General features: G+C 36.3%; 1 long non-coding RNA gene across 1 annotated transcript; it reads right to left on the bottom strand.

Moving 5' to 3' along the window:
• Positions 1-27,457: 27,457 nt before the first annotated feature.
• Positions 27,458-59,670, bottom strand: LOC145979729 (uncharacterized). The gene is made up of 3 exons (XR_014440808.1): positions 59,601-59,670; positions 51,409-51,547; positions 27,458-27,588 (listed from the first exon to the last, which is right to left on the bottom strand). It is a non-coding gene; the product is annotated as an uncharacterized LOC145979729 (long non-coding RNA).
• Between the last annotated feature and the right edge of the window lie 1,278 nt (positions 59,671-60,948).

Raw genomic sequence — 60,948 nt, forward strand, 5'->3', positions numbered from 1 at the left:
AAAAGGCATTCTCCCATTCATTTTAAAATATTATTGAATGTTTCATGTCTATAATTTGATCAATGCATCAATTCTTGACGCTGAGACGATATTTTCTACAAATACCTCATCTCTCCCCTAGTCTCCTTTCTCTTCTCTCCTTCTCCTTCTTCTTTCCCCTTCTTTTCCTCTGCTTATATGTCATATCGCCTTCCCTCCTGTTCTCGCCTCTTGTCTTAATCCCATTCTTCCCCACTCCTCTTATCTCCTCTCCTGTCTTAGATTTCCGACTCCACTACACTCTTCTCCTCTTCTTTTCGTTCTTCTCATGTTCTCTCCTTTACTCTACTCTCAACTACCCTCTTTTCGTCTATTTCCCTCCTCTTTGCTCTATTTTTTTCATTTCTCCTCGCATCCTTTCCCTTTCTCCTCATTACTTTTCCTATGCACATCTGTGCTATCTTTTCTTCCTTCCTTTACTTTTCCTCTTCCCCTTTCGCTCTCTTTTTCTTTTCTCATTTGTTTTCCCCTTTCGTTTCCTCTCTCCTCTTTCCCTTTGTGTAGACTCAGCAGCGATGAAATCCTAGAAAATCTATTTTCTTTCTTTCAGAAAGTATTTGTTATTTGCGACAAATGTAATACTGATATTTTTTTTGAGTTTTAGAAAATAATACTTTGATTTATTCCTTTTGCGTATTTCATAAATATGTATTGCGCATATGGCAACCCTGAAATTGAGCCTAACTCTACACTCAACCCACCAGCGCCTTACGTAATTTGGGTTGCCTAGTATAAAATGTCGTTGTCCTAAAACTTTTGAGAGACGCTGTACATGTGGACGGTATGAACCGAATTGTGCACAAAAACCAGCTGAAGTGGCCAAGTAGAAGAAAAGGTACTGAGTAAAAAAATTGATAAGCGGGAAGAGCTTCCTGAAACATCTACTGAATCAACTTTTCCAAGATACTTTGACGATGAACTTTTGATGGATTTGCCAGATCCAGGTGATGTAATTGATAATGATGCAGGTTGTAGTTCAACGTCATCATCTGGGAGACCAGAGCAACATCAGGGAAGCAAAGAAGCTGCCATTAGGAGGTCAATCAGGGAGAGAGGACCTCCTGATAGACTTCAATATGTGAAGGACTGAAACTTTAAAGGAAGATAGGGGAATGTTAGATGTGAAATATCGTTAGGCTTTCGTTCATGGTTTGTTGAAATACCGAGGTGTTCAATCTGGAAGATGTATATTAAGCTGTGTGTGAGAAAATCATTTCATGTTAATTAGTGGTCTGTTTATGTCTCAAGTTTAAGTATATACAAACGCGTGTGTATTAGCCTCTGTACATATACGACACTTCTTAGCATTCATACATTTCACATTTTTAAGCTTATACGTTAAGAGAGTAACACATATGAAGAATATTTGAAAATAAAATCCTTAAGGAAACATTTGTTTAAAAGGAAAGAAAGGGCAGTTGAGTGGAGAGGGTTACATAATTTAGTACTTCATAATTCGTATGCATATCCAGATGTTATTACGAGCATTATTATTCTGACAAATTTGGAGAATTATTAAATCAAGAACACTAAGGTGAGCAGTCTACCCGATGGCGCAGTGGTAGTGTCATTGACTTCTAATCAAGGGATTCCAGGCTCAATACTCGGTGGAGGCACACAGTTGCTCGGATGCAACGTTAAACTGAAAGTTCAGTTCCATTATCCTTACTGTGTATAAAGTGGACTTAAAGCTCCAACTCAATCAATCAATCAAAACTTAGGTGAACAGGCCATACGGAACGAATGAGAGAAGTAAGAAGATTTTACTGGATTATTGTTAGAAAGCCTGATGTTAAGAGACTTTTAGGAAGGCGAAGACGAACATGGAGGGATAACATTGAGATTGACCTAAAGGAAATCGGTAGGGATGAAAAACATTGGAAATATCTTGCTGAGTTTAAGGACAAATGGAAAGTTTGTGTTCCAGCAGCTAAAAACCTACGATCTTAAGTGGCTAGAGAGCTAGTTAATAACTAATCATAAATATTGTGAACGTAGGAACACCCAACGTAACAATAAACGTAGGATTCTAATGTTTATATATTTACCATCTTCCCACACCCAACCTGAATGCAATTTGCTATATTTCGGATACACGCCTCCAACCTATCAAAAACACCCCACCAATCAAGCAGCCAAAAAAAATCCTCAAAACCCACCATTTGGTGGAAACCACTGTCAGGATTGGGGAATATGGGGCAAGTACCCCAACACCACTGGAGGAAACATATAGTGAGGGTACTTTAGACGTTTAGTTACGACTAAAGCGTACAATGAGAATCAAAATTCAGAACCACTGGGATAGACGAAGCAGCTAATGAATGACGTTCATCGACGGTTCGATTGGTATTGGAAAAAAGTAGAAGGTTTTAACTGAGAAAGAGAGGAGCTCAGTGATGGATGCTCCCGCACTTAATTCTCTTTCCTGGCGGCGGCACTGACTGCTATTCTCAACGATGCACTAGTAAATTTGCTACTGACAATGAAGCCTGCCTCACGGCACCCGTCGCTTATATAGTAGTCTATTCCACAGTACTTGTAATCTCCGTCTCCTATGGAATTCTCCAAGCGAAGTAGGATCATTCAAGGAGACGGAGGATATCGGATTAAAGAAAACCAGAAAGCAATGGTTTGCACCCTTAGTCATCGTAGAGCACTGGAAATCATATTGACTTACAGTGTTGCCTACTGCCAGAAATAGTGATATTTTGGATATTTCAGACATAATGAAATATTGGTACAAGTGCTCCAAATTGTGTATTCCCTTTACCTGGACACATGCGTTTGTAATTGCCTATCAGGTTGACTTTTCATGGAATTGCCCTATTATATATATACATTTTTTTTAAATATTATTTAAGCCAGTTAATTCATATTTCAGACAGGGACCCCGTGGCAGAGTAATTAGAACATGGCGCTACGACTCCAGGGTTCTCGGGTTACAATCCTGGCCTGGGCATGGATGTTTGTGAGGGTCCGTTCATCAATGTCATCATATCATCACTCATCCTCATCTTTGAATATTTGCCAAACGTGGCACAAGAACCAAAGTAAAATAAAGTAATTCAATCAATCAATCAAACAGGCCAGACTCTGTTTTCATTCACTTTTTGTGTTCTAAAATACTATTTGTTTACTTGTGAAATTTAAGGAATTCTAGTGATCAGGTCTGTACCTGGTCATTATGTTTTAGTACATTTGAGCAGAGAACACACTCAGATGGAAAGTTTCAAGTAGAGATAAAAATTACAAGTAATAAACTACACACTATGTTAAACTCTTCTGGCTTAGCCTTATTTATACAGGGTGACTGGTAATTAGATGTATTCCCTGAAAGGGGTTAGAGTAGAGACAATTTTCAATAAATTTGACCATATGATACCCCGTCCGAAAATTAGTAGTTTTCGAGATAATCGAATTTCAATTGTTTTTTTAAAAAATTACAATTTTCCACATAAAAAGATGAATGGAGAAAAACTGCTCATTGTATGGAACTTATTTCAGCGTTTTCTGATAGCTAACAAATAAGTGGTTCGTTGAAAAAAAAGTTTTTCCCAAATAACAATCACATGTAAGTAACGGGTGGGTCTAAACTTACAAGTGATGATAAAAAAATGCACTCTTAGTTTACTTGGCAACGTATTAATAACAAAAATGGTATGACACGAAGCGTACAAATTACTTGAATTACTTCCTTGAGTCATCAGCTATCCAACAAGGTACAAATGTTGCTAACATTCACATTTGTGTACAAGAAATAATACTTTGTTCATCTTCATGTGAATGGAATCAATGAACAATACAATTAAAGAACATTGTACGTCTTGCTCAAAGTGGGCACCTCCGTTACGAATGCAGGCACGCAGGTTTTTACGGACATTTGGTCTCTTAACTCGTGATGTGATGGTGCCCTTGATGTGTTGACCAGCTGTTGAGATCCTCTCCCTGAGCTCTTCTTGCGAGTTTACCTGTGTCTTGTCATGTGGCTCCAAATGTAAAAGTCGCAAGGCTTCAAATCGGGGGATCGAGCCGGCCATGAAATCGGGTCGCCTCGGCCAATCCATTTCTTTGGGTAATTTTCATCCAGCCACTGTCGCACGCCCAGGCAGAAGTATGGATGGGTGTAATCAACAATCATTTGATTGAGACATTTTTCCTGTCCCAAATCTTAAATGGCATCACTTATGAACATTTTTTGAGGAACGGGAAGGCAATGTTGTTGGAGGATGTGCCTCTAGCTACAAGACGTGACATGATTTATCAGCATGATGACTGCCCAGCTCGATCCCCCGATCGATTTGACGCCTTTCGACTTCTACATTTTGAGCCACATGACAAGACACAGGTAAACTCGCAAGAAGAGCTCAGGGAGAGGATCTCAACAGCTGGTCAACACATCAAGGGCACCATCACATCACGAGTTAAGAGACCAAATGTCCGTAAAAACCTGCGTGCCTGCATTCGTAACGGAGGTGCCCACTTTGAGCAAGACGTATAATGTTCTTTAATTGTATTGTTCATTGATTCCATTCACATGAAGATGAACAAAGTATTATTTCTTGTACACAAATGTGAATGTTAGCAACATTTGTACCTTGTTGGATAGCTGATGACTCAAGGAAGTAATTCAAGTAATTTGTACGCTTCGTGTCATACCATTTTTGTTATTAATACGTTGCCAAGTAAACTAAGAGTGCATTTTTTTATCATCACTTGTAAGTTTAGACCCACCCGTTACTTACATGTGATTGTTATTTGGGAAAAACTTTTTTTTTCAACAAACCACTTATTTGTTAACTATCAGAAAACGCTGAAATAAGTTCCATACAATGAGCAGTTTTTTCTCCATTCATCTTTTTATGTGGAAAATTGTCATTTTTTAAAAAAACAATTGAAATTCGATTATCTCGAAAACTACTATGTTTCGGACGGGATATCATATGGCCAAATTTATTGCACATTTTCTCTACTTTAACCCCTTCAGGGAATACATCTAATTACCAGTCACCCTGTATATAATACAAAAGTTGCACTGCTGAAAACAACATTCAAAGTTTACTTACTACAGTTTGTATATCATAATGAAACAGACAAATATGATGTACACATCATTAAAAAGAAATACATAAAAGCTAACAACGAACATTATATTTTTTTTGTTCAGGTAACATACGAGATACACTGTTTCCCCGTAACATGTGTGATCCCGTTTGTAGGTTTCAATAGAGTATGTCTCTGGAATTTGCCCGCGAAATGCTTTCCACAAAATATATAATACACTTGTCTCTCTTTATATCTATTACACGAAACAATGATGTGATGGTGTTACAATGTTTTTTAGTTAAAATAAAGGAAATTAAAATTGAAAATGTTAACAATAGAAGTACAATGCAACTGCTTATTTTACACTAACATTGGTTTTGCGATTTGTGATTTTGTTCAGTAGTACTTTCATTCCACAGTTTTGGATTACTTGTCCCAAATATATGACAAACATTAGAGCTTTGGTATAATTGCAACTTCTGAGACATAGTTTGGAAATTTATATAATTCAGAATTATATTAATTCTGCATTATTAAATATTTCTGCAATGTCGCTACAGAATATTTTGGGTAAAATTATTGTAAAGTAAAATAATACGTATCTGAATATTGTGCGGTTCATAAGATTATTATAAAAACTTTTAAAAAAAGCATGATCTATTTCCTTGACATTAAGTTTTTGAGAAAAGTGTCTCACAACATAAATAACTGACCTGAAGAAATATTCAATACCTTTCTATATCCATAGAACTGGCCATATAATATATTCATTAAATGTCTGTATCCATATGCTCACGATAGTTAAAATAATTTGTTGTGTTTAACTGAAACTAGGGGTTTGGTTCGGTGTTGTATATCTAGAGGTATGAAGTCATTGAATAACAGTTATAAAGAATGAGCGTAGCTGGAGGATCGCGGTACAGTGACAGACAAAATTAAAAATATACACCTTTATATTACAACAGAATAGAATATAGTATATGGTATTAAGAGACTAAAGAACAACAATGAACCTGGCATTGATTTAATACCAGCTGAATTAATGAAATATGTTGTGAATTCATTAATATGTCAAATTCATTAATGAATTGGTTTAATATAGAAAAATGAAGAAATCCCTCAACAATGGAAATAATCCATAATTGTTCCTGTGTTTAAAAAGGTGATAATATAAACTGCAATAATTAGCGTGGATTTTCTCAACAACATATAAAATATTATGTAACATTATTTTCTCAAGATTAACCCCATATGCTAATGAAAATGTAGGTGAGTATCAATGTAAATTTAGACGTAACAGATCAATAACAGATCAAATGTTTCACATTAGACAGACACTTGAGAAAAAGTGGGAATATAATCAAAATGTTCATCAGCTATTCATTGATTTTAAAAAAGCGTATGATTCAGTCAAAAGAGTTTAATTATATAATACTATAATAGAAGAGTTTGGAATACCTAAGAAGATTGTTAATATGATAAAAGTATGCATACGTTAAACAGAAAATAAAATTCGCGTGGATATTAATATGTCTGACAAATTTACATTTCATGATGGGATAAAACAAGGAGATAAATTATCTCCATTGCTCTTTAATTTTGCCATAGAATACGCTGTGAGGAAAATAAAACAAACTAACGCAGGACTAAAACTAAACGGTGTAACCCAGCTGTTCGCATTTGCAGATGATGTAGACTAACTGGAGGATGATGTAAATACAATTAAGAATAATGCAAAAATATTTTTCAAAGCAGCGAAAGAGATAGGTTTGGAAGTTAGCAATGGGAAAACTAAATATATGCTTTCAGGTTATCACCAAGTGTTAGGTAATAATCAAATCTAATTATTGTTAAAACTAGTTTGAACCAGTTTCCAAATTCAAATACTTAGGAGTAAGACGATCAAATGAAAATGATATTTAAGAGGAAATAAATAGCAGATTTAATTCAGGAAATGCATGTTACTTTTATCTTCATAAACGTTTGTCTTCTCGTTTAATATCTAAGAAACTAAAAGTTAAAATACACAAAACAGTAACTTTGCCTATAATATTATATGGATGTGAAACTTGTTCCCTTACATTCAAAGGGAACATAAATTGAGAGTATTTGAAAAAAAAAAGACCTTTAGGAAAATATGTGTGCCTAAAAGGGATGAGGGGACAGGTGAGTGATAAAGGGTACACAATTTAGAACTACATAATTTGCATTGATGTCCAGATATTATTAGAATGATTAAGTCAAGAGGACTTAGGCGGGCAGGCCATGTGGCACGAATGGGATAGGAAAGAAAAGTTTACAGGATTATTGTTGGGAAACCTGATGGTAAGAGACCAGTAGAAATACCAAGACCAAGACGGAGGGATAATTTTGAGATGAACCTAAAGGAAATTAGTAGGGATTGAAGATAGTATATAAAATCTTGTTCAGGGTAGGGACAGATGGAAGGCCTGTGTTGCTGCAGGCACGGGTTCAAGAAAGCTAGAGAGTTAATTTTGTAATGTGTGGAACTGACTTATTGCAAAAAAATTGATATCGTTAATTCGATCGTCTGTGATGAGAACGTCCACACAGTGATTTGATACATACCCACATATAAGCACACCCGTAGTAATTTTGCGCTTTGCAGCATTGTAAACAATATTTCAATAAACCTGGCTGGGATAATGTAGAATTGAAGGTGCATTAGTGGAAATTTGTCTAAGTGTCTTTAGAATTTAATTATCGCTCTCATATGATCAATCTTGAGTCATTATCCTCAGTGCAAAATGTATGTACCGTCCTCTATAATTTGTGCCTAAGACGTGGTAAAAATCTGTCCTATGTTTCAAAATGTTCTCAAGTACCTTGCTTGGTATATTATTATTCAACTTCAGATTCATTCAAAATGATATAATGTGAGAGATCTGGTTTCAAGGCGTGTCGGGTGACGGATAATAGATTGCCTTTAAATGTGGTGAAATAGTGAACACATTTTATACATGATTGACTACATGTTACGCAATCATATGCTGTACACTAGTTTAAATTTATAATTGAAACATATAAACATTTGTATTTATTTGGGATAAAGATTTGAGATCATTTAGAAGATTGTAAAATTTTTCCTATAAATAAGCATCCATTTATTTGTTTTATCTTAAGGTTATGTAGTCACAATGAAGATAACATTCATTACATGGAGTTTGCTTTCTGGGTACACAGTGCATCAAGGGCTGCAATTATTTCGCTCAGACCTCTGTGGAGGAGCGGTTACTACTGTATATGCTACTACGTCATGTGTTCTGGATTCAAATCCTGGCCTGGGCATGGCTTTTGTTTGTGTGTGTCCCATCGTCAATTTTACCATCCTCATCATCGCGAGTAGCCAAAAGTGGAAGAAAGCGACGTAAAATAACAACATTTAAAAATTAACAATTTTGGCACATTACAAGGAAGAGAGTCAGTTCCAAAATGAGTTTCGTTAATATTTGTTTTTCAAGAGAACGTTTTCTTCAACTACGAAATAAATCGCGGAAACTAAGGTACCACATGTATTAAGTTTTGTTTTAAATTGCGACCTCTAATATAATTGAAGAGTATGAATCAATTCAGTTATTTACTTAGTTCTTATTCACTGCTAACAGACGTAAATCTTTGCTGTTGTTGCAGAGCAAAGTATCTTACACATGCTCTCACTCACACACGTGCAAGCATTGATATGATAACATTTTGGCGGTCTATATTGAGTGAATATTTGAACACTTTGGACCGGAGTCAGAGCTTTATTTTTTGCAATCTTGCGACATGCAAGAAAGGTTATCGTGTTTTTGTGATCCATTTGCTGGCTTCCAGTATATGCACTTTCTCACTTCCCTCATCAGCTAATTCGCATTTTCTTTGTAGAGCACCGTCCAATATTCTGATGTACTATCATTTCAAACTTCTCTTACCCGTCATCAACAATAGTCACAATAGTTCTGGTTACCCGAATATCGGATCTAGTATATTGTATTATTTTATTATCTATTATAATTATATTGTATTGTACTGAATTATGAAAAATAATAGAACGAAAACGTGGAACCGTAAAATTCCACTGATATATAACTCCTTTGTTTATTATAAAGGTAGCAGGACACTTAGAGCATACGGCTGAATGTATGGTTTTGGAGGTTGGACTACTTCGGGGGTCCTGCCTATTCCTTTTCTTTTTCCTTTGAAATATTTGTGTGAGTGTGGGTGTGTGTGTGTGTGTGTGTGTGTATGTGTGTGTGAACAGATTTGTTAAGAAGATTATATTAACCTTGAGATTTCATTAAATAAGGTTATTCACAAGATCATTTTATTTCTCAAAAGAGTGGTACCTTCTATAAATATTTGCTTGACTCCTAACTGTGAGTGTTGTTAGTTGTGAACCAAATACACAAAAAGTTCTACGACGATGAAGTTGTGAATCTTATTTGTGACTTCACCAATGTCTACGCAAGGCAAAAGAACAATGCTAGTTTTTTCCACAACACCTGAGGAGATTCGAGTGTTTCTTACAATTTTACTTCTTAGTGGGTACGCCCAAGTAAATCGTTACCGAATGTACTGGGAACAGAGTATAGATTCTCACAACCATGCTGTAGCTGAAACCATGCCCCGAAACAGCTTCACACAAATAATGAAATACCTGCATGTATGTGATAATAATATACAGGCAGGCAACTGGTTTGCCAAAGTAGCACAACTTTGGCAGGTGCTGAACGAAATGTGCCTGAAATTATTTCCAGAGGAAACCAACCTATGTGTCGACGAATCAATGATTCCCTACTGTGGAAAGCACGGTGCTAAACAGCACATTCATGGAAAACCAGTCAGATTTGGGTACAAAGTTTGGTGTATTTGTACTCGTCTGGGATACCTCATCCAAGCTAACTTGTATCAAGATGCTTCCACAGGAAACACACATCCTGAGCTCGGAGTTGGTGGATCTGTTGTCCTCGACCTCACGCAACATTTTCCACAGAACAAGAAATACAGTTTGTATTTTGACAACACTTTCCCAAGTGTCCGCCTTCTTGAAACCTTTAAGAAAAAGGATTGGAGATGCACTGGCACTGTTCGTGATAACCGTTAGAGCAGGCACCACTCAGAGATCTTAAGGAGATGAAGAAACAGCCAAGAGGGTCATACGATCAAGTCAATGAAATGAACAGCGGTGTGACGTTGATAAGATACCATGACAACAACATCGGCACAGTAGCATCCACTCAGGCGTGCAGCGCTTCCCTCATTAAGGTAAAGAGGTATAGTCAGGCAGAAAGGAAATACATTTCTATTAACCAACCAGCGTCTGTGGTCCTGTATGACACCTACATGGGAGGAGTTGACCGTCTGGATGAAAATATATCTAAGTTCAGGATCAACGTTCGGGAAAAATAGTGGTATTGGCAAACCTTCGCCTTCACACTGAATGCAGCTGTCAACAACGCTTGGCAACTGTACCGCTGGGCTGTGAAAGATGAGGGACGTCAAATAGATCTTCTCAAATTCACAAGGAAGATGGCTTACTTTTATAAGTACAGCGGGCAAAGGTTGAAACTAGAGAGACCCAGTAGCAGCTCATCAACCCAGATGGTCAGAGTTGTGAATCGGCAAATTCCAGAACAAGCTAGTTTTGATGGCGTAAACCATTTCATCACCAGTAATGAGAAACAAAGTCGGTGTAAGCTGTGTAAAAAGAATGCACGAATGCAGTGTGGAAAATGCAAGGTGGCTCTGAACACACATTCCTTTGTTTCATATCACACAGGGTAATGCATTTCTTTTGCACTTATATGAATCATTCCTGTAATTATTTTGGCCTTACATTTCTTACCTTTTACTTCCTGTAATTATTGTGGACTTACATTCATTTTACCTGTAATTACATTTTTTATGTATGTTACATATAATTTCTGAGTATGGTAAATAAAAAATGTAGTCTCGTTTAGGAGGGTACGTTCAGGTCATTTGATCTCAGTGTTCCCATTTGGGAACAAGCATTTTTCAAAAACTGAGATTTCGAATTGAGGTAAAAGCTGTATAATTGTGTTGTTTATAATTATATTAAACCAAATAACCTAAAAAGAATACAGTTTTGACAAAAAAAGGAACTTGGGATTAAATGGGTTAAGGAATTTTGCACTAATTTAGGAATATGAATTATTCATTCACCACCATATCATCCTCCCAGTAATGGTTTAGCCAAGAAGTGGGTCCAAAATGGAAAAAGTACTCTGAAGAAAAGATTGTTGGAAGATTGCCATCTTGGTAGAAACTTCAATTTCAGATAAGCGGTGGAAGGTGCGTTAAGAGTAGTAAGATGTACACTTTGCCATGCTACGGGGAAGACTCCTACAGAATTATTCTTGTCATATCAACCTCGTAATATCTATAATTGGTCCGGGTAGCAAATAATGGATAAAGAAGTTGTGAGATATAATAGCAACCAAGAATTACCGTCTATGGGAAGTACAGTGTGGACAAGAAATTATATATCCAGATTTCCAAAAGACGTAAGAGCCATAGTTACGTTTCATTTAGGAAGACGCCTGTTATTGGTCAATGCCGGTGAAACAACGAGAAGGGTACACCTGCATCAAGTAAAGTTTAAATCTAACATGTCGGATACTGACAGTGGAGAAGATAACTTTTGGATCTTCGATGGTTCCGTGTCGGCACAGGAGAGGGATTGTAAAGAGAGACCGCAGACGTCGCGAGAGGAAGCTGTTACTGCCTCAGCAGCGAAGAGTCTACAACGAAATTCTACATGAAGGAACTCACCTGACAGACTGAAGTTGTAATTTGGAAGAAGGGGAATTACAGTAGATAGATTGTGAGAAATGTACGATGTTATTATATCTTTGTATGTAGATATTCAATGATTATATTGTTTGGTTGTCAAGCATGGAGTTAGCCACGTTGTAATATTTGGAGTTATGGATTATATTGTTATTTTGTATTAAATCGAACTCACATGAGTTATTATATTAGCGTAGTTGGTAACGCAGCACTCGTAACTTCCACATGACCAATTTCTGGTTTTCCATTTCATTAAATTTCAAATGAGCCTAGAACGAGACTTAAGAGATTATTATGTTCCAAATTTACCTATTTAGAAAAACTACATATTTCAAATAAAAAATAAATTTCTGAAACTATAGGGAATAATCAGAAAACAATGAGTTCTGAAATGAAATAACCCAAATCATATCCCTGTACATTCTATCTCTCTGTCTCTCATTATCTCCCCTACATATATAATCATATATATAAATGGGTACCTCCAAATGAAAAATGTTCCTGCCCAATTTCCCTCCATTATTCTTAATTAGGGGAAGGTTGCCGAAATTGGACCATTGGAAATTGACTAATTCGAAATATTTTTTTTTTAAAGTATAGATCATTACATGCATTTTCATTGGATACTAATAAATTTTAAAATATATAAGTATTATACCATTGAAAAAATAAATTAGATAAATGGTCCCAATTAAGAAACCGGTTTCTTAATTTGGACTTACAGTTGTCTAAGTTGGACCTGAGAAGTAAAACTGTAAATAGCAATTATTTTAACGTTAGAATGAATTAAAAGTGTTTGCGTGATAAACGTTTACAACAATTTTCATTATACTTACAACGAATTTACTGCAAATTACGAAATATGAAACTTATTCTGAAACGATCTACACATGACCCTTATTGTAATGTAACATAAAGAAATACACAGTTTTAAAAGGAAATAATATTTGTATGTACTGTTTTTCACTGATGTATTAACATATTTTTATTGAAACAAGCAGCTATTTACCTAAGTAACATAATTTAAAACTAAAGAAAACTCATCGGCAACTACACTCAGAGAAAAATGTCATTGTTAACAGCATCGCCCTTTCTCTTTCTCTACTTGCCTGTGGGTTGTGTGCCCAGGTAAAATAATGATACCGTTATCGCGAGCATAGTCAACCGCCTCTAGGTTTCTGCTATGTGTGATGGGACCAGCTAGTAGTAGGAGTACAGGCGACTCTTTACTACAATTCAAATGGTTCCTGAAGTGCTTCAGAAATGTCACAAACAACTCTGAATTGTTGTACCCCGCGTTGGAAATTTCTACTGTGCTCCCTGCCGGGGCACTGATCGCAAGTTCTTGCTGCTTTCTTTTTCGCTTAAAAATAATCATTGGTGTGATAAAGAAACCCGCCGCATTGACAGCACAGACTACTGTCGTGTTTAGTCCTCGTTCTCTGCTTGTAATATCTCCAACTTGGTGCTTATCTTCTCGAGCGATTATTTTTTGTTGTCTCTTTTGTACAGTTGTGAGTCAGTATATAAAAATAGTATTTTCTGTAATTCCGTTCAAGTCAACAATTTTTTGAAGTAGGTCAAAAAAATTGTTAACATTCTCTCTATTAAACCCTTTAGCTCGGGCCATTGATGTTTCTTCAGGTTGAAGGAGGGAAAGCTGTGGATTCCGACTCACAAAATAATAAAACCATTTTTTACCGGACATTCATTCTTGTTTGTTAAAGCAGTGGGGTAATTCGTATTTCTCTGTAATATCAAATGCTAGCTTACGAGCGTCTTTGATTATGAAGCCGAAAAACCTTTCCTCAAATAACAGACTGTGGTCGGCAAATTTTTTTTCCATTTCTGCAGTAAAGTTTGCTTGCCTACCGAAACACTTTATTGTATTTGAAAACGTATTTTACTGTCAGCGTGTCTCTTTATTGTAGGTAGCCTTTGGCATTCCATATATGGGGGCACACTCATTGAGTTCACAGTAACCGTTTCTGTAAGCAGCCACAGCCATCTGCAAATCATCTTCGTTCCATTTCCCATATGTGCCTCTTTTCGACATCTTGGGAACCTGAAGAAAGACAGTCCTCCAATTACTTGCTGTCGAAATTTAACAAACATTATCCTTCTTTACCAAACGTCTCCTAAATTGGACCGGTCGAATTTGGAAACACGTGCTGGTCCAACTTACACAACTATTCTCGGTAAATTATAATATGGCGCTACACGAACATTCACAACTAAACCTTAGTTTTACAACATGTAGTAGTTAGTGGTTAATGAATAGCACTTTTATAATATACTACACAACATTTGATTAATTTCCCCTACTCTACACAACAGCTTAAGATCCGAAGCACAATTATTTGCTACACGAAGAATGGAAATACAATATCAAACGCTCCTACTTCGTCGAACATCTCTAATCTCTAGTAAAGAGACCGCCGAGTCATTTGCACGTGGCACTGTCGCGAACCAGTAGTTCCAACTCACCTGTTTGAAATTCTCGTCTATAGGCAAAACAAAGGCGGTCCAACTTAAGCAACGGTCCAATTTCGGCAACCTTCACCTAAATTAATTGATCATACTTTCTTTCTTCTTCTACTTTATTATCTCTCTTTTCTATTTCTCTCTTCCTTTCTTCATTCTGTTCTTCAATTTTGCTGTTTCTTTCTTCTCCCTGTGTCTAAAATATCCGTATCTTTTTCTGCCGCATAGAACTCTGTGTTTGAAGATCCTTGGTCACTTCAAATCAAACTCGATTGAGGTCTCAAAATATTGAGCTACGTCTTCCTCCATTATCCTAATATTTTGACAGTAATTCAAATGGTTCATCTCATATGCTTGCCGACAGTCCTCAACGACTTCACGTGCATTCCCAGTAGTTTTTGTTAACTTATTTTCTTCAATAGTCTATGCCGAGCAGATTCTATTTAAGCTTTGGCCACCGAAGGAGGGACTAGCAAATATTTGTTACTTATGGTAAGGTCTGTTACACTTATAAACGTAAACCAAAGCCGCAGGCGAACGTCACTAAAGTTTCAACACACTGAAGCTGATTCACGTAATCTGAAGATTCACCCATCCGAGACCAAAACACGTAATCTGAAACGGCACAGGATTTACGATTGATGAAGCAGCACGTGAATCACGTTAGCTGAAAACATACGCAAATACTATTGTACTAGTTCCTTTTCACTTCGAGGCACTAGGTTGGATGCCAAAAATTCCTCTTATGTATCTCCACGTGTCTCCTAGGGATTAACACTTCGCTTATAATTTCATAAGCAGAAGACTGACACTCTCGTGTGGTGGTAAACGAAACTCAATTTAGAGTTAATTAAATAATATATATATATATATATATATATATATATATATATATATATATATATATATATATATATATTATTTATACACTCACTCTTACAACGTCTTTCAAAGTTTAGGAGAACATGATTGAAAATTTACATCTTCATACTGTTACTAACTATCGCCTTGCAAGCAAGGGGTCCCGGGTTCTATTCCCGGTGGAGGCACATAGTGGTTCGGATCCCACTCTAAACTGTAAGTCCAGTCTCGATTAGCCTTACTGTGCACAAAGTGGACTTAAAACACCAAATCAAACCAAACCAATGTTACTAACTAGTTGCTATGGATATTTCCAGACTCGTGATTACTCTATTATTTATTAAATCTCGGAGTGTAAGGTGTGACATTTCCGAAGACACTCGAATATCAATCTCCCTTCCACGTAGTACAACTTGGACTGCATTTCACAGACTAGCAAGGCTGTGCCGACTGGATTTACGACAAGTATAATCCTCTGTGGGGTTCGTGTTTTGTCGTCCCTAATGATTGTAACTTTCCCATCTCATTACCATTAATCCTCATGTTCCAGATTAGCCCTCTGTCATCCACGTCCTCATTGAAGCACAAATGTCCCGCGCGCGGCACTCAGTGCCGCCTCATCAACACCAATGTTATTTACGTGAATTATTGATTCAAACCGAGGTTGAATTACACTAGCACTTACTAGAAATCATGCGAAATATACATGAACGCAAACATGTCCATTTCGGACATTTTTATCAGCTATTAATTTTTTTTTTTAAAAAATGATATTGTCCTATAGAATAACAAGCTTGTACTCTTGAAGCAAATGCACCAAAATATTATTCTAAAAGTAATTAAAACTTTGCCATATAATGAAGGCACTAAAAAAGTAACTCATCATTCACAAAATTACCAAAGTATTTTCCAAAATTTTAACTTATTTTTGAAAAAATGTCAACTTTTATTTCAAATCAAATGGAAATCGTACAACTTATATGGGCGTAGAAAGAAACTATTTGTTCCAAAACTCTTTGTCAAAATCTTACTGACATTCAGAAAAAGCATTCAAATGCAGAAAACACACCTCGAAGAAACTTACAGGAAAAATATAAAATGTTGAAATCTCATTTTGTTTCCCTTACTCTTACGAGGTATACGTAAGAAAATACATACTGACTCAAATATAAGCAGCCAAATGTTGTCACTTTTCAATATCGTTATTTTGACAACTCCGACATTTCGTTTGGATACTGCAATAATTTCTGTGTGCAAATAATTTGCATTCCGAACAACGTACCACGGTATCTTTTCTTCTTTTTTCTCCCAAATACATGGCTGGCATGCTGTGAATGAAGATATGAAACTTTCCTGCGCGTGGTACTGAGTGCCGCCAAAGGGGGATCGGTCACTTTAGAGGCGTGTAAGCAACTGAAAGAAAGACAGAAGAAAGACGCCAACGCCTCCATATTTTCGGGGGAATAGTGAAGGTAAGTTACCTGGTGTTTTCCCGACCATTATTGCGCTGGTAAGAAATATAATTCAAGATTTTAAGAAAGGCGGCACTGAGTGCCGCAGCGCTGGTTATGGAGGGTTAGTCAAAAGTGGATGGAAAGGAAAATCAAATAAAGTAGGTAAATGATTGATTCATTTTGAAAATCTCGTTGCAGGTTGACATCTACAGGCTAGTCAATACACTTTTCCTTCTGGTACTGGTTGGCTGTTAAACACTGAACAGTTAAAATACGCAAAATGGACGAACTCAAAATTCCAAAGTTATATCAATAGTAAGTAGGCGAGACCGGGGTGAGTTGAGCATGTTTTCATGTTTAAAGTTTTGCAGCTCTTACAAATTACTATCTACTATTGATGAAATGCTAATACCTGCTTTTTCCTTGACCACTGTGAATTTTTATTACACCATGATACTAAAACTTGTAAAGTTATTGCTTGTTTTTTCGAAGCGTCTCAGTATTGTCAATTCACCCCGCATATGGGGTAAGTTGACTATATGTGCGGAGTCATTTGACAATATGTGTAATCCTACCCTATACGTGGTTTGGAATATTTTATTTTAGACAATATACTGCCTTAACCCTTTACCAGGCGCAACTCTTTCACCACCTTAAGTAGGCGCATGGCGGTAAATTTGACCCCCAAAAATAAAATATTATTCGTAATCAAGTAAGATACATATGCACCAAAAAGTGATTTTATACGATTAAATTGACTATTTTCAAGAACTTAAAGTAGTTTTTTAATATAGAAAACATTTCAAAACCCTTTCTTGCAATAGTTAAATAAAATGATAATAATGAGGAAAATGTGGAATAAGCAATACATTTTTTGTATGGTATACACTTCAAATATTTGTGTACATATACCAATATCAGTAGTGTAATCATATTCCTTCAAAGTAGTACTTGGTACGAGGCCTATTATTTTTATTAATTTAAGTACAATGGAAAACCTATTTTGACGATGTTTTTGTCGATTTTATACTATTGCAAATCTGTGATTTTTCATCTCGTATTTCGTACGAGTACATATATTTTGGGAGTTCAAAGTAACACTTGGTACGAGGCCTATTATTTTTATTAATTTAACTACAATGGTAAACTTATTTTGACGATGTTTTTGTTGATTTTATACTATTGCAAATCTGTGTTTCTGCACCTCACACTTGGTACGAGTGTCATAATTTCTTACGAGTTAAAGTACGTAACACCCACACCCACCTACACCCACACACACACCCACCCACGCACACCCACGCACACCCACACCCACCCACACCCACGCACACCCACGTTATGCAACAAGTTATTACGCAATGTTTACGCAACAGGTTATTACGCAGACCCGTATCTAGCGTGTTGTTGGTTATGACGTAATGGGTGTCTTCTGATTGACTTACTGTTTCGGATGTTTTCATCCGCGCTTAGGTTACTTAAAGGGTTTTCGCATTACAGATTAGTCAGTTTCGTGAGAGTGTTTGAAGAGTACGGATGTGTTGTTGCAGTGTTAAAAGTTAAGTATTTAATTTATTTTAAAGCTACATACTATTTATTATTTTAAGTTTACCGAAACGTTGAAACGTTGATATAGGAACAATAGAACGTACTGTCATCCTCATCTTCGCGATTAGTCAAACGTAGCATTCATTCGCTGTTCATATTTTCCGTCCTTAAATTCTAATAATTATGTATTTTATCTAACAATGGATTAAATTAAATACCAAACATTATCGAGAAGCAATTCTTATACTAAAATATTAACATTATAATAAGTGTCCTTGCATAGCCATTTCAGTCTTCAAACTCCTTCCAACGGCTTCTGCTTGCTTTTCAATAAAATCTAAGTTATGTGCTGTTCAATTTACGGTGCTAGCATGTCTCACTACTACACAAAAAATCCTACAGGAGTTTATTTTTCCTGGAGGTCTGAGACTCACCAAAACCCATATAATACTAACTATCCTCATCGTTGCGATGTAAAAAGAAACGTGAGTGTCTGTGTTGTAAGTAGAAGAGCCAGAAAATCGTATGTCACAGCTTTTGATGTTATCTGTAAAAAGTAACAAGAACAAGAATCATGTCGAAAATAAACTTGTAGAAGGCGAGGCTTGCATCATGAAGCCTTGAGGATGGCAGTTTCTAATTAGCTCCGTATTAACCAACTAATTCTCTTGCCTTCTTAAACCCGAAGATTTAGCAACAAAAGCCTTCCATCTCTCAATTTTGTATTTAATTCTGTGCAAATCACATGCCTAGAAGCTTGCGTGTATCACCCTCACTATTTATTCAGCTTTTGACCTTAACTATTAATCATGCATTTTTATTGCATGTTTCCCATGTCAACACAAAATATATATTTTCTCTTGGATTAATTTTAACTATGATGATGAAAATTTAAGAAAGAGTAGAGATAGAAAAAAGAGAAAGAAAAAGAATACCATAACAAATAGCTTCTAAAATTATAAGATATATCCTACCATATTCTACATATTCAACGAATTCATTTGATTACAATGCAACAACATTTTATTATTACATCATAGGTTTCAATATTTTCATAATCATCCAAACGTTTGACAATACATTTTTTAGTTGCGAAGATAGGAAGAGAAAAAAGTGGTTGAATAATTTCGAGAAATATTTCTTAATAGGGGACAGTGTTTTAATTTTTTTCTTTCTTTCTTTCGTGTAACCACTATGTTATCGATGGGAAGAAGGCAAAACCAACATTACCACTATGTTATTGTGTTGAAGGGGATTTTTCCATTATCAATTGTGTCCACGCACAAAACTTAGTGTCTGTCTGCATCCATACCTAGATCAAAAGATTCGAACCATGTCTCAGCCCCTTGTAACTTATTTAATTATTTACACTTGTGCTTGTATTTGCTCTCTTCGGGTTTAAGAAGTCCAGAGAGTTATTTAGTTAGTTGTTTCCCACTGCACTATTTGAATTTTGAATAATCACATGTTAGTTATAAACGCATCGTTAATATTCTGTCTGATCATATATGTGTTTGGGTTGAAGCTTCGTATCTGACCGAAACATTTCTTTTCTTCTTTTTCTTGTTATCTGCTTTCTATATAGAATATTAGAAACAACACATTTCCATTAACAGTATTTCATGTTATGCAAAACATTTAAGTTTATACACCATCAGAAGTGTGATTGCATCAACATTACCACTACGTCATCCGACAAAAAGCCAGAATCGGTATTGTTATATTTTATTGCTCAGGTCATTTCTTTTTTTAATATGTACAGCTATAGGTGAACATAGTAACTTAAGCCCTCAGAGTCGTAAACCAACAAAAGTACACCTCTCTTAACTGCCTTGTGTGGGGGGAGGGGGGACAATTGTAGCTGTTGGTGCAATACACTTTGAAGTTTTGTTTTCTAAGTGCCGCACATCAATTTCATCATAATTATCATTATTCATCCTCATCGTTGCCATTAGCCAAAATTGCCTCTTCTTTTTTACAAATTTTCGTACTGATATCCGTACATCCTAGGGCTTAGCAGATTAACAGAAATCGTCTGAAGTTTGAACTCGTAACCCCTCCTAATACCGTTGTAAGCCTCTTTGTAATTATTCTCCTCAATTATTCAAAATACCTCACTTTCATATTCAAATACACACAAGAGAACAAGATTCGAATCTCCGATAGACGACACCTTTAGGTTTCATGGTGATGGTATTTTATTTATATATCATGCGAGGTTAGGAAGAAAGTTCGCGCCTCAGTCAATGCGATAAGTTGTGTGATGATGCTGTCTGTTTCCGCGTTTGACTCATACCAATCGTCCGTATATCGTCTCCTTCCTTCCCTCGCCTCATGAAACTCGTCCATCCTATCGGCCAACTTTTTGCCTGCAGCCCGAAAAAGAGAATCTGGATTCTGCAAGTTTATCATACCGCTTATTTTGTGAAGATTGTCCATAAAAATCATCTCGCACGGTGGACGAAATTCAGGCGCTATTTTGCTTAAGTCGACGAGCCTCGCAACATCCTCGCCTCCGTCGAATGTGTACGCAAAAATCTTGTGCAGCAGTTCGAGTGGTAAGTCGGTTATACAAGTTGTCATTTTCACGAGGTGTTATTTAAATAGAAGTTTCTCGGTATTTATATATCTCAGGGAAAAATACAAAACGCACAATCAAGTCAACATTCAATAAGATTCTATTTACTAGAAAAAACACTTTTAAACTTACGATAATTGATAGAATGTAACTTAAAAGACAATAGTTATAATTATAATATTTTTTTTTCAGCTCTGGTATTTATATATAAATTTTCTCCGGAAAAAATACAAAATTCAATACAAATACAAATTCATACAAATTCAATCTGTGCGAAAAAACGACTTGAACCACCTTCAAAATAAAATAATTGTAGCTATTACGATAACATTTTCAGCTATGTAATTTATACAGAATTTCCGGAGACAACAAAACACATCAAAACTCAATCTGATCGAAATTACTATGAAAAAAAAATCACTTGATACACTTTTTTAAACTTAAAATAATAAATAGTATGTAGCTTTAAATTAAATTAAATACTTAACTTTTAACACTGCAACAACACATCCGTACTCTTCAAACACTCTCACAATACTGATTAATCTGTAATGCGAAAACCCTTTAAGTAACCTAAGCGCGGATGAAAACATCCGAAACAGTAAGTCGATCAGAAGACACCCATTACGTCATAACCAACAACACGGTAGATACGGGTCTGCGTAATAACCTGTTGCTTAAACATTGCGTAATAACTTGTTGCATAACGTGGGTGTGGGTGGGTGCGGGTGGGTGTGGGTGTGCGTGGGTGGGCGTGGGTGGGTATGGGTGTAAGTGGGTATAGGTGGGTGCGGGTGTTACGTACTTTAACTCGTAAGAAATTATGACACTCGTACCAAGTGTGAGGTGAAAAAACACAGATTTGCAATAGTATAAAATCAACAAAAACATCGTCAAAATAGGTTTACCATTGTAGTTAAATTATTAAAAATAATAGACCTCGTACCAAGTGTTACTTTGAACTCCCAAAATATATGTACTCGTACGAAATACGAGATGAAAAATCACAGATTTGCAATAGTATAAAATCGACAAAAACATCGTCAAAATAGGTTTTCCATTGTACTTAAATTAATAAAATAATAGGCCTCGTACCAAGTACTACTTTGAAGGAATATGATTACACTACTAATATACACTTTTTTTTAAAAAAAAATGCAAACATATATTTTTAGTACGTTTTTCCTTGAAAAAATTGAAGTTTCAATACATATAAATTTTCAAAATGTTAATTGTTTAACAAAACTAACTAAACGGGATCATTGTATTTAAGTCTAGGAATTAATTCGTGCGGTTGTTACGCACATATTGAAGCTGTAGTTCAAACACAAAATACATAAATGCCTTAAGAAAAATATTGTCCATCGCGAGCCACCACTTTCGCCCATCTGTCAGGCAAGTTACGGATTCCGTGGCGAAAGAAGTCCTCATCCTTTGAAGCGATCCATTCAGAGACCCATTTTTCGATATCTTCTGAAGAAGTGAACCGCTTTCCAATCAAATCGTTATTCATGCAATCGGACAAGTAGTAGTCCGAAGGATCAACGTCTGGTGAATACGGCGGGTGGGGTAAAACTTCCCATCCGACATTTTCTAAATAGGTTTTGACCGGTTTTACGACATGTGGGCGAGCGTTATCATGTTGAAAAATAAGTTTATCATGTCTGTTCTCCCATTCTGATCGTTTCCTGGCCAGAGCTTGCTTCAAACGCATTAATTGTCGTCGATAACGTTCTCCATTAATAGTTTCACCGGTTGCAGCAGCTCATAGTACACCACACCTTTTATATCCCACCATATGCACAGCATAACCTTTGCACAGTGAATATCTCGTTTCGGTTGTGATGGACCTGGTTCACCTGGCTTCAACCAGGCCTTTTTTCGTTTCGGGTTCTCGTAATGGATCCACTTCTCATCGCCAGTAACAATGCGATGCAAAAACCCCTTTCTTTTCTGTCTTTGAAGCAGCAATTCGCAAATGGTTTTTCGTCTTTCAACGTCTCTGTCTTTCAATTCATGTGGAACCCAATGTGACATCTTTTGAATCATTCCCATGGCTTTGAGGCGTTTGGAAACTGTTGTTTGATCAACGCCTAATGCTTCTGCAAGTTCTTCCTGCGTTTGACACGAATCCTGATCGAGCAATGCTCTCAATTCTTCGTCTTCAAATTTTTTTGGCTGTCCAGGTCGCTCTTGGTTTTCCAGGCCGAAATCACCACTTCTAAACCGTGCAAACCACTTCTGACACGTTCGCTCAGCTAGCGCATGGTCACCATACACTTCCACCAAAATACGATGACTTTCGGTAGCACTTTTCTGCATGTTAAAGTAATGAAGCAGAACAACCCGCAAAAACACTTTATCTGGCACGAACTGCGCCATGTTCAGTTGACTACAAAACTGCCCTATACTACGAACGATGCGCGCTGACAGGAGTTTTCAACGCATGTGTGGATACACGGAACTGTGGGACGATACGCTCGTTACGCCATCTCTTGTCCAGGCGCACGAATTATTTCCCAAATAAACTTGTCTTGTTTTTAAAACTTCATCTTCATCGGCAAATTTGCCATTTCTTTCCTTTACAGAATATCCCCGTATAATTTCTTCGCAACGTATTGGTATTTTCCACAGTGATTCTCACAGTAGTGTCATCTGTGAAAAGTGAAAATCCTCGATAGGAGATTTGGCATTTTTTGCAGTTCCAAGTGATTCAGAAAGACGTAAAGCAATGTTCATACTTCTTTTGTGAACATTCGAACATGAGCAGGGAGCTTCTTTGAATCGAGTTATTTTGTCTTATCCCAGGAAATAAGTTTCATTTTCATCCGGGATAACATTCTCATCATCATGATTTGTCTCAGAATTAGTATAATGTTCTCACTGAGTAACATGATATTCTACATCATGATCTGATTTGGAGTCAATTATTCATCTTGAAGCACTTCAGATGAACTAGGTTCGAAATGTATTCCAACAGCCACCCTATACGCCCTCTGCTGTCTTTCATACTACGAGATTTTGAACGATTTCTTAGAAAATTAAACATTCACTTTAAAACACGAACACACAACACAGATCAAGTAAAAACTGTTAAAATATTTCACTCACGAAGCACACAGTAAGGGAAAGTTCTAAAAAAAGTGAACAACAAAAATCACGTACGTAACTAGGCACGTGGGGGTAAATTTGACCCCCATCAACTTTGGAACAGCTACACCTTGCTGCAATTATACACACAATGAAGGAAATGACCTGAACAGTTGAATCAGACTGTTTTAGGAAGGTACTAGATAAGCTAGCACCGGGGGCAACCAACAAGTGTCTGGGCGTTAAGAAATACCTACCTGGGGGTTAAATTTATCCCCGCGCGCCTAGTTAAGGGTTAAAAATTACGGATTACAAAAATGTTTTCAAATGAACAGTATACCATGAGACATAAATGTTCCAAACTTTAAAAAAAGTTTACAAAAGTGTTTACTGAACTTTTTACCCAGTGTATATTGTTATATCACAAATACAAATGCAATATACTGTCCTATAATCCTAATCTAATATATATTATTACAAACAATGTGTCCATATGCTAAGATATTTCTGATTAAACAATTAATTGAAGAACAGTTTTCTCAATAGGCCTACAGTATTGTCAACTAGCCCCTTCCTTCCTATTGTCAACTCACCCCGATCGCCAAATTGGACTTTCTGGTCATGCAGCTGCTAAACATTGCAGTTTAACAAAGTATCCGAATGTAGTATCGGTACAATTTACCATAGTCTTCTGGATAGCCTTAGCATAAACTATGTGCTTACTTACTTTGAAAACGTATAAGGAAGAATATAGAGTTGAGAAAATTTACTTGTCAAGTAAGAATTGATGTTATTTGTCATGCACTAGAAACTTTGTGAAAAATACATTCAACTTCTTAGTTGCGAGTTGGTTCTAGAGATGACACATATTCACAGTAACCTGCAATGTGGCCAACTCTTGAATGGTGGGAATAAAATGAACTGTGTCAACTCGCCCCTATGGACAACTCCCCCCCGGTCTCCCCTAATATTCAGGACATTACACAGTGCACTAATAACACTTTACAATTGATATAAATATATATAGTGTACTTAAAACGCTAAATTTTAAAATAATGGAAGTATTACAGTTTTTGACGTATAGTCAAGAATCTTGAAATAAATGAAGAAGGAATACGTATATGATACACATATCGAACCTAAAAATCATTTTACATAGGAAATATTGTGAGGTGACATTTGAACGTATTATTTATAATAAGGTAAGTTACCGCAATAAGGCCCACCTAAAATTTTTTGCCTTTGAAACTGTAAATTTAGAACAATCGACAATTATTGTTACAGGACATGAAACTTTATTATCTTCGTTACAGACTATCAATATGTAGCAGTCGTACAATTCCTCAAAATACAAAATAAAATGTGATGAAAAAATGTTTGCAATGGGCCTTGTTTTGTACCCTATTTCACAATAAGGCCCGCGTAACAACACTCAAAGTTAAATGCTAAATTGTTACAAAATTATGCTTCAAAGCACAAAAAAGCAATAAGATCAGAATCACCAGATTATTAACCACTTACGAAATAAGAGTCTAACCTTACAATTCAGTTTCAGTCCATCTAGCAGCGAGGGCAAGTGAAAATGTTCTCATCCTGAAGTAGTATCCCAGCACACTCCTCATGACATGTCCCGCATACCACACAAGTTCTTGGGCCTTGTTGTGTAACATGGCACGACATGAAGTTTCGTAATTTTACAGCTCAGTACAATAAAAGTATAACGGAAAACACTTTGTTTTAGTAATGGACACGGTTAATGTTACATGCAGACCAAGTATTATCCTACTGTGTAACAATACATGAACATATATAAGACGAAATATGTGGTTTGAAAGTTATATCTCACTTTTTTGCAACAGCAGCAAAACTTCGGACTGCTCCAGTTCCGCGACGACTCATACTACGCGGGAATTACGGGTAATGTTCTTCCTTGAGTACTTTCAGCTCTCATACAATGTTACCATCTGGCAGTCGCTCCTCATAGTTTCAGAGAAAGAGTCAGTGGGCTTTATTGTGGTCCGGGCCTTATTGCGGTAACTTACCTTATTAGTTTTTCCTAAGATACCAATTTGGCACTTGAATGATGACATAGAAAATATTGTGAGATGACATTTGAACGTATTTTTTATAATATTGTTTTTTCCTAAGATACCAATTTGCCACTTAAATATGATTCTTGTAAATCAACACATTAATCAAGTATTTAAACATTTTTCAGTTTAAAAATATTAATCATATCTAAAGTACAGAAATGTTGTAAAAACATGAACTAACGAAAAGATTGCTTAAACCTAAATAACATACTAAATGCTCTAAAGAATCTCATATCCAAAAAAATATGATAGATTCCATATAGCGGACACCGAAGTACAATACGAAACAGGTAAAATGTGAAAATTAAAATAGTTATTTAACTTACCTAAATCGAATCAAAACCATTGGAAAGGGAAAGAAACTTTTCATTTATTTCCTTCGTTATTTGTGTTAAATTTGCAATTTCACCCTGTAACCGATGATCACAGATTCAGCATTGTGAGCTTACTTTACAAAGAGACAGACAGTCAGACAGAGGAGGGAGTGCGTCTGTGTGTTTATGGGCTGTATAAAGCTGTCATTATTTTTCATTCGTCTCTAAATAATATTTGGAACTTTCTTTGTGTAAACCTCACAGGCCCTACTTTCAGTGGAGAAAAGAATACTTTGATAACATTTTCTCGTATTTTGTATCGATTAATCTAATAGTTCTTATTTACTTAGGCCAAAGTTGGTACAGTGGGATCCACTAGTATTGCTCGGCAAATTGTCCATGACTATTTTCATTAATTTTTCTCTTACATTCTATGTGTTGTTAAGCTATGGATTTTATGTATGCTGGTGCAGAAGTTGTCAACAGCTTGTTTTGAGCTTTCTTTTAATTCTTGAAGCTCTTATTCGGTCAAATAAAGTGCACGAACATGGTGATGGACAATTTGCACGGTAATACTCATGGATCCCACTGTACAGCATCCCACTCAAGTTTATTTTGGTTACGCTTACAAAAACACCTCATCTGGATTGTCTTTTAAATTTCCTTCTTACTTGATAAATGCTTCCTTACATAAGCTCACTGAAGAGGATAATTTCATAATTTGAGCTTATATCTGATAGGTTTAAGATATTCCCTATGCTTGATTTGATTATATTTTGTTCAACTACTCATTTTGTTAATGTTGATATATTACCTTCTAAAGTCCAAAACATTGATCTTCACTTACGATCGGTGATTATCAGCTGCACCGCGATCCTAAATATGATCACAATTTCCTAGTTATCGAAAATGGTAGAAGGAAAAAATAATTCCAAATTGATATTTTGGTTCCAATTATATTATTGCAAATCTTATACACAATAGTACAAAATATTGATCTTACATATAAATTATGAATTATGAACACACACGTACTAAAACAGCTGATTAGAGTGATTAATAAAGTGCCCATTACTGTACAGTATTGTAAAGAAAACGTTCATTTAATAATATGCTATTTTTTGCAAGTTGTAGAATATAAATATGTTTCTTCCAACATCATTATTTTGTTTAGCAGATATTCTTTACGAAATGTGTTAGAAGCGGTGTTCTCTTTGAATGACCTGTTTTTCTCAGACAAGTTTATTTTTCACATTTGCCGTAAGTTCTCAACTCTGTAAGAAAGACAATTCAAGCATTAACAATATATGTTGTCATAGCAGATGAATGCATTAATTTAATGTGTGTAAGTTGGACAACAATATCAATACTTGTAATGTAGAGTTTCAAATAAAATATAACATTATAACTAATCATCTATCATATAATTGCACAAACCACTGAAACTATAATCCCAAATGCGCTTAGGCCTACGCATGGCATTCACACAAATTCTATGTGATTTGGTTTTCAAATGATTCTGACTTGAAGGAGTAAAGATGTGTTGCCTTTCATTTACACATCATGCTTTACTGAGAGGCATCTATTTCTTTTTCATCGTGTTACAGACAACTTCACGTGTTTAATATCGTGATTATTTTTGTTAAATTTCAAAACCTTATAGGCGTGTTTCAAATGCGTCACAAACTGTTGCTTTGTGGTTTCGAGTAGCCGTGATTGAGGTCAGTTCTTGTAAGCACACGGAATTCAAGCGGGTGGGCGGGCAAGAGACACTAACACAGACATTCGTTATTCAAATCAAACCTGCATGGTATGTAACGAACGCGATGTGGTGGATATTTCCTTGCAAAAGTCAAATAAAACTGGCTGCAAACATGACCGCTTTGCATCCTGACGTCTCACGAAACCCACGTACAGAAGAAAAAATGGGCATTCTTTCCTAATGTTAACGGGAGAAAATCTGACCTTTTTTTTATTAAATTTGTAATGGAATCACATCCAAGTTCAATTTTCATATCTCATAATGGATTTGAAAAACAAATTTAGTTTATTTTTAAATAAATATGTTTTAATTAAATATCATAATCAGTCTGATTTCAAATGTTTGGATTGATAGATTAATACATTGGAAATGTGTCAGGGTGTGTGGCTGTAAGAATAGGTACATAGAGGGAGAAATATTTAATGTAACATGATTGATTTCCATCCCTATGATATAAACGATTACAATGCAACAATTCATTTGCTTACACAATACAAATACTTTGAATGACCATTTCTTATCACATTCTTATGATCTAGAATTGTTTGTGTCCAGTAGGCATAAGCGTAGACAGGTAGAATTCATTGGAGCGTAATCAACCTAATCAAGATTTTCTAAAAAAAGAAAGAAACAAAAGAAGAGCGTCGAATAGGCAAAGGAGTGACATATATCATGCTTTTGATATTCATGGAACAGCTAGGCAAGCTGGAAGTTAATTTTGTGATTAAATTCTTCTTCTGGTCTATTCAAAACTTTAATTCGAGTATATAATCAACATATTACTTCGTGTGATATGATAACATTAATCTAGAATTACAGCTAGAAAAGCTGTAAAAATGTTAAAGTAATTTGTTTAAAATATTAGTACCTCTCCAATGTCAAGAGTTTTTATATTACGGCTATTAGACAGTCTTTCATTCAACATGACAGAAATAAAAATAATTAACTGAAATGTTCGATGCTTAATATAATCTTAAAAATACATGGCAGAATGCTTATGTAGAACAACAATAGCTATATAAAAGCACAAACACATATTTGGGAACCTGAGGTTTCGGAAAAATCTAGTGGCGAGGGCAAATCTAGTTTGTAGAGCATATACTTCAAGACATTCAAGTGGATTAACATATTACCTTAAGATACATAACACCGAAAATCGGCCAAATACAGAAATCGTTCCAATATTATCCACTTTGGGCTAGAGCGAATTAAGTTCCCATCAATGTCGGTTTCTCTAAAAGTAGGGTGCAATTAGCTAAACTTTTGTTCCAACCCGGAATCCAATAATACACAACACATGTTTTGTAGGAATGTTCCTCAATATAGGACAACTGAAATCCAAAATGCCGAAGAATGGAAATCATTTTACATACGAGGATCGGTCAATAAGTATCTGCGCTTTCGTTGTAATTTTCTTTAGGTTGGTCACTCTGATTTCTGAGCAGATATTTCAATGTAGTGCTCATTTAGTGTAGATGTGACCTTGGATATCATTTTATTTATTTTATATTTTCTTGTAGTGTTTACATGATAAAAAGTATTCTACATAATTCATTGCATAGTCTCTTATTGTTCCTTAGATATCTATTTTCCCCAAGGGGTAAAGTTTTTGCATTCTGGCTATACGTTACCGTCACCGGCCATACCCGGAAACCTAATCCTATGCATTTCCTAACTCCCGATAGCACTATAAATGTGGTTAACAACCTGCCTCAGGAGGAGAAGCCAACGACCACGCCAAGAATCGAGATCGGGTCGCGAGAGCGCGACAATGCCGGACGGGGAGAATCGTCTACAGGGCCACCCACAAGCCGTGGAGCCCAAGCCGGGACCTGTCCAGTGTCCAGAGGCGAGACGCCTCAGGCCAGCCAGCGGGACCAGCGCCCAACCGACCTTTCCAGCGTCCAGGCGATCCGCAGATAAGTATCTGCCCCTTTATGGTGCTAATCCTTTCGCCCCGAACTTCTCCCTCTTAATAATTTCTTGGAGTGCTTGGCAAAATAAACTCAGTCACTTAACAATTCAATTAGTACTTCTTTAATTTAACTCCTCTACCTCTGACTCGTTGGCCTTTGGTCAACGGGTCCTACCATCTAAACAGAGGGTTAAATCCGGTACGACTAAGGTTTTATCTCCCCCAATTGCGTCTCCAGGGACCAGCCCTGGGACAGGAACCTTAGCTCGTAACGTTGCCCTGAAGTAGATGAACAACACCCCAAAAGATCACTTCTGTAGTAATGATTTTTGTGTTCGATCCTTATTCCACCCTACTATAGATCTACATGAATCTTGGAGAAGTGAAAGTGTAACAAATAAGAATTAAGTATATTCCAATTTTTTTCGAATTGGACTTGACATTCATAAACAGAAATAAAAAATAATAGCTTAGTACATCTACTAAGCTTGAATTTTGCATTAAAATAACAATGTTTGGAGAGTTAGATTTTAAAACAGTTAAACATTCTAAAAAATAATTCCGTTGCAATTATTGGTAGTTGAAAAGTAAATGAAAGTTACATTTACAATAATCACTTTAAATTAGCAATTCCCTTGCAAACAAATTACATACAATTAGAATAATAACTAATGGCAATATAAAAAATACGAGGGCTGCTGGAAAAGTTTCTGCAATCAATATGAAAAAATACATATTGAACTGGGAATGGCTTTATTGTTTTTCAAGGTATTCAACCATAAGATCGATACACTTTTGCATACGCTCAAACCAATTTTGAAAGCATATTTTCCACTCTGAAGCTGATACCTCAGAAAACGCTCTTCGGAATACGTCAACAGCTGCTTCAGGCAACACAAATCGCTCACCACGCAGTATTTCTCATGTGTGGGAACAAAGAGAATTCATTAGGTGATAAATCAGGTGAGTTCGGACAATTCGACATTTTTACTGGACAAAAAATCAACAGTTTGATGTTCTGAGTGGGAACTGGCATTCTCGTGCTGAAGAATAATGCATGATTTGGGTTTGTTTTACGCAATTCATTCTTGACCTCTGGGAAACAAATTATTGTATACCAATCAGCATTTACAGTCCTTCGATCTTCTAAAGCTATTGTTGCCACATATCCGGTATAACCGAAGAAACAAGCAATTATTTGCTTGGCAGCACTCCTCGAACGATCAACTTTTTTTGGTTTCGGCTCACTTTGAAACACCCAAACAGTGGATTGCTGTTTAGTTTCTGGTTCGTATGAACAGATACAAGTTTCGTCCCTTGTAACGATGTAGTACACTAAATTTGACTTGCCTCGATTGAATTTTTGAGCATTTCTTTACACCAAAATACATGAGCCTGTTTTTGAGCTTCGGTCAAGTTGTGTGGGATCCAATGGCTTGACTGTTTCCGTACGTTCAGATGACCATACAAAATCGTATGTATTGCTTTCATGTCAATGTTCAAAGATGCCTGAATCTCACGGTATGTCACATGCCAATCTCTCTCAATCATTTCACGCATAGCATCAACATTACTGGCAACAAATGACTTGGATGGACGACTTTCACGAAATTTATCACTGAGAAATGCGCGACCACGCTCGAATTCTGAAAACCAATTGTACACAGTCCAATTGGATGGTGCTTCATCCCCAAAAGCCAAATATATTAGCTCGATGCATTGTTTTGGTGTTAAAATACATTTGAAATAATAAAAAATCATTGCCCGAAAGTGTTCACTAGAAATTTACATTTCTCACACGAAACAACTTCTTCAAACCGCTGTGAAAAATAAACGAATAGGCTTAAAGAAACAATCAAAGATAATTTAAACAAAAAAGAGGTATATTCTTCCGATTTTTATAATAGTGGAACACTAGCGCTACTGTTGGTGGTAGTTTGCAGAACGTTTTCCAGCAACCAACGTATATGTAAACTTACATGTGGTTGATTTATATTTTTGTCACATAATATAAGTCTTCATATATTTATATTATTTCAACAAATAAAATTATGGAAAAAAGACGCAGTTAAACTTTAATAGTTTAAATCTAGAAATCTTAAGTACGCCGGGCCACAGTTCTGTTCATCCAGTGGCACAAATTCCACTTGCACCGGATCTTTCTTTCCATTCCAAGCACAACAAGATCCATTCCCTTCATTATGAGTTCTTTTTAATTCGAGTCTTTTGTTAGAAGTCCACTTTATTCACAGAAAGGATAATCTGGTTTCCAAGTTTCAGCCAAAACTTTCTGCGCAATTTGGAATGAATTGCAATAAAGCGTGGATGTCCTACATATAGCATGTAACAAAACCTACCATCTGTGCTTCACACGGTTCCACAAAAATCGTTTCATGTTAGTGTTTCAGAGAAGACAGTTGAAAATAGAATTGAAAAATTTAATTCTTTTCCCCACGCCATAAATCAACAATTCAAGTATCTATGGTTTATGGTTATGTGGTTATGTGGTTTATAGGTCCGATCGAAACGCAATAACAACAGGAAAAGAAAAAGGGGGAGGGGTAGCTGTAGCGATAAAATGTAAATTTAAGAGTGTGTTAGTCGACTCTCCGCGTTTGGATCCAAACATAGACTGCATCCTCGTTAAAGTGTTAATTCAAGGCATTGGGATGTTGTATATTTGTGTAGTGTACATAGCACCAGGTAGCAACTGTAATACTTACTGCGAATTCTTTAGGTTCATAGAAATGCACTGTCAACCTGGTAAAGTTAAACTCCTCTTGGCCGGCGACTTTAATCTCCCTGACATAACTGATTCCAATTATGACTTAACGACTTCGACTGGACCTTATTTAGAATTGCACAATTTCATAAACTTCTCTGACTTAATAAGCCTAAATGACGTAAAGAATAATAACGGAAAGACACTCGATTTGATTTTGACAAATGGACAGGGAATAACAGTGACACGGAGCACACAGCCACTAGTTCCTGAAGACACACACCATCCCTCGCTGCTAGTAGATATTAATCATGTCAAAGAAACCCGCTATAAAACTTGTCGTAATCTACAGTACAATTTCAGTAAGGCCGACTTTCCATCTATCTATCACAAACTGCTTAACACGAACTGGGATGTATTGGAAACAAATAATGACGTTGATCAGGCTACAGACGTGTTTTATGAAATTATATATAAAATATTCGATGAATGTGTCCCCTTAAAGAAAAGCCGCAAAAGACAGTACCCTTGTTGGTTTACGAGCAGCATTATTAAAAGTATAAGTAGGAAACATTACCACCACAAGAAGTGGAAAAAACAGGCGGGAGACTTTCGATACCACTACAATAAATTTAGCGAATTTCGAACAATAGTTAGTAAGGAAATTATTGATGCATACAATAGTTATGTTGCCAATTCGGAAATAAATATTGCAAAAGATAGCACCCAGTTTTGGTCGTTTGTTGCAAATAAACGTAAGAAAAGCAACAAAGATCCTGTACTGTTCAAGGATAAAGTGTTGTCAGACCAACGTTCAGTAGTCGAAGCTTTTGCACAGCATTTTCAGTCGGTGTATAAAAAAGATCCCCCTAGATACGACATGAAAGTATTGCCTAACCATAAACAATATGAAACTTTGGATAATCTTAATATTACAGAGATAGCAATTGAAGACATAGAAAAAGCCATTAAAAATTTAAAACCTAAGAAATCAGCCAGACCGGACAAGATACCTCCCTATGTAGTTAAAGGTTGCAGTGATGTGTTGAAATACCCATTGTATCTAATTTTCAATTTAATTCTTGCAAAGCACAAATTCCATGAAAAATGGAAAGCCACGGCAATTTGTCCACTTCCCAAAACCAATAACACTAATGACGTACAAGACTACCGACCAATAAGTATACTATCAGCCCCAGCAAAAATATTCGAAAAAATCATGCACTGTTACATATTTACTCTGTAATATCATCATTTCAGCATGGCTTTGTATCACGTAGATCAGTGTTGACCAATCTCTCTGATATTACCAATTTTATAAGCTCAACCTTGGACGAAGGAGGTCAAGTTGACGCAATATATACAGACTTCTGCAAAGCATTCGACTTGGTTAACCACGATATCTTATTAAGTAAATTAGCATGCTTCAATATTTCTGAACCACTGCGCCAATTGTTCGCATCCTATTTGCAGAACCGTAAGCAGTACGTAACGTATAAAGGCCACACATCTTCAAAGATAAGAGTCACCTCTGGAGTACCCCAGGGGTCTAACCTTGGGCCACTTCTTTTCACGTTACTTATTAACGATTTGCCTGATTCATTTGAAAATTCACACAAATTGCTTTTCGCAGATGACCTGAAATTCTACAGGAAAATAAGCAAACAAGATGATAGTGTTCAACTTCAAAATGATATTACAAATTTAGAAACGTGGACAATAAACAATGATTTAACACTAAATATCAATAAATGCCATTTTGTATCATATACTTGAAAGAAAAACCCAGTTGAATTTCAGTATCAAATATACAACCATACTCTAGCAAGAAATTTTTTAGTCAAGGATTTAGGGGTTATTTTTGATTCAAATCTTACTTTTAATAAACACGTAGAACAAATAATTAGTGAAGCGTTCAAGAGCCTTGGGTTCATTCTTAGAATGGGGAGGGATTTCAAGAATATAGAGACACTAAAAGTTTTGTATTATTCGTGTGTAAGACCAAAAGTCGAATATGCATCTGTTATATGGAATACAGACACAGCAAAGTACAGTGAAGCAATTGAAAGAGTCCAATCATGATTTCTAAGATTTTTAAAATACAAATTTCAGAAAGTTTACCCCACATTTGAACAATACGACAACCTAATATATGAAAGTCGGTTTACAAAGCTGTGCCATAGAAGAACGTTACAGGAAATAGTATTCTTGTGGAAGTTGTTAAATAACGAGGTAGATGCTGAACATCTACTCTGCCAGATAAATGTTCAAATCCCGTCGTCGAAAACTAGACTCAAGAACGAAGTTTTTCTTATAAAGAAGGCTAGATCGGAAATTAAAAAGAAATCTCCATTGTGGAGAATGTGCACCAGTTACAATAAATTGCTAATCAAGAATAACACCATTGACATCTTTTCTATGAACCTAAGGGACCTCAGTAAAGCCACTATTAACACAATAACCTAAGCTTAAACACATAATTTCCTAATGAAATAATATGTGATCAAGTGTGTGTGTGTGTATATATATAGGAAATAATTTTAATGTATTTTATGTAGGTGTGTGTGTGTGTATATATATATATATATATATATATACATATTACAGAAATATATGTAATTGTATTCACTATGTATCCTTCACATGGGCTCTGTAATTAGGTATGTACCTGTTGAGTTCGATAAATAAATAAATAAATAATGGAAAACGTTATTGGAAAAAAATAAAAGTAACTTTTGATGACGTTACTTTTATTGCAATACTGTTATAGTTATAATTACTAAATTTTAAAAGTAGCTATTAACAGTTAGAATTACTCAAAAATCCCGGGTTCGATACCCAGCGGAGGCATGTGTTTCGAACCCCACTTTAAATTGTAGATCCAGTCGCGATTAGTCTTACTGTGCATAAAGTGGACTTAAAACAACAAATTAATTCAAAAAGAAACTGTAATTGTGTTAGAAGTAATTGGTTACTTCCGAACACTGAAAGTGGATTCGAATTCAAGATTCAAATATCAATCTAAACTCAAGACACAAAGTGTTCCCAAGCAATGAGATGCATTTAATATTTCTTCTGAGAGCGAGGAATTCTTGAAATTGACTTTGTTTGGTAGGATGTTTAGGTATTATTACGTAAATTTTTCACACTGCATATTGTTGAATATCCACAAAAACGGATCTTTGTGGACAGTCTAATGAGTAATCGATTAATATCGATTGTGTTACGTTGTTTGCTCGAAGAGGTATTTGAACGCGTTCCTTCAAAAGTGGATATAGGAGGTAGAAGCACGTCTATTTTTAACTTCTTTTTCAAATCGCCAATATTTCTATATTGAAGAGTCGACAATATCGCAATTTACAGAAAATGCTGTTTAACATTCAACTATTTATTGCCATAGACAGAAGTTTATATAATTTTAAGTTGCTCTAAATTAGTATTTTTAGATGTTTAGAAAATTTCGAATCTTCACGTATGCTAGTTATCGAGATATCAACTGGCCACTTTCGTTCGATTGTTCCCATCACTGATAGAAGAACATTTATTTTATGATAATTTACGATGTGTGTAGTTACAATTCTTTATATCTATGACTAACAAAATTTGACTTTATAGCTCTGCTAATTTCGGATAGTTGACACTTTCAGGTAGCAGCAGAAAAAACCACATGTAACACGCAGTCCAACAAGACCATAAGTAGATAGAAGCATGAAAAAATTCACAACAGTAGTTGTATTTGTGATATAACCAGTGCCGGAAAGTATGAGCCCCCCCTCATGCAGATTTGCCTACACTTAAAACTTGCTCAACATGCCCATATGAGCTTTTTGCTCAAGTGTGGAACCCCGTCTAATCCAAGATTTTTGTAAAAATGCCCTCGGGAATTTCCTGAGAAAGTATGACCCCCCTCAGATTGATTTGCCTACACTTATAAAAGGCACTTCTGTGAGATTGTTGTCCATAAACCTGTCAAAAATATGCCCCTTTTGATATTTTTTTTGCCCACACCTAAAACTACGCAAACGTATTAACACACACACACACACACACACACACCCCACACACACACACACACCCACACACACATTGACCTTGACCTTGACCTTGACCTTGACCATGACCTTGACCCTGACCTTGACCTTGCCCATGACCTTGACCTTGACCTTGACCTTGACCACACCCACCTACATACACACCCACACCCACCCACATACACCCACATACACCCACACCTACCCACACACACACCCACACACACCCATACCCACCTACACACACACATACATATATTTACTTCCGGTCCACTTGTGGCCTATTTCTGCTTTATTTCTGTTGCATTATGTTTTGCAACAAATTATTACCCAATATTATGCATTAGACACGTGTTGTTTTCTGATTGGTTGCTTATGACATAATGTGATGATGTGTTAAATTCTGATTGGCTTATTGTTTCAGATGTTTTCAATGCGGTCCGTGCTTAATGTATATAAAGAGATTTTGCATTGCATATCAGCCAGTATTGAAAAAGTTGTTGAAGAGTACAGATGTGTTGTTGCAGTGCTGCTCATATTTTTTAAACACAAAAATATTGCAGATTTGTATAAATTGAATTACAAATCTATTTGATTTAATATACAGAATTTTTGACAACCTGTCATAGGTTTATTAAGTATAAAGTTTTGATTTGGACCCCAAGAAATTTTATATAAATACCAAAGCCAAAAATATTAACACACATACACACATACACACACACTAAATATACAAATCACACTGCTGAACCCAACTGATATTTTTTATTAAGCATAGAATTTTGATTTGGACCCCAAGAAATTGTATATAATAAACAACAACAAAAATGCCAAATCAAAAATATTGTAATCAATGCAAAAAGAATATATCTAGCCCCAATTGGGCTAAGCATCAAAGGAATTGTAATCCAGACAAATGCAGAACTCCCACAAAAATTTGCCCTAAATGCCATAGAGAATATAGCATGCAATACTTCACATATACACATAAAGGTACTTGCTCTGCACAGTTATCAACATTGCCCCCTCAACCATCTACATCTGGTCTGAAAAGGAAGCATGAAACACCTGTTAATGCTTCACCGGCAAAGCAGCCACGCTATGAACCCATCCATAGCAGTTTTGCTGGCCAATTAAGGGATTATCGGTTTGTATCAGAGCCAAGATGTGGAATTAAGAATTTTTTGAACAGAGTAAATCCTGATGTGCAGGCAATTCTAAATGCACAAAATGGCTCTTATAAGCTGTCCCTCAAATTGTTTACACAATATAAGAAGCCAAATGGCACAAAATTTACACAGCCCCACATAACAGAAACTGTACCGGTATATTCAAATGCAAATTCAGACAAAATAATAAGCAGTTTAATAGATCAATTGAATATTAAACACTCTGAATTTGCAGCAAAAGAATCAGGATGGAGCCTATGTGGATCTCCACACAAGTTATATGTTAATATTTCTGAATTCAACCCATTACAAGGATCTACATATCTGCCATTACCTGCCAATATCAAAAACAAAACAGCCGTGGTTAATATAAAAAATAATGATGATAAATGCTTTTTGTGGTGTATTTTAGCTGCTTTGTATCCAGTTTCAAGGAATCCTGAGAGAATAACTTATTATAAACAACATGAAAATGATTTTGATGAGGCAATGGAGGGTTTAGAATATCCAATGTCTGTCCAGAATATTGATAAATTTGAAAAAAAGGCCAGGCACATCAATGGCAAACAATTATCTATTAATGTATTTACTTGTTCTAGTGGCCGTGACAATTGCTTGATAGATCCTCTCAGAATCAGTACACTTGATGATGAATCTGCTGTTCCGATTGATCTGCTCTTAATTAAAGGAGATGGCACAAATCATTACACTCTGATACATAATCTTGAAGCTTTAGTCAGAACACAACTAGACAAAACTCATAGAATATTCAAGTTGTGCAGAAGATGTTTGTCTGTATTTGATGGTCAAAAAATGGTGAATGGTGTTTGTGAAAAGAATGCAGAAATTGCTAAAAACAAGTTAATTGAGCATCTGAAATACTGTGGGAATCATAAACCTGTTCATATGCTTATGCCTAAGCCAAGTGAAAAAGCAAAATTCAAAAAGTTTGAAGCCTTGTTGGAACACCCAGCATATATTGTCTGTGATTTTGAATCAAACCTCAAACCTCTTGCATTCTGCAATCCAGATCCTGAAGAATCTTCAATTACACCATACCAGTTACATGTACCTTCCAGTTTTTATTATGTGGTTGTACAGGATGGTGTTGTTAGTAAAGAAAATTTATACATGGGAGCAGATGCCATCAAAGAATTTGCACATAGAATAGAAAATGAGTGCCATGACATAGCATCTAATATTTTATTAAAATCAAAACCCATGTTGTCTTTAACAGAGAAACAGATTGAAGATTTCAACAATGCAGAAAAATGCCTGGTATGTGATTCTGAATTTTCAGATACAAATATTAAGATGAAACACCATTCTCATACAGATGGTAAATTCTTAATGGCCCTGTGTAATAGCTGCAATATTCAGATCCAGAGACAAAAATTTGTCCCTATATTTTGCCATGGTGCATCCAATTATGATTTTCATCATTTGATCAGGTACGAGGGGTTTGACAAGCAGAATTTAAATATTTTAGCTGAAAATGATGAGAAATATATTGCCATTAACAAAATAATTAAAGTTAATGGTGTTTCTATTCACTTAAGATTTCTTGATTCCTACAGAATTTTATCGGCTAGCCTGGCTACACTGGCCACTCAATTATCTGATGATCAATTCAAAATCACATGTGCTTTGTTTCCAAATCAGGACCTGAAATTAATTAGGCGGAAGGGTGTATATCCATATGATTATGTTACAGATTTTTCTAAATTTGATGAGTGTTCTCTGCCACCACAACAAGAGTTTTACAGCAAAATCAGAGCATCTGGAATCACTGATGATGATTATCACCATGCCCAATTGATGTGGAACAATTTAAAATGCAAGACATTTGGTGATTATCACAAGGCTTATTTAAAACTTGATGTGACCCTCTTAGCTGATATACTGCAGGCATTCAGAAAATCTTCCATGCAAAATTATGAACTAGATCCAATATATTTTTACAGTGCCCCGGGCCTAGCATGGTCTGCAATGTTTTTAAACACTAAATTTGCAATTGGATCTGATCCAAGATCAAGATATGTATCTGTTTATGGAACAATGTATAAGAGCAGGCATGGTGCAATGTTCTCAGAGATATGCCAGAGCAAATAACAAATATATTCCTGATTATGATCCAGCACTGCCATCAAATTATATACTGTATGTAGATGCAAACAGCCTGTATGGTTATGCCATGATGGATAAACTGCCATATTCAGGGCTTGAATGGGTTGAAGATTTCAATATTGAGAATCTTAAGGATTTTGATGACAGTGACTATGGCCTCTTCTTAGAGGTTGATCTGACAATTCCAGATAATTTACACAACAAATTTTCTGATCTGCCCCCAATTCCCGAGGTTCAGTGCTCACCTGGTTCTAAACAGAAGAAGCTCATGATGACACTGGAGCCAAAACAGGGTTATGTTATATATTACAAAAACCTCCAGTTCCTGATGCATCATGGTGTTCAAGTGACCAAAGTTGGAAAAGTTTTGAGGTTCAGGCACTCAAGATGGTTGAAGCCATATATTAATACAAATACAGAGCTTCGAACATCTGCAATGAGCCAATTTGATAAATCTTTGTTTAAATTGATGGTCAATTCAGTGTATGGCAAAACTATTGAAAATGTCAGAAAACATACCGATGTTAAAATAATTACTGACCCCAGCCTGAGCAAAAAATTGATTGCAAAGCCTAATTTCAATTATAGAAGAATTTATGATGAAAATATGGCACTTTTCAACATGAAAAAAACAAAAATTAAGTTTGATAAACCTATTTATGTAGGGGCTGTAATATTGGAATTGGCCAAATTACACATGTTAAAATTGTATTATGATGTGTTGAAACTTTTTATGGTGATTGTGTAAAATTGATGTACATGGACACAGATAGTTTTGTTCTTGATATTAAAACAGAAGATGTTTATAAAGATATGGCACAGCCTGCATTGCTTGAATATTTTGATACCAGTGAACATACAGAGATTCAACACCACAACAAAAAGGTTCCTGGCAAGTTAAAAGATGAGACACTTGGTGATGTTATTGTGGCATTTGCTGGGTTAAGAGCCAAGATGTACAGTTTTGAAACATGTAGTGGTGCTCTTGCCAAAAAAGCCAAGGGCATTGGCAGAGTAACTGTTGAAAAAGAGCTCCAATTTGAAGATTATAAAAATTGTCTCAAATCATGTAGCACAATCAAAACATCAGAATCCAGAATTCAGAGTGTGGATCACTTATTGACTAGCAGTATTGTAAGAAAAGTGGCTCTGGACCCACATGATGATAAGAGATGCATTTTATCATGTGGCATACATACTCTACCATGGGGGCATTGTGATTTGAAAAATGGCAATAAATGCCCAAACACAGAGCATGATTTGAAATAAATAAACATGCCTATGAACTTATTTGGGTTTAAAAAACAAGGTATTATGGACCTGCCGACACCACAACCCTCTTCTGATATGATATCTAAACTGAGTGGTTTCTTAATTATTCATCTGAACAGCATACTTACAGATGTTGATGATGAAACAGGCAAAATATTGTACATATTTAACAATAATTTAAATCATTACCAATTACCTGTAGGTGGGCAATTGCAATTTATTACAACCCCTGAGGGCAATGTCAAGATTTCAATAGGGAGAAATATTTATAGAATTAAGCACTCAAACATGATTTCTGGCACTGTTTATACTGTTTCTGCTGGTGACTGCTTATATATTGAGGTCCCGGGATCATATGACAAGCTTATACCCTTTTTTATAGAATTAAGAATCAGATACTCTTTACTCAGATTTACAAGCTTTACAAACCACACTCAATGCCAGTCTTCAATTAGAAATTACAAATTTACAATCACAATGCATGGACCCTCTTCTTAAAATTGATTCTGAACTCAAATTGTTGCTTCAAAAATATACTGATTTGGCCACATTGGATAATTTTCAAAGTTTAGAAGAAGCTGTAGCAGTTCTTCAAGCCAAATTTAAGACCCAGGCCACCAATTCTGAGCAATTGAAGCAACAATTGGAAGAGCAAATAAATAATGTCCAGGCACAGCTCCAAACAATTGTCAAAAGCATAAAATCACAAGAAGATTTTGATCTAGTGATTTCCACTCTAAAAGAACAGATTCAATCACTCCAAATACCTAATCTGGACCCTCTGCACAATGCCATAGCCGAGGTTAAAGAAAAAATTGAGACGCTTGAAAATTTTATGAACAATTTGCCATCTTCTGATGCTTTGGGTGCAATAACTCGGAGTGTTGCCAACATTAAGCTGCAACTTGAAACATATGAAGATTTTGGAAAAATTCAAAGTACCATAACCCATCTTGAAGGTACAATAGCAGCAGTGCAAAGTGATTTGGCAAATGTACAAGAAACTCTAGAATCTCGCCTGCCCGGTATTGTAGATACTCTTGTTAGTGTCCAGCACCAAATCACAAAGCTTGAAAACCTCAACACTGAATCTGAGCTATCTCATTTTCATCATTTGATTGATGATATTCAAACAAAACTTGAAATTTTACAACAATCCACACCCACTCAGGCAGATATAGCCCTGCTCCAAAATGCTATGCAAAATGTGGCTGATGCTTCTGAATTAAACAATGTAAAATTGGCACTTGAATCTTTGCAAAATACAGTATCAAATCTTCCTACATCACAGGAACTTAAAAATATTAAGAGGGCAGTGAATAGGATATTGAAATCAGAAGATATCAAGAATATCCAAGCAGAGATCAAACATCTCACTCAGACAGTGGCCACTCTACCAACCAATCAACATATTAATGAACTGCATGCCCTGCTTGAGGATATCAGAAGACAGGTCCATGATCTTACTGCTCAAAATTCAAAATTGGCAGTTGTTGAAAATTTGCAACAAATTGTAGCTAATATCAAGCAACAGCTAGGGACCATGGAATCCAATCAAGCAAATGCTTTGTCTGTTTTTGCCACCCAGCTTCAAGAAATTGTGCAACAATACAAGAAACTTATTGTGGACATAAAAATCAAGCCAGGCCATGATGATGTTGTTAGGACCATCAATGAGCACCTTGAATCTGTAACAAGCAGATTGCTTACAGCAGAAAAAGAAATAACAGGCATAATCGAGAATCCAAAACATACAGTAATTCTTGAATTGTACAGCATCCCCAACAAAGAATATGATTCACCATTTACACCAGGTGGCAAAATATATATGCTATCCCCTGCACAATTTTATTATCAATTTTTTGTTGGGGGCACATTGAGACCAATCAAGATCAAATATTGGCTTCAACCACAGGCACACCACTACCCCACCTTATCAATAACAAATGCTGACAACAAACCAAAAATCACCAGTGTAGAGTTAGAGGATTTTACAGATCCCAATACATTAGAAACAGCATATGTTGAAGATGATGGATCTCTGGAATTTAAAATACAAATAGGGGACAAATTATATGTAGAAAATCCTGCAGTATCAGCTGCTGAACACCCCATAGTTGCAATATTCTTGTTTTCATATTATGTCTAGAGAAATAATTGTTGATGAACTACACAGACAAGCCAGACATAATTTTAAGAGACTGCCAGTAGTCACAAAAGGCATAGATGATTTATGGCAAGGGGACTTGATTGAAATGGCAAGTGGACAGTTGAAAAACTTAGACAAAATCAACAAGGGCTACAAGTATCTACTCACTGTAATAGATACATTTTCAAAATTTGCCTGGGCTGTGCCACTCAAATCCAAGACTGGAAAATGTGTTACAGAAGCCATCAGGACAATCATCAATCAGAGTGGAAGATCACCGCGCTATTTGCAAACAGATAATGGCAAAGAATTTTATAATTCTGTGTTTCAACAATTTATTAAAAGCCAGGCAATAAAACATTATTCGAGTTACAGTGATCTCAAAGCCTCAATTGTAGAGAGATTCAACAGAACCCTAAAAAATCTTATGTATAAACAATTTACCCTCCAAGGTAATTATAAATGGATTAATATTCTTCCAGAACTTCTACATAAATATAACAACTCGGTCCATTCCACAATCAACATGAAACCCTCTGAAGTAACTTCATCTGATGAGCAAAAATTGATCTGGACTGTTTATTATCCTAGATACCAGCCAACAACAAGAAAGGCCAAATACAGGGTGGGTGATCAAGTAAGAATCAGCAAATATAAGCACTTATTCAAAAGAGGCTTTACAAGAAACTGGAGCACTGAATTATTTACAGTGGTTCAAGTTAAACCTGGGACCCTTAACATATATAATAAAAGATCACCGAGGAGAAATTCTCAAAGGCAGATTCTATGAAGAAGAACTCAGCAAAACTAAACAGCCTGACACATATCTCATAGAAAAAATCATCCGCAGAAAAGGCAACAAGTTATTTGTCAAATGGCTAGGACTTCCAGAACACAGCTGGATCGATGCAGACAAAGTGATAATATGAGCACCTGGGATGTTATAAAAAGGCTGCCAGAACCTGAACAGCAGATTAAGAGAAATGGCAAGTTGCTGCCTGAAAATATTAGATGTCTTATTGTTGGGCCATCAGCTTGTGGTAAAACTACACTAATGGTTGATAATTTTTTATTGGCACCAAACTGGTTAGATTGGAAAAACAGGCACTTGTATGTTTTCTCTAAGAGCTTGGAACAATTAAAATATCAGCAGCTGATGAGGCTATATGATGGATTGGATATTGCCACTTTTGAATCAGATGTTAAGCCACTTCATGAATGTCTCGATAATTCTGTTGTTGTGTTTGATGATATTATACTGGATAATCAAAACAAGGTTAGAAATTTCTTTACACAGGGCCGACACAAAAACATTGATTGCTTCTACCTGGCACAGACTTTTTCAAAAATACCGAAGCAGCTGATCCGAGACAACAGCAATTTTGTATGTGTGTTTCATCAAGATCATACCAACCTCAAACACATACATGATGAATATGTAGGTGGGGACTTGAGCTACAATGATTTTTCCAAGTTTTGCAGTAGGTGCTGGAACCAGGACAGTTATGGGTTTGTCACAATTGATATGACAAGAAAACCCAGTAGTGGCAAAGACAGAAATAAAATCAATAATTTTCTAGACATTGAAACATATATAAATAACCATGAAAAGGCCAATCATTGATGATCTTAAATTAAGAGATTATCTTGTAAAAAGACTTAAGGGATGGAAATCACAGAACCGAGGAATTTATGAACAACACAAACAAACAGAACAGCCTATTATTGATGCTATTAGTGAATTAGGTAAAAATATCAAAACTGTTACAGAGCAAAATCAAAATTTGATCACAGAGCTTGTACCTGTAGCTGCAAGGAACATATTAGATTATCCAATCACCCCACTTTCCAGTATTCATACACCTAGTCCTATTGCTCCTCGAAGAATTGAAGCTACTCAGGATCCTATTGAATTGGGTCTTCTTGCTCAAAAATATTTAAGCACACCTAAAGACAACAAAGATGAGGTTTTTGGCTTATATGCTGACACAGAGCGTGATGGTAGCATCATACATAGAATTGGCAAATTTCAGAGTAACATTAATGGGAGATGATATAATTGTTTATTCAGAATCTCATCTTGGACAAAGAGGTGGTTTTGTTAAATATCCCGGCACACCTGGGTTGTGGGAACTGATGACTAGGAAAAGGCCTGGCAGCTATACAGATCAAGATTATGAACATTACAAAGAAATATTAATAAAATCAGACGCTCTATACCAGAACAATGATCCCACACAAAAAAGAGTCAAGTCTAGCAGTGGGGCAAAATACAATAATTTAATCAAGCCCATATGGTCACAGATCAAGACTGGCAGTGGAATCAAACAATACAACACCCTGCCTAAAGAATTTGTGTGGGTTGATGATGTCAGGAAACTTGTAGATAGGTTATTGGTGATAGCTGGGGAGGAAAATGCTGGCAACCACAATTTTTACAATGAAAAGGTTGGAATTATGGACATGATAAGCACAAAATTGTATAATTTTATAGTGAATGACAATAAGGGGATTGGATATCTCATAAAAATTATTAATACTCTACCACCTAAATTTTGGAATATTTCTGAGGGTCGGGGCCTGATTAATGACATTATAAACAAGCTGCCATTTGAACTACATATTCCAGGCTATCAGTATTGTGGTCCAGGCACAAAACTGGATCATAGATTAAACAGAGGTGATCCTGGTGTTAATCCTCTAGATGCTGCTTGTAGAGACCATGACATAGCATACAACACACATTCTGATCTTGACAAGAGACATGTTGCAGACAAAAAATTAGAAGAGGCTGCATTTGGTAGATTTGTAAGCAAAGATGCTTCTTTAAGTGAAAAAATAGCAGCATTGGGAACCACCATAGCTATGAGCACCAAACAAAAACTGGGGTGGGGGTTGTGAATATGTATATAATAAACCTACAATGAAGGCCAAGGGTGTTATGTATCAAATACCTTATGCAGGTCTCAAATCTCTTGGGCCTATTGATAGCCTTTTGACCAAAAAGCAGCGCAAGAAAAAAAATTCTTGTATTGCAAAGGGACATGGTATGAAATTGTTGCTTAGTACCCCCCAATTGAAAAAATTACAGCAATCAAGAAAAAAATCACATGTGGGGGGATTTATATTTACCATCCCTGCCATCTTAGCTGCTTTCGGGGCTGTGTGGAGCTTGGCTGGGGGATCAGCTGCCATAGCAAAAACAGTAATAGATGCCAAGAAGAATAAGGCAGAATTAGATGAATTGAAGCGCCATAACCTGGCCATGGAGAAACAAGGCAAAGGTGTTAAGAGAGCCATGAATAAGTTTAAAAAAAACAAGAGCCGCTTACAAACCAAGATATTGAAGCTTTAATCAAGCCACTGGGCATCAAAAATTTTAGAGGTGTGTACATGTCTGATTCTTTACCAGAACAACCACTCAACAAAGAGTGTGGCATTGTTAATTTGGATAAGTACAAAAATCAGGGCACTCACTGGATTTGTTATCTTAAATATTTAAAAGATGAGGCATTTGTGTTTGATTCATTTGGAGGTGTTCCACCTGAAAATTTAATAAAATATCTAAAATCAGCTAATCTTTATTACAATAATGCCCGTGTTCAAAATTTCAAAGATGTTAATTGCGGACATTTGTGTTTATCTGTTCTTAGATATATGTCTCAAATAAATAAACCATCAATTGAAAATTTTCAAAAAGCCTTGTGGTATTTAAAACATCATGGGGGTATTCCATCTCACCAGCCAAAATTCAATATTGAAACTCAAATTGCATGATGACATAGTGTATCCCAAAACAATAGCTCTCAGAGAATTTTATGGCATGTACTTGATCCCTAATATTACACACCACAACAATACAATTGCAGTAGGGGATCAAAAAATTGTCATCACTCCAGGGCAATATAATCTATCCACTCTAAATGCTCAATTACCCAGAGGTGTAGTGTTAAGTCAAAATTCTGTCACTCACAGAGTAGAGATTGTATCTGCTACAGAAACAGTGGATCTGGGTACTACAGGAGAGCTGTTAGGCTTTGAGAACAACACAAAACTTGAACCAGGCATCAAACACACTGCTATTAATATACCTAAATTCTTAGCCATAGAGACTCTGAATATTCACTGTAATGTGGCTGAGGGTATGATCACAAAATCAAATGGCATAGGCACTCACAAACAAACTGGCATCATTGCAACATTCAAACCTAATTCTGAATTTATGGAGCCCATCATCTACACTCCATCCCCAACATTATATTTTCCTGTGTGCCATAATAGAATAGATAACATTGAATTGATGGTCACTAATGAAAAAGAAGAATTCGTTGATTTTGCTGGAGCCACAACAACTGCAATCATAGAGATTAATATTTAAATAAAAATACATACAAAAAAAATGGAAAATATTGAGAGTTATGAGCTACAATCATTCCCTCCAAACAGGAGGACATTTGCAAATTTAAATCAACCCAACACAGAAATTGAGGTTGATCTTGATGTAGGGGATGGCTTTATACACCCCTACAGAGCAGATCTATACATCAAATTTGATGTTGTAAAGCTCGATGGAACAGATTATCCGGCAAATTCAAATATAAGATTGGTGGACAATTTTGTGCCGCATCTGTTCTCTGAAATTGAGATCAGAAAACATGGTGTTGTTATAAACAGAGTGGATTATCCCGGCATTACCTCCACAGCTTTGGCCACCCTAAAATTATCCAAAACCGAGGCTTCTTACTACAAAATAGGTGGATTTGAGGCTGGTGATAAAATATTATCCAAGAGCCACACAGTGCTGTTCCCTATGCGCCTGTTGCCAGGATTCTTCTCAGATTACAAAGATATTATGTGGAAGGGTGGTTTAAGAATCACATTTAGAAGAGCTGCAAATGATAATAATGCCTTGATGAGGTACAGCACATTAAATTCTACAGGGGAAGCTTTGCCCAATACCTTACCTGATGAAGGCAAATGCATTATTCAGACTATGGAGCTAAGAATCCCAGTTGTTGAATATGAGGCCAGTTATGCTCTTAAATACAAAGCAGATATAATAAAAAATCCACAGATTCCTTTACAATTTTATACATATCAATGTGTACAAAAACCTGCCGCTGGTACCTATTATGAGTTTGATGCTACAAATTCATTCTCCAGTATACAATATGACATGCCGGATTTTGTGGTGGTATTGTTTCAGAATGGAAGACACAATAATCAGGAAAAAAATTCAAGTAGATTTGATAACTGCAACATCAAGAACATATATCTTAAAAATGGCAGAAATGAGGTATTTCCTAGAGAAAATTATAATTTAGACATTTCCAAGGATGATTTCCTTAAATTATATGAAGCATTTACAGCATACAAAAGGGTCACTACTGGCAATACTGATATGTATTACACACCAGATGAATTCAAAGCACAGAGACCCATGTTTGTAATCAACACTTCAAAAAGAAAACAAGTTGTGGTGAATGACAGGACAAACATTAAAATTATCTGTGAATTCCATGAGGCATTACCTGATGACACCATATGTAGTGTTATTCTCATAGGGGAAAAATCATATGTTTATGATGTAAGAAATGAGAGAGTCACAGAGCAATTCTAGAAGAGCTCTGCTTATTACATTGTTTTAATATTAGATAAACAAATTGAACCTGGTGTCCAATTGAACTTAAACCGGAAGTAAATATGTGTGTGGGTGTGGGTGGGGGTGGGTGGGTGTGTGTATGTGTGTGTGTGTGTGTGTGTGTGTTAATACGTTTGCGTAGTTTTAGGTGTGGGCAAAAAAAATATCAAAAGGGGCATATTTTTGACAGGTTTATGGACAACAATCTCACAGAAGTGCCTTTTATAAGTGTAGGCAAATCAATCTGAGGGGGGTCATACTTTCTCAGGAAATTCCCGAGGGCATTTTTACAAAAATCTTGGATTAGACGGGGTTCTACACTTGAGCAAAAAGCTCATATGGGCATGTTGAGCCTGTTTTAAGTGTAGGCAAATCTGCCAGAGGGGGGTTCATACTTTCCGGCACTGGTTATATCACAAATACAACTACTCACAACCTTATATTTTCTAAAAGCGTGAACAAAACTTCAAGCAGAAACTTTAAAAAAAAATACAAAAGGAGGAAATGTTATTAGACTAAAGAATTTTACATAGACCCAGGGCTTACGGAAGAATTAAAGCTCAAAATTCAAATTTTATTCTTATGCAGATTTCATATATTGGAACAAGGAATGTTTTTCTGAAATAAAGGTATTTACAGAACAATTCCCAATCCCCAATAACTTAAGCGAGAAAATGACAAATGTATTAACAAGGCTTCAAGGACAGTAGATTATCAAACTTTGCAAAATGTCATAATTTCGTTAACAAAACTAATGTATTATATTGGTTTCGGATTTTCATAAATAATAATAAATATAAACACAAATTGTAATGAATTTTAGTACACCTTCCTCTTAAATACCTCACTTTGGACCTTGTTGAAACATATTTTCATATTTCTATCTCAGAGGAATCAAGACCAATCCAGTCTCGCTATTTCAGATCACTCTAAAATATATGCATCTGAGTTCTCACCCAAAGTGGTGTAGCACCGTAGTTAGTGTACAGTGAAACTTCTCAATAACGGACAGGCCTTGGGGAAAAATAAATATCCGTAATTAAGAAAGGTCCACTATTCAGAAAAAAAGTGTAGGATGTTACACATAAGATAAGCATATTACAGTACGTACTTTACGAACATGTTTATCTTCCTACATTCAAGGAACATAATACTAAATTTACTAAAGTATCCGTACATACATTACAAATATCAAAAAAGAAAATACTGTATATAGATAATGTAATCCTCATTTCCAGTCCACAATTTAAAGATGTCACTTTTGTTTCTTAAAATGTCACTGATTTGTGTTTTTCCAACAGCAAACCGCACGGCTGTGTCTAGAACACTAAGTTTTGTCTCTCGTAGATGTTGATGAATTCAACTTTTTATTTTGAAGTCAGTCGTTTGCGTTTCGCCGACATCGTAGCAGAAGAGACACACACTTAATCAAGATATCCACAAAGAATACTGTCTATTGTCTGCACTTTTTAAAAGATATACGTTCGGTGTAACATGAAGCAATGCACGCTAGTTCGAAATACTGGTCATTGTTGTGTGGAATTCCAGGAATTCCGACCGTTTGCTTTCAGGCTGTACGTTATTAAGAAGTTTTATTTGCGTTGGGGGAGTGGTTTTCAGTGTCCGCGTCCGTTATTAAGAATGTCCGTTATTGAGAAGTAATATTGCCATTAAACCCCATGTATTTCTGTCGGGAAATTTAGAAATGTCCGTAATTTAGAGCTGTCCGCTATTCAGAGGTGTCCGTCAGGAGACGTTTTACTGCAGCACAATATTTGGTATGGTGTGACTACAAATGGTGTAACAGGACACCAAAAATGGTGTTTAAATACGTGAATTCCACATTAACACCAAAAGGGATGTACTGTTACCTCCAGTATGGTGGCAACTCAGTAGCATATTTTTTTTTAGAGTATGTGACAAGTTACCAGTTGTTTACTCATGGGAATGTGAACAGCATGTAGCTTCATGCATGGAATAATGAAAACTGTATGTAGTGGTTTTCCCGACACTACAAGAAAACTTCTCTCTACTTCATAAATTATTTGATCGGATCAGGATGATGATGGTGTTGATGATTTCGGGTATACGAAATGTAAAATTGCGTACTCACGAACTTTTGTGCTTGAAATGGTATTTCAGCGAAGAGATATGTGGGTAGTATGGAATATCCTTGTGATATTTCGACATCATTCAACACAATTTGTACAAGAAGAAAATAGTTCCATATCTCAAAAAAGAGAAAGTAAATTCATTAAAGTACGTTACCATTCTGAAATTCAAAATTACTTTTTCTTACTACTAACCTCTAAACATATCTTCTTCTGAAAGCATCACTTCATACCACCAAGTGTTGTCGAATGGTTGTGTGCCACCATATTCTACTGGCAGAATTTCTGGTTTTATATGAGAGTCAAGGTTAAAATCTTTACCCATTATCATAATCTGGAAGAGTTTTAAAATAAACCATATTATAAAAAGGACCTTCATGATGCACATGAAAGTAATCTTACATAGAAGAATAAATTATGTAGAAAATTTAATGAAGCTATTAATTTCATAATAATTGAACCATATATTTGTGTTTTTCATTTGTGACAGTATCTCGTACATGTTATTAGTTGCAATATATTGCAGTGCATAATATGTATTTGGAGAAGTCTACAATTGCAACCAAAATTTCACTTATTAATTAAAAATATAAAAAACAACGGACCGTGTATAAATGGTTTGTAACTTCTTTGTGGAATTTTATGCATATATTTGATTTTCTGACCATTACTGGAAACAATATGGTAATAAATAAATCAAGTCTGATGAGACTAATAACACTGTTCTAAATACACATTTTGTTACAGAAATTAAAGTACCCAGTCTTTACTAATCTGAGGATGCTGAACACGGAAATTTCATTAAAAAAAGTACCATTTGCTCTCGTTTTGCGTAACCGAACGGGTTGGGGGAGAGCAGACACATTCAAGGGTCCCAGTCAACTCTAGTATATATGGCAACACTGCTGGTGGTCTGGCACGTCGCATTCCAGAATGTTACGCCATCCTATGCTGTTTCAGATCCCCTCAACATTGGCCAGTTTGCATTCAGTTGTGCAGTGTCTCCAGATTGTTAGATTTACAGCGATGTGGCAACACTGGTGACTGTTTGGCAACGTAGCATCCCAAGATCAGCACTCCATTCCGACATGTCATGTATTCAGAGAAGTATTCACCACCTTTGGCTGCCAGCGAACCCAACAAGATACCTAACTAACTAACTTTCTAGCCTTCTTAAACCCGAAAATTTATGGCGGCAGCAACACAGGTCTTTCATCTATCACTATCCTGGACAAGATCAATCTAATCTTTTCCATCCGTACCGATTTCCCTTAGGTCCATCTCAACGTTATCCCTACATCTTCGTCTTGGTTTCCTACAGGTCTCTTACCATCAGGTTTCACCAACAAGAATCATGTAAACCACAAGATAACACAGCCCGAATTAAACTACCTAATCAGGGACTTGGAACTTCCCGAAAATAAAGCCGAATTGTTGGCCTTACGGCTGAAAGAATGGACTCACCTTGCAAATAATGTGAAGGTACTACTCTTTAAAGTCAAAGAATTTATTCCATTTTTCTATACAAAATGGAACCTGAATGTCTGCCATGACAAAAGCTTATTCGCATCGATGAATATATCACATAGGACCGTGGACTGGAGACTTTTTATCAATTCCTCCAAGTTCTCTCTTAAAGCAGTTTTGCTGCACCACGATAATGTTCTAACTTCAACTCCTGTTGTCCATGTAGTTGACATTAAGGAAACTTATGAATATGAAAGAAATTCTTCGGCGATGGCAAGTGAACTGCATGTAGGGATCGCGACTGAAATCTAACCGAAATAAAAGAAAATGATTCCGACGAACTTTCAGTTTTTCTGAACCTAAACTAAAACGGCAAAGGAAAGTTTCTGTCTTGCGGAAGTGAGAACGAAATTTTGGTTCAATTTCGGTTCGAACTGGAATTGACATCTACATAATTTCAGTTTCTGTACCCAGAACTGGTTTATTGCGATGCACATTAACAGTTAATTAATTGAAACGTAATTTTTGAGAAGAAGATTCAGTTCGGGAGAACCGAAATGTTAAGGTTCAGGTTATAGTTTCAGTCTTCATGTAATTAAGCACAGATTATTTAGTTCGGGTTTGATCGGTGTGGAATAGAAGGTGAATCATTTCAAGATATCAGTTTTCCTGCGTGACGAGTTTGAAGGTTTCCATACCTCCCTCACATGATCGCTGTTTTGTTTCGTGATCTGTTGCTTGTAGGTTACTGATGTCAGCGCTATCGGCTAGTAGATTGGAGTAGGGATGGCCAGATCCGGATCCTAGCGGATCCGAAATCAATGTTCTTCATTGACGGCAACCTGACAGGTGAGAAGTATTTGACAATGCTTTGTGAGCAGTTTGTCCCTGCCATCCAAATGTCGACACGGGACTTTAATCGTGTTTAGTTCCAACAGGACGGAGCGCCGCCACACTATGGACGGGGTGTTCGACAATACGTACATGAACCCTTTCCACAATTATGGATTGGAAGACGACGTATGATCGAATGGCCTGCAAGATCCATCCATCCCGATCTATCACCCCTGAATTACTTCTTACCGGGGCACATGAAGGACAAAGTGTATCGCACCAAACCACACTCCCTGAATGATCTACAGAATCGCATTGTGGACGAAACAAGAGGACTTTCTCGGGATATGCTACAACGTGAACTTTGCAGTTTTTACGATCGGTTGACATAGTATTGTCAGACAGTCGACGGGAAGCAGTTTCAGCACTTGCTTTGAGGCATTCTGTAAGTCAATGTCATGTTTTCCTGTTCATGCTCTCTGTTTACTTGCAGTGTACAGTTACCCACAAGAATACAGTAAACAATTCTTTCAGACAAATCTCATTATTTGCAGTCAAACGTAACACACCCTATCTCTTCCACGAATGGCGATAGGTCCAAGATGAGTTCGGATTGTCATTTTTGGGACGATTCTAGCCTAAATTGATGTGTCATACATATCCCTCTCCATTTGAAAATATTGTGTGATATCCAATATGGCGGAATCCAAGATGGCTGTCATGATGGCCAAACCCCCATTCATTGCAGTTTTCGCACCAATACCCACTTGCAATATGTGATTTTCCTCCGTCCACGGGTCTCGTTATTACTGGCCTGTTCCGATACTTTTGACTAACCCTGTATAGTGTGTGTGCGCGCGTGAGCGATTTGTAATTAATTAATACACTTACAAGGCAGGTCTAAGTCTCCCTCTCCGATTTCCATGAAACGTGCAGGTGTATAGAGCGGCCCAAAGGAAGAAATATGTGTTTTTGTGTTTCAGCTAAAAAAACCTGTTTTAGGGGCAAAAACCCCCTCAAAGGTCAAGATGAAGACAAATTGACGCGGGGATCTGACCCCTGTGTGCCATTCCGATTTCCATGAAATTTGGCAGGTGTATGGACGGGCCCGAAGGAAGAAGTAAGTGTTTTTGTGTTTCAGCTAAAAAACGGTTTTAGGGGCAACCCACCCCCCTCTCAAATGTCGAGATGAGGAGAAATTGAAGTGAGGATCTGACCCCGAAACCACGTAAATATAGCATAGGAAGAAACAGACGGCATACGGCCCCTCTATACACCTGCCAAATTTCATGGATATCGAAGGGGGACACAGGGGTCAGATGATCCCAAAGTCAATTTGTCCTCATTTTGACATTTGAGGGGGTTTGCCCCTAAAACAGTTTTTTTAGCCGAAACAAAAAAAAACACTTATTTCTTCCTTTGGGTCCCTTTATACACCTGCCACGTTTCATGGAAATCGGAGTGGGACACAGGGGTCAGATCCCCACTTCAATTTGTCCTCATCTTGACATTTGAGGGGAGATTACCCCCTAGAACAGATTTTTAGCTGAAACAAAACAAAAACGTATTTCTTCGTTTGGGCCCGTTTATACACACACCTACCAAGTTTCATGGAAATCGGAGGGGGACACAGGGGGCAGATCCCCACTTCAATTTGTCCTCATCTTGACATTTGAGGGGAGATTACCCCCTAGAAAAAATTTTAACTGAAACAAAAGAAACACGTATTTCTTCCTTTGGGCCCCACTATACACCTGCCAAGTTTCATGGAAATCGGAGGGGGACACAGAGGTCAAGTGCCCACTTAAATTTATCCTCATATTGACATTTGAGGTGGGTTGCCCCAAAAAACAGTTTTTTAGCAGAAACAAAAAAACACGTATTTCTTCGTTTGGGCCCGTTTGTACACACACCTGCCAAGTTTCATGGAAATCGGAGGAGGACACAGGGGTCAGATCCCCACTTCAATTTGTCCTCATCTTGACATTTGAGGGGAGATTACCCCCTAGAACAGATTTTTAGCCGAAACAAAAGAAACACGTATTTCTTCCTTTGGGCCCTACTATACACCTGCCAAGTTTCATGGAAATCGCAGGGGGACACAGAGGTCAAGTGCCCACTTAAATTTGTCCTCATATTGACATTTGAGGGGGGTTGGCCCCTAAAACAGTTTTTTAGCTGAAACCAAAAACACGTATTTATTCCTTTGGACCCTTTTATACACACATCTGCCAAGTATCATGGAAATCGGAGGGGGACACAGGGGTCAGATCCCCACTTGACATTTGAGGGGAGATTACCCCCAGAACAGATTTTTAGCCGAAACAAAAGAAACACGTATTTCTTCCATTGGGCCTCACTATACACCTGCAAAGTTTCATGGAAATCGGAGGGGGACACTTAGATAACCTCAATTGTTAGTCTTACACTTTGTAATTATATAACACTGCATATATTATAATGTTTTATTTTAATTTGTAAAAATGTAACTGTAGACCAATTATAAAATTTTTGTATAACATGTCTATCTTGTTATATGTGTTTAAGGTTTCATCCTGGAATGGGATGTCTCACATTTATGTGTGTTTCCATTTCGAATACATTCGAATGAATACATATTCGTTTCATTGGCATTTACAAAATCACGTCTGACATTTTATGTTAAACAAGTAAGATTATTTTTGTGCACGAGTGTGTTAGCCGATGTGTAGCAAAGTATTTTAGGAACAACACTTGAAAAAAAATTTGTAGGACTAACTAATGAAAAATTTCGTTGTAATCGAAGATCATAATACCTTTTAAGGTGTGGTAATATTATAATGGAATTGAGACACGAAACTTTCGGATCCGGATCCAGATCCGGAACTTTTGGATCCAGGTTCGGATCAGAACGGATCCGGATTTTTCGTATCCGGATCCGTTTGGCCATCCCTAGATTGGAGTTGTGCTGCTTGCAAGACGGAAGGTGGAGAAATCCGCAGTGGAATGTCCGGCAATCGCAAGCAAGGTTCGCTGCGTGGCAATGTGTATTACACACCGTCATGAACTCTCATCCGCACAGGCAAATCGTCACATTTCCAATCAGATCCAGTGTTGTAAATTGTATTCGAATTATGATATACCACCTCTGGCTAGGGTGTTCATTTCTAAACTTATGCGTGCTTTTCCGTTCTTTCTGTCATAACAAGAAGCATTTTAAAAGATGTGTTCTCTTACATAGATACAAGTATATCCATATATCCGTATTGTGCGTGCTTGTGAGTTGTGACATATTTGAATTCAAAGATTAAAGAAAAAAAAACGAATGGAGAATACAAGTACACAAACTCATTATCGTTAGTTTCATGTAGGAACGTAGGAAATCATGGAAGGCTTATAAGAGAAATAATTAAACGAAGGAAATAATTTTCATTTAAACCTCTTCAAGAAGAGAATGGAGAAGTACAAAAAGAAGAATTACAAAAATATATGTGTAAAACAAAATAGAGCATTTCGTTTTTCTGCGTGTAATTGTGATTGACATTGATCAATTTTCTGTTCTTCTAACTTTACCTTTCAATTTCACTTTTCCTGTTCATGTTTGTGTTTTTGTTAAAACTCCAACTTATGTACAGCTACGCTAATCGGTACTGGACCTACAGTTTTAAGTGGAATCCAAATCACTATCACACCCTTGACCCCTAGATTACAAGGCGGCAGGCTTGCCACTCCGCTATCGGGAGGACATATTCTCGCAGCAAGCATACTTTGGGTTTCTACTTTTCAAGTAAGTTAGTCATAACCGCCATACCATTTTTCTTTTCTAACATTTCACAATTTTGCTAGACTTCTGATAGCTAGGCAGTATACCGTTTCCAGTTTCCTGGATTCAGAAAGTTAAACATTGCGTTTGTCTTTCACAAATTGCCCCAATTTTTTAAAAGCACATTACCATAAATAAGCAGCATATCAATTTCCAGGTTTCTGCTTCAAAAATTAAAATGTTAAATATGGCAACTCAGCATTTCTGTATTTTTAGCTTCGGTAATTCGTTGCTTTCGTCTCTGTGTGCTACGATGTTAGGGGTCCCGGGTTCGAATCCTGACCTGGGCGTGTATATTCTATGTAACTGTTCCTTCATTATATCATAACGAATCCTCATTGTCACGATTAACCACAAGTGGCAGAAAAGCCACGCAAAATAACAACAATCAATGAATCAAATCAGTAAATCGTTTTAGTAGTAGCATGAATAACCATTAAATACTCATTTTACTTCATAGCATAAAATATTAAAATAACATGATTAATAATTTAAAACTTTTAAAATTTAAAATTTATACCATCAAAAATTTAAAAAGAAAATGGCAGCTCTGCATTTTTGGTGTTGTAAAATATCCCTATTTAGTCATATATGCAATAGAATTAATATCCAGCATACACATTTTCAATATACTTGTTTAAAAATAATAGGGTTAGATATGACAACCCAAGTTTCCTATTCGGCTGTATTCACGGTTGCATAAATAACCAGCATTCCGATCATCAGATTTCTGTCTTCAAAAATTCAAAAGGTTAAAATTGGCACCCTGCATTTACAATTACTTTAAACTCTTCCCTTTAACTATATTCAAAGTAGCATATATATATATATATAACCAGCATATCGATTTCCAAGTTTCTACTTTGAAAATAAAAATAAAAAGATATAGCAACCATGTCACCAGCGAGTGTTTCGAATTAAACTTCTTGGTCTCTTGTCCTTTGTACCTGCGCGCCTTGCAGCTTTCTGGCTTTCCGAAGATCGAATCAATTATCTGCAGTAGTTTGGCTAATTTCAGTTCCTCGAACCATTATTCCGGACCAAAACTCACCTCCTGCGGAGGCGTGGACTGTTATATGAAACCGATATGTCGAACTGTTTTCTCCGAAACTGGTTTCTGAAGTGGTGCGAATCAGAATGCTATTGCGTGAGGAGCCTCGAGTTTCGCTTCGTCTGGGCCGGAGTAGAAATTGCCAGAGTCATTCGACTTCGAGTCCGAATTACCTATCCGATTTCGGTCTGAAGCGTCGAACCAGAACTGATAAAGCGAGGAGTGATTCAGTCTGACCGGAACCAGAACTCGAACTGAAATTAATTTCAGTCGCAATCCCTGATCTGCATGGAATGAATTTCGACAAGTGTGTCATATTATTCCGGGGAACAGGAGAGCAAAGAACTCTGAACAACTCTTGGAGAATCTTGTGACGTCTTACGAGAAGACTGGGAAGGAATATAACATTCTTAGTATTACTTAATTACTTTCTTTTCTTAGTGCCTTGCTGTCAGTGGTTTTTACTGTTTAAGCGATCTATTTTAGTAAAGAAAGGGTACTTTCTCATACACAACAGAAAAACATTCTTGTAGAAGATTCAGTAACCGTTTATTTCAAGGCCGCCAGCAGGTTTTTTTCTGTGTGTTTGTGTGGTGGGAGGGGGCGGCAGTGTTTAAAGGGGAGGAAACGGAGTTATACTTTCCCCCCAGTTAAGAGAAATATTATATAGCATCACCAGCACTAAGTAAATTTGCATAGACGCTTAATCTGTGTTTCACGGCATCTGTCATCTATGTTTTCACGCAATAATTTCAAAATTTGAATTGCATTTATTCTTTCCAGATATTGGCGTGGGGGCAAGTGGCCCCATGGCCTTCTTTTGCGGACGCTCTTAATATTTTTATCAAGTTATGCCGATATGGCTTATGATTAATTGTTATGTAACGTGAATTATGTTTTCCTTGAAAATAAGAGCCAATGCATTGCCTGTGGTAACATGAATTATGCTGTAATTTCAAATTAAGACCCAATCTTAGAAAACGAAGTGCATATTCGTGTTCAGTAGGTCAATTTCAGTAAGAAACAGCTACTTTCCTTTCTGTAACAGAAAAAAAGTAAAAATTTGTAGAACAGCTCAACTGAAGCATTACTCAGGAATTTTCATATTGGTATGTGCTATATCACTTTCAATATAAAAACAAATAATAGCACGGTCTATAATATTAATATTTATGGCATATATTCTAATAGCACAGTGTGCTTACGACGCTTATAATATTATTATAGGCATACCCTGCTCCTCATTTTGGCTGAAAGAAACGGCTTAAATAAGGCGTAAAGTGCATCGAAGAAAAAGGGTTGGTTTACCACGAATATCTTCTTGAAACGCAAGGGAACAGTTTCCTGAAATTGAACAAAGAAAGAAAAATTAGTTGGCATCTTGAACCTTATAATTATTATTGTTGTATTAGCTACATGTTATATATATTGTTATAGAAATTAACTTAAAACTTCCAATGGTGTAAGCCTGGCATGCTGATAGTTATTCCTTGTGTTGATTTTTTGTAATTAATTCACGGGATTTATATTTACTTAATTTCAGTTGACGACTGCATTATTCTTTCATTTCTACCATAGTGACTAACCCAGAAATAATATATACTACTTTAGATAAAACCAATAAAAGATAAATGGAAATAGATTGATTTAGAATTTCTAACTCCATTAATTTTAAAATAAAAAACAACTCCATGCTACAATTTCTCATGTGCAATTACATTTTCATTACAAATGTGGTGAGAGTATGGACATGGAAGTACACCGATGAGACTGCAGTTAGTATGTGCAATCAAAGGACAGTGTATGGAAATGCCACTTACTTTTCATCAAAGTAGTCTCCACATAACGTTTGCAACTGCCATGTAACGGTTCAAGGACATGATGGACGACTTGTAATGGAATCTGCCCAAGTCGCTGTATCACAGTACTTGGAATGTCTGTAAGGGCACTGAACCCCCCCCCCCCCCCTTGATAGCACCCTTGAGTTTCTGGAAGAGGAAAAAGTCTGCCGTGGCCAAAGGTGACGAAGCTGATCAACTCCAAAGCCAGAAGCTGCTTCATAGGCAGTACAGACCAAGGTTATTAGAAGGTCGTTACTATGCAACAGAAGCCACTTGTTCTTAAATAAGTTCACTAAATAACCTTGTGCTCTCTTGCCTGTTGTGGGCCATTTTTCTTGGTCGAATGTGTACAAATAAATATTATGAGTTCCTTCCAACACCTCTACTTAACCCTTAACCGACACACCTACAAAATTTACACTTAAGGCACACCTGGGTCCCTGTGACCCAATTTTTTATTTTATGTTTATGTACAGAAAAAGTTGTAAATTCACAATATTTGTTCATGCTGCCTTGAAATGTGTTTATAGAAATATCAGTATCAACAGTATATTCATATGATAAAAGATATATTCACACTGTAACAAATAGATGTATTTTGATAAATATATTTATATCATGACAAAATGACAAAATATGCATAAATAGAAATGAGTGTATACGAAGAACTATCTGCTTCATTCTCTCCAAACTTCATATGTGAGATACCCTAATGTGGCGGAAATTAAATACTAATTTTA

This window comes from Lepisma saccharinum, chromosome 26 (genome assembly GCF_977018435.1).
Source record: "Lepisma saccharinum chromosome 26, izLepSacc3.1, whole genome shotgun sequence".
In the NCBI taxonomy this organism is placed as follows: domain Eukaryota; kingdom Metazoa; phylum Arthropoda; class Insecta; order Zygentoma; family Lepismatidae; genus Lepisma; species Lepisma saccharinum.